Here is a 72,089-nt window from a genome sequence, read left to right as displayed (position 1 = left end):
GCCAGGCAAATAATTGTCTGATGGCCACAGAATTGGGTTGGGGTCTCCTAGAGAAAGCTGAGGTAATGTTGCCCCCAGCTTTCCAGCCCACAGTCAGGGCCAGCACCGCCACAGCAAAATTTAGCCTGGAAACCAACTGGGAGGAAATGAGTTCAGAGGAACTCTGGGAGGCAGTGGGCTAATAGTGAATATTGGTCCACAACCTATCACCAAAAAGAGAGACAGAGAAGTTGGAATGGAATCTTTCAGGTTGAATTTTTCTGGGACCTGGTCAGTCTTGGATACAGGTGGAGAAGGGTCAGGGAGCTGGCGAAATAGCAAGCAGCCATGTTGGAATGTTTTGTGATGTGTTCCCGCCACCAGAAAGTTTCCCCAAGGGCAGGCACGGACCCGAATCAGCTGCCGGCATCATGGAGGCAGATTACATAATTGAGGCCCCAATTAGAAGTGATTTTACCAGCTCACCTGCATTTTTGCTTGTGGCAGAGGAGCCCGTCTGCCATCACCAGCACATGCAGACCGATGAGATTAATGGAGGTGGCTTTCCTGCGGCTGTCTACGGGGCTTTCAGAGTCAAAGGCTCCATACCACAAAGATGGTGTCTTGGGCAGGAAAGGCCATCTCTTCAGCCCCAGTGAACAAACCGGAGGTCTTTTGCCTTCAAACCGAGGAGCCTACCAGCTTCCCCTCTCCGCTTCATATTTAATCCCTCCAAGGGCACGTCCGTGTTGTAACATCCTTAACATCCTTAGAAGGACTCAGAAGGACCCATCTCTCTCGGTGGGTATGCCAAGACATCAGTGGTCTGATTGGGCGGGCAGTATGGAGAGCCCATCCGATCGTTTTAAGAGGAAGGCACATTCCTAGAAGATCACTGAGCCAGTCTCTCTCTGTCAGCAAGTACAGGCTCAGGATTCCCATTTCGTCCCAGCATTGGGATTCTAAAAGCCTCGGGAAAATCCTGTACGAAGAATCAGAGATGGACCATGTGAAGATGAGATAAGGGTGGAACCTGGAAGCAAAGTTGATAACATTTTGAAATGAAGCAACAAATTTAAGAAAAAAATCATTAAAAGTAGGAGCAGGAGTAGGCTATTGGGCTCATTGTACCTGCTCTGGTATTCAACGGTTCACAGCTGATCTGATTGTGGCCTATCCCCCGTAAGCCTTGACTCCCCTATCAGTCAAAAACCTGCCTGACACAGCCTCCATGCTCTCTGTGGAAGAGAATTCCAAAGACTAATGACCCTTTGAGAGAAAAAATTCCTCCTCATCTCTGTTTTAAATGGGAGACTCCTTAGTTTTAAAATGTGCCCCCTAGCTCTAGATTCCCATATGAGAGGGAACATCCTCTCCACATCCCTCAGGATCTTATATGTTTCAATAAGATCACTTCTCATTCTTCTAAACAGACCCAACCTGTCCAACCTTTTCTCATAAAACAACCACATCAGCCTAGTGAACCTTCTCTGAACCATTTCCAATGCAAGCACACAAGTGCCAGGCAATGACCATCTCCAACACGAAAGAATCTAACCATCACCCCTTGACATTCAAAGGCATTACCATCACTGAAGCTCCCACTATCAACATCCTGGGGGTTACCATTGAAAGGAAGCTGAACTGGACTTGCCGTTTAAATACTGTGGCTACAAGAGCAAGTCAGAGGCTTGGAGCCCTGCGGCAAGTCACTTCCTGACTCCCCAAAGCCTGTCCACCATCTGCAAGGCACAAGTTAGGAGTGTGACTCAATCCTCTCCACTTGCCTGGATGAGAGCAACTCAAGAAGCTTGACACCATCCAGGACAAAGCAGCACACTTGATTTGCACCACATCCACAAAGATTTACTCCCTCCACCACCAATGAACAGTGGCAGCAGTGTATACCATCTACAAGGTGCATTGCAGAAACTTACCAAGGCTCCTTAGGCAGCACCTTCCAAACCCATGACCACTACCATTTAGAAAGACAAGGGCAACAAATACATGGGAACCCCACTGCCTGGGAGTTCCCCTCCAAGCCACTCAGCACCCTGACTTAGAAATATATTGCTGTTCCTTCACTGTCGCTGGGTCAAAATCCTGGAACTTCCCCCCCCCTCCCCCCAACCCCCCCAAACAGCACTGTGGGTGTACCTACACCATATGGACTGCAGCAGTTCAAGAAGGCAGCTCACCACCACCTTCTCAAGGGCACTTAGGGATGGGCAATAAATGCTTGTCTAGCCAGCGAAACCCACATCCTGTAAATGAATAAAAAAAACATATCCTTCCTTAAGTAAGGAGGTTAAAACTGTACACAGTACTCCAGGTGCAGTCTTAACCATGCCCTGCAGAGTTGTAGCAAGACTCCTTTACTTTTATACTCCACCCCCATTGCAATTAAGGCCAAATTTGAAAACATTAGAGGGACCCCTGTGGCACTTCCAACATTAACCTGATAAAATTTATGATTTTCTTAATCCAATAAAATTAACCTGTTAAAAGTTATAGTTTTCAGGAGATTATCTTCTCACAAGTGAGTAAAATTTGCGTCTGTGCAATTACCCTTAAGGTACTACCTTGACCCAAAAAAGGCACTGTTACTTACCATAATGCTGCATCATTTTATTTATTCCAGCTTGTTCTACAATCTGGAATGGCTTGACTGGCATGATTGAATTAGGTACAAGAGATTTTATATGCTAATATTTAGTAGTTGCATGATACTAACAGTGAATAATCATTACTAACAGCAAAGCAGTTGTCTTTGTTTCAGGGAGAAGAAAGATCTTCCATTTCTCCATCTATCCATCCCAGTCGGAAACAGTTTAATACATTTGCCAAACATAGAATTTTCTGGATGCCAGTTTTTTTTTAAGTAACACAGTTATCTCACTATTCCCTCTCTCCACCCTGTTTATTGAACCATACATCAAAATCTGTATCAACACAATCATGAAAAGAGGGGTGGAGACTGAAAATTTGCACAAAACATCATGATAAAGAAGATGGCATGTTTTGTACCAACTCATAAAGTTTCTTTTTGCTTCCTAACATCTCAAGTTATATTAAAATAAATGATTGTCCTCAGGTTACAAAATGAGTTCATACAAAGATAAAGTTATGTCCATGGGCACATTGTCTGTCCCTGCCTGCTCCCCATCTTTCAAATGACCCCTGACAGGATTGCCATATTTTATTTCAGATTTGCAGTACTTTGCTGTTGTTGAAATACTCAGAGATCAATATAACCCTTCATCAGCAATGTCTGTATAAAAGTAACTGTCTGGGAATGCCTAAACCAATTCAGGAAGGTATTTCACTGATGTCCATTCCCGTCTCCCCGCTGGAAAAAATCTTTAACATTTATATTGTATCCAAACTGCTATGCTTAAGGGTGTTCCCTTTAAGTTCCTTCAACAGTCTTTACCAATCTAGGTAAAGGGATAAATGTTTTTTTTTTTATATAATGGCAAGACACTCAGAATTAACCTCAAAAGGATACAACTACACAGGGAGAAAAAAACAGACTTCACCCTTACAAATAGTTTAAGTTGCTGCCTCTTCATAGAAACCCAGGCAATATTGTCACAGAACCACAGAACCTTTACAGCTCAGAAGGGGGCCATTCAGCCCATCAAGTCTGCACTGGCTCTCGGAAAGATCATTCTACCTAGTCCCACTCCCCTGACTTATCCCTGTAACCTTGCTCATTCTTTCTTTTCAGATAACAATCCAATTCCATTTGAACACCTCAATCGTAACAGCCTCCACCACCCTTTCAGGAAATATTAAGAATGAAGCCTGGAAATGCTAAGAACGAAGCCCCGATCAGAGATGAAGCTGACAAGTACCAATAAGCAACCAACAGCAAGTTATCTTCAAAACTCCTCACTATTCACATCGACAATGCTGCTGACCCTTCTTATCCTGCCAGTGGATGGGGCTTTGCACATTGTGGGCTGCCCGCCTGCCCATTTTGCCTGTGCAACAAGGGAAAAATTGCACAGCAAGATTAAATTGCCATGATTTGGGTTGTCAAGGGCCTTAACTGACCTCTTAATTAATGATGGGCACAGCTCCTACTCCACCGCGCGCCCGCCAAGCGAAATATCGCACGAGTGCGCGATGACATCGAGACACTCGCCCGACATCATCAAGGGTCATTTTACGCTCATTCGGGTTGGGCACACGCCCATCCAATGAGCAGAAACTTCTGCCCAAAGAATCAATGGTGTAGCAGGCAACAGGAAGTGACAAACGTAACAGAAAATATAAGCTGTTATTTAAATTGCTTTCAGTGCTACAGCTGAGAATATTAAAAAAAATGGACCTTTACCTTATACTGAATAGATATTGACATGCACTGTAATTGAAATTTGGTTGACTCCCCATGCACAGTTTGATTGTCCAGCAATAGTTCCATTGGGAATGCTCTGGCCAAATCAGGGATGCAGTTATAGGTGTCCACAGAGTTCTTAAAGAACTGCTGAATTCCTCCAAAGGAAGCTTTAACCTTTTTATCTGGTTGCCAGTGCCCCTCAGAGGGCTGAGTTTTTATAGGCAAAGAGAGGTGGTTTTAGGTATGGCAGGAAGTTAAATCCCCTGAAATTGGTTGAGACCTTGGCATCATTCCACTATTTGCTGGGTTTCACTGTGGTGGGATTGAGGGTGTGCAGGGACTCCTTGGTCTTGTCATGTAAGTATTTACAGTGCTTAAAAAGACAATTAATGTTGTTTTAACTGTGAATTTTGGTTTTAACAACCAGGGCATCTGTTTTCTGACCTGTAAAAAATTTGCCAGGGTGATTGAGGTGAGTGCACAGCTGTGAAAGCTTTGTTAGTGAAACTGACAGGCTGGGAAGGCTTTAAGCAGGGAAACTGAAGAGCTGCTGCCATGGCCAGGTGAGAGACTGCTGCTCAAAGCATTCCCAGAGACTGTTATCCCTGCTTGACAGATGATTGCCAACTTTTTGGAAGGTACTTTACCCTTCCAACACTCCAGGCTCCTTCAGCTACAATCCCTTCCTGCATGGGAGCAGTTAGTGCAGCTCTGATGATGACTAAGATCTGAAGTCACACCACTGCCAACAGACCCAGCAGTAACAAGAACAACACCACCAGATACACCTCTGACTGCCTTCTGCTCAGCCACATTCCCCACAGGGCAAATGGGATGAACACTGAAATCCAGCTGGAAGCAGGTGAAATCCCCAATGCATGTTCTACAGGCAGAGGATTAAATCTGTTGAAATACATAAGCACCAGTGCCTCAGGCGGCTCACACTCTCATAGCAGATCACTGTTGACATCTTTAGCCTCCTAGGACAGGATTTGCTTCCCAGTAGAGCAGGTTGTTATACCAAGCCTTAAAGGGATAGCAGCATGACATCGCAAGAAGGGAAATGTGTTGTGTAATCCAGTCTTAGTTTTACTTATGCCTGAAGCACATACTATCACAACTCTGATGTCTTCAAGCTTTCTACTTTTGTATAAATTTTCTCATGTGCCTAGTCTAAATAAATAAACACACAACATGGTTACCCAATCCCTTATGAGCGATTAGTGCCTTTATGTCATTATAACAACACAACATAGGTGGGCATGAATTCCCACTGGCCGATAAGATGCCTGTCACTGGAGGCCGCCTCCTGATTTCCCCAGTGGGTTTCTGCCTCCTGCCGAGTTGTTTGGCCTCTTTTCCTGCAAGGAGAGAAAGCAGAGAGAGGTATCAATGATCAAAAAGGCTTGTGTGGAAAGGAGGGAAAGACATTTGTGGAGGACACTCTGAGGCATGGGTGTGATAGGGCTGAGGGTGAGTGTCAGTATGGGCTGCTCAGATAAGGTTGTGAGATGCCTGCAGTGAAGAATGAGTGGAGCTGCCAGATGTGTTGTTCTAAGACATGCTGTGCAGGAAAATGGTGGGAAAGCCAGAGTGTAGGGCTAGACACCTTGAAGTGTTATGCTGCTCACCTGTCATATCCTATTGAGGTCCTGGATCCTCTTGGCGCACTGTCTCTGGGTTGGAGGGAACTCCTGCTATTGACTTCATTGGGCACTTCCATCCATGTCTGCTGAATGGTCCTTTTCCTCCCGTCATTGGGGGAGCTTACATTACTGTAACCTGTCACAACCTGCAGCAGGACCTCCAGGTAAAAGTGGGAGACCTAGGGAGCAACCTCCCCAAATCTCCTCTCTATTCCTATGGTTGCAGCAACCTCAAAAATCCAAGTGCTGGTTAGTCCTTATACCCCATACTATGGGTGCCTTTAATTAGAAATCCTCCATTTAGCAGAGTGGACATGTCAGGCCATTGGAAGGTGGAATGTTCATGCCATGGCTATGGAAAAGAGCTCTGACAAGGGCCACTACTTCAGTATCTGATTTCCTGACCTGAAAATGGTCTCTTTGTTCTGGCATGGACTAATTTGATAAAATTCTGCCCTCAGGGTCTCTGATCTGAAGTAATTGTTAAATTTAGTTGGAAAAAACCAAGATGGAAAATCAGGTGGATAGACTCAAGATGGATAACTAACCAATTCAATTGGTAAAAACCAATTCAAACAGAACAGGGTGGTAATTTTGTACACTGCTATATCTCCAAAATGACCACATCACAAATCAGAGATGAAATCTTGTAAGTATTAGGGCAGGGAGCTGCACCTGGAACATTGCTACACAATTCCAAATCAGTGGTACCCAACAAACTATTAGAAGGATCAAGACTGCTCCTTGGGAATGGCCAGTTGAGTCAAAACTGCTCGAAAATTCCTCAGTGTCGTTCCAATGATGGTGGATCCAGGCCACCACAGAGACATTATGGAGTTTTTTGGTGGCACACCCCAAAAATGATGCCAAGGCAGGAATATAAAGTGCCTAACCACCATCTAGGTGTTCCAGGATCTCTCAGGACATTGTACGAAGTGTGGTTGAGGGCGTAGCTTTGATGACATCCTCTGGATAGACACTAAACCATGTGAACATCAAAAATAACAGATGTTAAAAGTAGACATTTTGCTAGAAATGAATTAACATCACTGTTTCCTAAGCCTGCCTATTAGGTCCTTGTGGCTTTTCTGAAATTATAAGCTTCTAGGCCTCTTACTCCATGGGATATTCAGGTGCTTTGGCCTTTAGAAGAGTCTCCAACACATTCATTGTGAATTCACCTAAGGTGGAGGATTCAATCCCATAGTGGATCAAAAAAATTGCTCCAGATGGAAAACCTTTCTTCTGGATTATTAGGCAAAATTAATTACAGTTAATGTATCAGCTAGGAATTGAAATATTTTATTCATTCATTCATTCATTCATGGGATATGGGAATCATTGGCAAGGCTGGCATTTATAGCCAATCTCTCATTTTTCTTGAGAAAGTGATGGTGAGTCGCCTTCTTGCTTGCTGTAGCCTATATGGTGTAGGTACAGTGCTGTGAGGGCGAGAGTTCCAGAATTTTGACCCAGTAGCAGGAATGGTGATATATTTCCAAATAAGGATGGTGTGTGATTTGAACATGGACTTGGTGATGTGCCTGCTGCACACCTTCTAGGTGGTAGAGATTGTGGGTTTGGACAGTGCTGTTAAAAAAATTGACGAGTTGTGGCTGTGTACCTTGTAGATGGTACACACTGCAGTTACATTGTGCCAGTCATCGAGGAAATGAATGTTTTAGGTAACGGATGGGGTGCCAGTCAAGTGGATTGTTTTATCATGGATGTTGTCAAACGTCTTGAGCTGCTGGAGTTACACTCATCCAGGCAAGCAGAGAATATTCCATCACACTCTTGACTTGTATTTGAAAGAAGTTGGACAAGATTTGGGGAAACAGAAGTTGAGTCACTCGCCATAGAATACCCAGCTGCTGACCTTTTCTAGTAGCCACTGTATTTATGTGGCTTGTCCAATTATGTTTCTAGTCAATAAACCCTCAGGATGCTGATGGTGAAGAATTTGACAATGGTAATGCCATTGAGTATCAAGGGAAGGTGTTTGGTCTCTCTCAGAAATGCATGATTAATGAGGTGAGATTGGGACAATACAGTGTGAAATGCAGCCATTGCGGCCAGCTGGTTAAATGCCCTTTTTTCCACCTGCTACCACACTCAGTGCAAATCTGGGATGAATCCGCCCTTTGTCTCTAAGTGGATTGTGCAGTGGTCACTCCCACCAATTCTGATATGGACAGATGCATTTGTGACAGGCAGATTGGTGACAAGTGAGTTGTTCCCTTGTGTTGATTCTTTCACTACCTGTTGCAGGCCCAGTCTAGCAGCTATGTCCTTCGGGACTCAGCCAGACCAGTCTATGGTGGTGGTACCCAGCCACTCTTGGTGATGGACGTTGAAATACCCCACCAGAGTTTGTTCTATGCCTTTGCTACCCTCAGGGTTTCCTTCAAGTGGATTTCAACATAGGGCAGTACTGATCCATCAGTTGAGAGGGCAGTACGTGGAAATCAACAGGAGATTTCCTTGCTTATGTTTGGCCTGATGCCATGTCATTTCATGAGGGTATAGTCAATGTTGAGGACTCCCAGTGTCACTTCTCCTGCCTGTATACAAATGTACCACCATCTCTGCTGAGTCTGTTCTGCCAGTGGGACAGAACTTACCCAGGAATGGTAATCGAGAATTCTGGGACATTGTAAGGTATGAGTCTGTGTGTGACTATGTCTGGCTGTTGCTTGACTAGTCTGTGGAACAGCTCTCCCAATTTTGGCACATTCCTAGATGTCAGTGAGGAGGACTTGGCAGGGTTGACTGGACTGGGTCTGCGATATCCGGTACAACAATCAAAGCTCGTTTCATTCTTATTAGATTTTATTTTGTAGCAACTGAGTGGCTTGCAAGGCCAGCTAAGAGTTAATCATATTACTGTGGGTCTGGAGTCCCATTTAGTTCAGACCAGGTAAGTTTGGCAGATTTCTTTCCCTTAGTGAAGCAGATGGGTTTTTAAGACAATCCAGCTGTTTCATAGTCACTGTTACTGATACTAGTTTTTAATCCTTATGTATTTAGTTAACTGAATTCAAATTTCCTCAGCTGCCATAGTCAGATTTGAACTAATTTTTCCAGATCATTGTCCAACCTTCTGGATTACTGGCCCAATAATATTATCACTATGTTACCATTCAAGAAGCTGATGTTCAACATGGGAGGAGTATTGGTTGATTCATCAGCTGAAGGAAGGCAGTAGGAGGTAACCTGCCAGTTAATTAAATAAATCTGGAATAAAAAGTTTGTGACCAAGAACCAAGATTAGTCACTTTGATTGATTCTAATAGCACAGTGAGTGATATACAAGGCCATGAGGTTACAAATCATGATGAAAATACAGCTCTCCTGCTGTTAATAGACCGCATCACCTCATGACTATTAGATCTGTTCTGAACCTATCCCACTTAACATAACAAAACAACATAAAAACCCTTCTGCATGTTTGACCTGATGCCATGAGACTTCACAGTGCACTTGACAATCACAGAGGCACTCCGTCCTGACAGTATACAATTGTGCTGCTACCTCTTGTAGGTCTGTCCTGCCAGTGGAATTAGAATGGAGGCTTCTGGGATATTGGTAAATATTATGATTTAGTGAATGCTAGGTTTGACAACTTTGGTAAAATCCTAAGATGTTAGTGAGGAGGACCTTGCAGGCCAACTGAGCAGGGTGTAATCAAATCTGCTGCCTATGTCTATGCTGGGTGGTTTGTTTGATCTTATTCTTATTGTACCAATTTGTACTTGTTTCGGAACAACTTTACGGCAATTTCAGAGGATCACATTGCTGTGGGCCTGGAATGAAATATAAGCCAGACTGTGTGAGGACTGCAAGTTACTTTGCCTGTGAACAAGCTGAGATTTTAACACAGTCCAGTAGCTTCTTGGTCACCATTACTGATTTTTGATTCCAGATTTATTTAAGTAACTGAATTCTAATTCACAAACTGCCATGGTCAGACCTGAACTCATAATGGTGGATTATTAGCCCAAGACCAATAGATATGGCTACAGTGACTATTGTTTTGGTCTATGATATGGATTTGTTGCTTTTGTTGTGTCCTAGGTTGTGTATTGTCAATGATGATGTTGGCCTCTCATCGAGAAATAAATGCTGAGTTTTTATGCATTGCTTTTGCAAACTTTGCTTTGATGCTGGGTTACAGCCAACATTAGCCATATGAAATGTTTGAGTAATGTTGAACATTTGTTGCTCTTTGTGCTAATGTTTGATATGCACACTGCCTGATGTATTTTTAAATGTTATTAGATAAAAAAAGAGCTTTGTTCCATGTTTCATTTTGTTCTCTAATATTTTCAGAATATCAACACGAGATGGGGTGGGGGAAAGCATGGGGAAAGTAATCAAAATAATGCCCCTTCCAAGAGAGTTTGTTTTCTGCATTCAGTAAGGACTTGGAAAGAGGGCAAAACCCCTCAAAGTATAACATTCAGCATCTGAAGTACAGTGCATCACAGCCTGGTTAGCTGTGGTGTTGCTTGCAAATAGACACAAGGAATCTTGCTGTTGTAAAGCACAAGATAAAATGACTGCATCATTAATGAGACAGGCATTCTTTTGTTGATCTATGAAGGATTTATCTTGTCAAGTATGTAGAACAAACTACACAACACTTTCAATTACTGAGCTTAGCCCTTGTTTACTAAGGTCAAGATAATTGCCTCAACATTCAGTTAAAGTAAGTAGAGGTAAATGATAATAATAAAGTTAAGCTCAGTCTCCTCTCTTCTATTCTGTCGCTGTTGTTTACAATTAATTAGTGTAATGCTTGAAACAGAGCCAGGGTAATTCAACACATAAGGATAGAACCTTTGAAGGTAAAGCTTCTTTGCCATAAGTTATTATCGTAATCTTTCCCATCTACAACCTGATTGTACAAACAACCTATTTGCCTGCTGAAATTTATGAATCATTTATTTCTCCCAGATTGGGGTAATTAAGGGAGTCCTTCTCTTTATCTCATTTGTAGGTAATTCTACAGTTGAAAAAAAACATAAAGTAAACTGGAGCTAATAACCCTCCATTTCACTATCTATCTCCTGTGCACTTGATACAGATGCCCTGTCATTATGTTTTCCTATGGTGGTCTGATAGCCAGAGTGAATACGTTTCACAAGCACTCAGCCAGAAGACAGGCTTTACCAATCTGTCTGGCCTAATGAGTATCTTATCTAAGGGTGGCCGGGTACAGCACTTCAACTGAGCCTCTCAATAGAAGCCATAGACAAGGGGAGGGAATGGTTTCACATTTGGTTATTTTTACACTACCTCTTTACATGTTTGTTGCTGGGCACAAAGCAATGATTTTTTTAAATATAAGCATTATTATTCAGATTGTGATTTTCTCAGGTTTACTCAATCAATGGGTGGTTGTAAACTGAAAGGATACAGATGAAATTTAGCATTGCTGTTATTAAGCTATTTGGTCTCTATTGATGCAGTTGAAATCTGTATTCAGCTGTCAAAGTAATTTTCAGAAGAAAAGATGATTGACATTTGTGTCCCTAATGACAAAGCAGTGCAATACTAAAACAGATTACTGAAAATCAATCTTTTTGCCAACATCAAATAAGTTTATTGATAGTGAGAAAAAAAACTAACGTTTTGGGCATAAGATTGTCTCATTTTAAATGGTAATCCAACATTTAATTTCTCTGTTAACGGAAAGCAGGTGTTTTGAGATTCTGAATTAACAAAATTATTACCTTAGGAGGTATGGGGCTTTTGTAAACTCGGTGTTTCACAGAACAGGTTATATTTTTAACTTAAATAAATTCTCTTACATAAATGGAATCATGCTGGGTGTTTGTATTTTTCCATTCTGGAAAGAACCTTTCAGACTGGATGTCATCGTAGCCTTTTGCTAAAACACTTCATTTTCACAGCTGTCTTCTCACCTGTTACCCAGCTTGTCATCAGGCTCCAAGAAATTCTTCAATTTACTGAGCAAACTTAACTCATTATTAGAAATGACAGGAAAACCTGATGAAATTGTACTTTCAATTGGAAAACAAAATTGCAATCAGGCCAACATGATTTCCTTGTGGTCTGACCATGCTAATGCTGAGTAAAGACATGGCCAAATGTATTTAAAAGTCATAATGGAGTATTACCATGCAATCTCTTTTACTGGTCCTTATTAATATAAAACTTCAATTTGCATGTAAATGCGGTCAACTTTCATATCATCAAAATACATGAGGCCTGGGAAAATAATGAATTGAAGTTCGATGCAGCAATTACTGACGTTTATAAAGAATTTTAAAGAGGTCATTCTATCTGAGACAGAGAAAATGAGGAAATCAACAGGGAATATTATCAATATAGCAACACTGGGAGTTGAAGTTAGTCCCAGGTGTTAGGAGGCCAGATGATGATTAATAGAGAGGGAGTGATGGGCCTCTCACCCAGAAGGACTGCACTGGACCTGAGCTGCAATATCAGGGATTCATGAAAGAAACTCTCTAGGTTTCCAGTTTAACAGGCTGAAATTCTGGTCTGCAGGGAATAAATGGCAATACTTGTGAGAGAAGCACACACAAGCTTTAATTGGGCTCCCTATCCTCTGCTCCCATCATCTTCCTATCAGATTTTTTTATATTCTGATCTTCAGTTTAACCTTTTAAGCTCTAATACCCTAGGTTCCTCAAGTGTTTGAAAAAAACAAGTTGGATGATATGGAACAGAGAGGCTGATTTTCAAAATATTAACCAAAATAAATCCAGTTATACTGCATAACAATATTAATCTTAAGCAATACAACCCCTGCTTAATACTTCCATTGATGTTCTGATTAATTATTGTGACACATTATGTAAATCAATCTTATAATAGAAAAGCCTAGGTTATTAATTGAATTACATATTGTTTAAACATATATAAAGCAATACTCACTGACAAAATGTTTTCTGTGGTTGTGAAGGGAAATATACAATGCTTTTAATCCCCATTGTGAATTCAAGCCTGGTTCACTGTCCAATATTTTGAAGATCTTACAGATAGTTGTGACCACAGATAAATATCAGTTCCCAGGGAAGAGTGGGGTTATCCAGTTATCATCCTGGAAGCAACTTTTTATCTAATCAAGTTCCCAGATAAAACAATGAGAACTGACCTGTGGGAAAAAATGGTTGATAATTGTCTGCTGTATTTATAACATTTATTTTTAAAGCAGAATGTCTATCAGAAGGACGAGCTTCTTTATGTTAATTTTAGCTAAGCTTATCTTGATATCAAATACAACTGATAAGTTCATAATCTTTTCAGAGCATTCTTTTTCTTTCAATAACAAGGTGTAAAATTATTTGCTTATTCTGCATATTTTACAGTGGGTTTAACATTAGTGTCACTACATAAAAGGCAAGAGTCAAGTGATATATTGCTGCTTAAGTTAGGCTATCAAAATATTATGATAATCTGCCACACACCACTACAACCCCAAATAAAACAAAATCTGTTACTTATTCTATAATAAGAAACTGATGATGGAGTTCATGGCTACAACAGAGTGCTGAAGCTTCCTTTAACATATCCATAATTTAAATTGAGATTCAATTTTGCTTTCACACATGGCTGTCATATAGATTCCACCTATAAGTTATGTAACAGATAAGTGACTAAAATTTAAAAAAAACTGACAAACTTTTATTTACTGTACTTCCTCATGTGTCAGAAAGACTTTGGGCCAGATCTTCATGCCTCTGTCTGTGTTGGAACTGGAGGTGGACTGGCAAAAAACATGGTAAATGGGACCCAATTCTGGGATTCCTGTTCCATTCCTGTCACTGGCAATTTTTACTGGTGCAAGATAAGGGTGCAGGTAGCGAGGCTGCATACAGCAGCCCTGACCTCACTGGCTTCATTGCGGGGTGGGCATTTCAGGCCCCGCAATTATGGTGAAGTTAGGCCAGCTTCTGAAGGCAACATGGTTTACACCAACTTGAAAGTGCCATCAACCATGGATGAATAGTACTTGAGTTGGGAACCGCATAACACATAAGTTCAAAAGATGTTGTCAACTTCATATGCCATAATGAAATGCTGTATGATAAGTTATATATGTTTTTAGTGCACTGATTGATAGGGTTTTGTTTTTAAAAAGTGGTGTGATGGTGTGTTTCATTTCAGTCAGGGAGTTGCTGTGGCAATATGCACTTTTATATCCATGTTGTAGTCTGAAGCTATAGATAGTGATGGTAAAGGCTCTAACTTTCTTCCCATCACATGAGTGACCAGGAATCTCTCCTACTGTCCACCATTGGTGTGTGTTCGAAAGATTCACTGGTTGATATTCAACCTGTTTGGCCATGTGGTGAATGCAGCTTCCTTGGCCATCAAGTCGTGGGGAGCGTAAAGCGGTAAGTGGATAAAATGTTCTTCTGCATTGGACAATATCGATATTCAGATTTGACTGTGTCAGTTGTCAACTGTGACTTAATCTTTTCATCGAATGACAGTTCAGACATCTGTTTCCATGCTTCAAAGCTTGAAAAAATGGCTGAGCTCTTTCAATGAATTCAAAATAAACCTTTACTGTATTAAGTTCTGGAAATTTTGATGACAGCTTTCCAATGGAATCTTATTATGAATGCTTGACTGAGTTCCAAACCCCAAAAAGGATTCAGCTCAATAGGGTTTATTGATACAGCTGTCAATGAGTTTGTTTGTATTGAGTTCTATGACGACTCTTTGAATAATTTTTAAACTGGTTTTTGAATGGTTCTTTGTTCATCTTTGGAGTTTCATGATCACATAAAAGCATAATTTTTTGGAGTGTTTTTTTGGATGAGTATTTGTTTATCTTGACTGTTACATAAATGTCTCAAAGACTTTCCAATGCTATTATAGGGAACAAGAATTCTGTACCTGGTGGATACTAGGTGAGTGGGCATGGTGGGGTGAGTGGATATGGGGAGTATGTGAGTGGCATGGAGGTTGAGGGTGATATAGGGGCAAGGTAGGTAAGGGGGGGAGGGAAAAAAGGAGCATGGAGGTATGGAACCCGTGAAGGAGGATATGGGAAGCTTGGGTGTATGAGGGGCAGCACTGGGGGGAGGTGCAACAGAGAGGAGGTGAGGGTTAGGGGGTCTCACTTTTATCTACAGAACTGGATGATGTCGCAGCAAATGGAAGTAAACCTTTTAACTTGCCTGCCTCGACATCTAGCCACCTCCATTCCCAACTTGGATCTGCTTCCAGATGCAGTGGCCCTGACTCCAGCCCATTCCTGCCACCCCATCATCAAAATTGTGTGGGCCCAACGGGGAGGAGGTGGGATTCCGATGTTGAGAAATGGCCTGACTTGCAATTTCTACCTCAAAGATGAAAATCGGGCCTTTTTATCCTATTATCCCACGGTGTGTTGCTTATTTTTATAATTCAGGGACCAAGAGTGAATGCAAGACACCTGTTGAGGTTCCATGGTCAGCAGGATATTTTATGAAAGTGTTCCATGTGGGAGTTGGGGGGCTGTTCTGAGATTGGAAAAACTAGAGAAGGAGTTTCCCAAACATCCTATAGTTGAAACATGTAAGTAGGATGTATAGAATTTGTTTTTTCCTGTAGGTTTTCCTGCCCACAGCCAGTTTAATTGACAAGCTAGAGGTTGTCAGGCAGGAAATCCTACAGCACAAGGTCACAGCTGAACTGGCCTGAGAGCAAATGGAACCTCTAGGCTGATGAGAGAGTGTGTGCCCAGAAGGAAAAACCGGTTTGGACCAGCACTCTTATTTTCCAGTTTTTACTGGTTTTCCATTTTGGGGTATTCTAGACCAGTTTGGACCAGTATCCTTATTTCCCAGATTTTACTGTTTTTTCCTTCTGGGTGAGAATGGTGCAATTGTGATGATGGGAACGGCATTCTGAAGGGGATCTGATCAAGCATGAAGTGATTCGATTGTTGGGGGGCAGGCAGTCAGATTGAGGGGATCCAATCTACAGAGGATCCAATGGCAGAGGTTTCCAATCACGGAGGGGGTCAGATGGTGATTGGGGAGGGGCACGATGGTGGTTGGGAACGACAGATGGTCACCGGGAGAACAGATGGTTATCATGAGGGTCTAATGGTCATGGAGGCAATCCAATGATGTTGTTGGGGTGTGGTGGGTGGGTTGGCCGCGGGTAGCAGACAGGCACAGGACAGGGTGGGAAAATATACTTGGTAATTTGCTGGGCCTGGAGAAAGCACCCCTGCATCTCCTGGCCCACAAGCAGTGCTTTAAAGGTCATTACCTCATGTATTCAACCCAATTCCTTGGAAATACATCTGAAATGAATTAAAAATAGAATGACTGCTAAAATAAAGGCCTGTAGCCTAATTATAATACTTAAATTGTCAGCCTGCTTTCTGCAAGCAGATTAGTTGCCCATCCATGTCCTATCTCTGGACAATTGGGAAGTGGGCAGGTTTGAGGTAGTTAGGGTTCCTGTTTCAGTACTTTTGAATTTTAACTTCAGATACAACCTTACTGGAAGTCAGGATTCAGCCCAGAATAGCTGCTAATTTGTAGAGTATACGCTGAGATTATACAACCTGACCATTGGGTTTGCATAAATAACTCATAATTCTTCAGACACCATAGAAAGGATTTTCACCTCATTGGGCAAGCATGGCAGGTAGGCCCGGAAGTGGCCGCAAAACCAACCACTGCTCGCGATCGGGCCCCAACTGCAATTTTATGCTGTCTGGGCAATTAACAGCCAACCAGCATGAATCATGCACTGCAGAGCTTAGTGCTGCCAGGATGGGGGCAGGAGGAGGGCAAGCATGGAAGTTTGTGCATGCGGTGGGTGCACGCACTGCAACCTTCCTTAAAGATGCAGAACTGCCTCAGGGGAGCTGAAGATTTATAACATTACAAATAAAGATTTAAAAAATAAGGTAAACATGTCCCCTCTTGTGACTCTATCACATAAGCAGGGACATGTTACAAATGAGATTGAAACATTTTTATTTTATTCTTAATTCCTATTGGAAACCTCATCCTGCCCGTAGATGAGGTTTCATAAAAAATCCAAAGGCCACCTGACTGATTTGTCTGCCTGCCACCTGTCAGCAAAAAATTGCATTTAATTATTACTTCAATGGCCTTAATAGGCCTGTTAATTGTCGCCGAGCATTTTGCCGACTCCCGTGTGCACCCGCTGGCCGAAATGTTGAGCGCCATTTTATGCTCAAGTGTGTTGGGCACATGCTCGCATGCCAAATGAAAAATTCTGGCCCATGTTTTTGTCAGTAACTGAAATTTCAAAGTCCAAAAGAAAGTACAAAAACTTTAAATTACGAATTATTACACATTTCACAACAAAAGGATTGAAGTTATTAATTGAATTGAATATTGTGTCTTTTAATGCCATCATTAATGATTTTTTTCTTGAAGCTCTCAGCCTCTCAGAAATTAACATATCCTTGGTGGGAAGCCATATGATGGCACTTGTTTAGAAATAATGAACAGAAGTGAGAAGGAAATAAGACAGCAAAATGCTAAAAATGCACAAGTTAGTCAGCAATTGAAATGATAAGCATTTAATATTTTGGGTGTATACACTAACTTTTTCCTTTTTTCAGATGCTTATGGGCCTGCTGTCAATTTCCAGCATTTTCAGTTTTTATTTTCAGAATGAACAGTGTTGGAGCCTGGCTTTGAAGATATCCAAGTGATTCAACAAAGGATAAAGCTCCAGAGGTGTGTAACATTGGACATGATCACCAGTGAAATGGCCTTGCCTAAAGCCATACTGACAATTACACATTATTCAGAACGTTCAACTTGATGAATAATTTAAGAGGTAATAAGAGCTTTGATAACTTTACATACTATTAACTATTAGGAACAATAAATTAGTACCTGGGAGAAAACAAATTATATTTTTTTATTCTTTAACAAGATATGGGCATCACTTTATTATCTATCCCTAATTGCCCTTGAGAAGATGGTGGTGACCTGGGCCAGAAATTTCCCCCCAATAAGGTAGGTTGTGCAGGGGCGGGTGCGAACCCGATCGGTGCCCCTGATCAGCTCCACACCGCCATTTTACGTGGGTGGGCCAATTAAGGCCCACCCAGTGTGACGCACGCCCAGAAGCGCTGACCGCTCCCTGTACAGGCTGGGGGAGTGGGGGGGGGGGAATTCCCTGAGTGGTTTCCTATGCTCTTTCACACATGTGCATTGAAAGAACACAGAGATCTCGCTGAGGCATGGGGCTGTTTCAGTGTTAAACTTTTAAATAAAGGATTGTTAAACTTTTAAAACATGTCCCCTCATGTGACACTATCACATGAGCTGGGACATATCAAAGAATAAATGTATAAAGTTTTATTAGATTTTAAAACAGTTCATGAAACCTCATCCTGCCTATGGATGAGGTTTCATGAAAAATTTGAAGGCCGCCTGGGCTCTTCACCTGCCTGTCAAACTTAAGGTTGGACGGGCAACTCATTAAATTGAGTTAATTAGGTTTTAAATGGCCTTAATAGGCCTTTGGCTGTTCGGCGGGCATGCAGCCGAGTTGTCTGTGTGCCTGCCAAACTGAAAATCTAAATGACATGTGGTGACATCAGGACACCCGCCCGACATCACCGTACGTCATTTTACACATCAGCAAGTGGGAAAATGCTGCCCTTGGTTTCTTGTTAACTGAATGGCTTGCTGGGCCATTTCAAAGGGTAATTAAGAGTCAATCAGATTATTCTGGGTCTGGAGTCATGTATATGCCAGACCAGATAAGAACGGCAGATGTCCTTCCCTGAAGAGCACAAGCGAACCAGATGGGTTTATTTTTCAACAATCTAGAAGTTTCATGGTCACCATTACTGATACTAGCTTTTTAGTCCAGATTTATTTAATTAATTGAATTTAAATTCCTTAGCTGCCATGGCAGGATCTTATTTCGTATCTAAGTAAGAAGAATAACTGCCATTGAGGTAGAAAGAATGAAGAGATGACATAGTTCATGTAAGTTTGGAGACATATGGGTGCAGTGAATGCATACTTGTGCTATGCAGTTTTTTTTGCCAACTGCAGATATCAAGAATTTCAGCACGGAGGTAAGCAGTTTCCATCCGCTGGGGACAGTAGGATACAGGAGCAGGGCCTGTTATGCTTTGTGTCCAAATTTCGGATGTGTTTTTGGCTTGAAAAACTCTGCCACAGGAGCACAGACTGAATACATTTATCCTTTATGGGACAGTGGGAGAGATAAGATCTCTTACCTTATCAAATAGATAAGGATACAACAGACCAAGCAATGATGAAAAACAAAAACAGAATTACCTGGAAAAACTCAGCAGGTCTGGCAGCATCGGTGCAGAAGAAAAGAGTTGACGTTTCGAGTCCTCATGACCCTTCGACAGAACTTGAGTTCGAGTCCAGGAAAGAGCTGAAATATAAGTTGGTTTAAGGTGTGTGTGTGGGGGGCGGAGAGATAGAGAGACAGAGAGGTGGAGGGGGGTGTGTGGTTGTAGGGACAAACAAGCAGTGATAGAAGCAGATCATCAAAAGATGTCAACGACAATAGTACAATAGAACACATAGGTGTTAAAGTTAAAGTTGGTGATATTATCTAAACAAATGTGCTAATTAAGAATGGATGGTTGGGCACTCAAGGTATAGCTCTAGTGGGGTTTTTTTTATAATGGAAATAGGTGGGAAAAGGAAAATCTTTATAATTTATTGGAAAAAAAAAGGAAGAGGGAAACAGAAAGGGGCTGGGGATGGGCGGTCTGTCCGCAAGAATGACCCAAACTTCCCTGTCGCTTGCCATTTTAACACTCCACCCTGCTCTCTTGCCCACATGTCTGTCCTTGGCTTGCTGCATTGTTCCAGTGAAGCCCAATGCAAACTGGAGGAACAACACCTCATCTTCCGACTAGGGACTTTACAGCCTTCCGGACTGAATACTGAATTCAACAACTTTAGGTCGTGAGCTCCCTCCCCCAACCCCACCCCCCTTCTGTTTCCCCTTCCTTTTTTTTTCCAATAAATTATAAAGATTTTCCTTTTCCCACCTATTTCCATTATAAAAAAACCCCACTAGAGCTATACCTTGAGTGCCCTACCATCCATTCTTAATTGCACATTCATTTAGATAATATCACCAACTTTAACTTTAACACCTATGTGTTCTATTGTACTATTGTCGTTGACATCTTTTGATGATCTGCTTCTATCACTGCTTGTTTGTCCCTACAACCACACACCCCCCTCCACCTCTCTGTCTCTCTATCTCTCCGCCCCCCACACACACACCTTAAACCAGCTTATATTTCAACTCTTTCCTGGACTCGAACTCAAGTTCTGTCGAAGGGTGATGAGGACTCGAAACGTCAACTGTTTTCTTCTCCGCCGATGCTGCCAGATCTGCTGAGTTTTTCCAGGTAATTCTGTTTTTGTTTTGGATTTCCAGCATCCGCAGTTTTTTTGTTTTTATCAAGCAATGATGAAAGTCGATGTCACTAATTATGCTAGAATGCTAGAACAGAATAGAATAGAGCACTAGGAAGATACAATGAAACTTGGTTCAATTAAGAAAAGTGAACCAAAACATTTTTTTAAGTAGAGGCGTCAGCGAGGATAGAAGCTTCTTGGAAAGGGAAGTGTTATGAGAGATAGTTTTGACAAGGAACCACAAGGAATACCTGCCGAAGGAGCAGGAATACTTTATTTTTTCAATAAAAATTACATTTTGAAACGCCAATATTGGATAATAGAAAAATTGCACATATTACCCCCTCTGTTATTTAGAAGGATATAGAAATGCTTCCTCTGGAATAAACCATTTTGAAGTACAGCCACTGTTATGTTGGTGAATCTGGCAGCCATTTTGTGCACAGCAAAACCCCACAAATAATGATGAGATAAACAATCTGTTTATTTTTGTTTTGTGATGTTAGTTGAGGTAGCAGTATTGGCCAGGACACTGGGAGAAATAAATACTCTTTTCAAATGTTTCCATATGATCTTAAATATTCACCTCAACCACCTGGAATAGGCAAATTGGATTCCACTTCATTTCATTCAAAAAGCAGTTACAAAGAGAGATAAAGCAGTTTCAGGATGCTTCACACTAATGAAGAGGCAAGGAGAGGAGGAGACAGGCAATGCACCCGTGAGGTTTAGAGGTCAAGTAATGGTTGTAGGAGTTTGTCAGAATAATCAAGCTGATCACACATTTGGATAGCTGTTCGATTTTCTTTTTAGATTTTGTTCTCTTGTTGTGGACAATGCTGTCAAGGTCCCATTTATTGTCCATTCCTAGTTACTCTGAGAAGGTCGTGGGTCTTTTGCTCACAGTTGTTTTTGTGAAGTCAGGTTTTCACTTCAGAAAGCATTAAAAGTCAACCACAGTGTGCACTGTCTAGCCTAGCTGCTTCCCTGAGGAACATTAATGAACCAGTTGCATTTTATGGCAATTTAGGGTCTTCAAAGTCCTTCGTTATTCTGATAGCCCCACAAATGACCTGATTTATTGAATTCAATTTTACTATTTATCATGGTGAATTTCTGAACTCACAATCACCAGTTGCTAGCCCAGTACCATACCCACTACACTATCTGTAACTATTTGAGGTATTTCAGTATAGCAACAAACTTAGCATAGTATGGCCTGATCAGAATGTGAGAAGAAACAGATTATTGATACTGAACATGAAAGCTACACACTACTGGAAAGTTAAGAGCTGATAGATTCAATTTTACTTTTTTTCATTCATCCATAGGATGTGGGTGTCACTGACTAGGCCTGCATTTATTGCCCATCACTATTTGCCCTTGAGAAGGCAGTGGTGAGCTGCCTTCTTGAACCGCTGCTGTTCCTGTGGTATAGGGACACCCACAGTGCTGTTAGGGAGGGAGTTCCAGGATTTTGACCAAGTGACAGTGAAGGAATGGCGATATATTTCCAAGTCAGGATGGTGAGTAGCTTGGAGGGCAACTTCCAGGTAGTGGTTTTCCCTTGAGGAGCCTTAACAAGAAATTTAAAAGGTTAGGAGAGTGATAGGCATATTGAGTAAGAAAGGATAAAGAATAAGGAATAAATCATTTTATCATCTGGAAATAGAAGATAGGCTATTCAAAGGATCCAATACAAGTTATAGGGATTAGGTTTGCAACCTCTTGAAAGAACAAAGAAAGCAAGTCAACTGCACCTCATTAATGACATAAACACAAATCTTTACTCCAGAAGTGGACCCAGATAGCTTATCTGGGGCACACAATTCCTGTCATTAGCAAGGAGGCTGTCACATAACTATACTGTCTTCTGAAAGCTGACCAGCAGGCAACTTGTACCAGAAAGACTAGCTCTTCCTGCAAGCATGAAGGTATATACCACTGGAGCCTTCAAACTACCACCAACGACACATGCCAAATTAGTCAGTCGGCTGTGGACAGAAGCAGTAGGCAAATGACATAGATCTTTCTGGAGAGGGGAAAATTGCTTATCACTCTATCTATTGAAAGAAGGAAAAGCTGATCAGAGCATCTACTTTCCCTGAATGGCCATGCTGCCAGGGTGGGAGAGCATTTTAAATGGCACATTTGGACAGCAAAATCGAGACTGGCTGTTCGCTATTAACAAGCATTCTTGTTTGTTGGGGACACTGCCAAACAGAGGAAGATTCCCTGTAGTGGTATATCCAGTTTTCAAGTCACCAAACAGAGAGTTGGGTGCTATGTATCCACAGACTCTATTTTGTATCTTTTATATTGATTTCTACTTGCTTGATTTTTGCCTGGGGTCACTTTTCTCCTCTTACCAACATGCAACAGCTAAAAAGTTATTTTCATTACAATTTGCACCTTCATGAAGACTGAAAAACTGTTACGTAGAAAAATAGAAAACACAGAATCATGGGGCAGGATTTTTACCTTGTTGGGCGTGCGCCCGCCCACACAGCAAAAAATTTACCACATAGCAGGAGGCCTTTCGGCCCATCATGTGTGCACCAGACTAAAAAGAGTTATCCAGTCTAATCCCACTTTCCAGTTCTTGGTCCTGATCATGTGGGTTATGGCACTGCAAATATTTGTTTTAAATGCAATGTGGTTTTCTGCCATTATCACCCTCCCAAGCAGAATATTCCAGACCCACCACCATCCTCTGGGTGAAAAGTTGCTCTTCAACTTTCCTCTAATCTTTTCACCAATTACATTAAATCTGACCTCTGTACTAAGGGGAATAGCTCCATCCTCTCTACTCTACCTAGGCTATTCATAATTTTATACACCTCAATTAAGTCTCCCCTCAAACTCCTTAGTTCAAAAGAAAACAATCCCAGCCTATTCAATCTTTCCTCGTAGCTAAAATATTCCATTTCTGGCAACATCCTCATAAATCTCCCCTGTAGCCTCTTGAGTAGGCAGTACTCTAACTGTGGTCTTACTACTTTTTATACAGTTCTAGGATAACATTCCTGCTCTCATATATTTAATCACCTTATCTACTTGTCCTGTTAACTTCAGGCATCTATGGTCATGTACTCCAAGCTCCTCTGTTCCCCTAAACCTCTCATTATCCTACCACTTATTGTGTACTCTCTTGCCTTCCAACGTTCATTCTAATTTCACACTTTTTATACCACTCCAGGCTTTCTGTAATGTTGAGGTCTCAATATCAGACATAAGCTTTCCATTTTTGCCTTATCCTACTCTGTATGCTTTTTGGCACCCAGTGCAGTCCAGATTTGACAGTCACACCCTTTATGGGAACATATTTGTTCTGAACCTTCTCTATTTTCTCCTTAAATGCTTCCCACTGCTCTGACACTGATTTACGTTCAAAGGTTTACTCCAGAAACAGGCACTTACCTTTAAGTGAGCAAATCCTTCTAAAATTGTGCTGTTAGCTAGACTTTATACAAGCCTGTTAGACTAGCTGTTGATGCAAATCCAAAGCTGAGCTCATTATGCTAAATATTCAAATAACCTGACCCTACAGTGCAGTTAGCTCAGTGTGCTGTGAGCTAGCTTTGAGCTGGCATCCATCCATTTCTGGCACGGATTTGCCGGGAGTGCATTATGAGACCAGAAAAGCATTAATACTTCGAATAAGTAATGTGAGCTGCTTCTCATACTTTCCAGAAATGCCTAGTTGCAATCTTGAAAATCTTAGTGAAGCTAATGTCAAAAAGGACCATTGGAGCTCCAAATTTTGCATGTCATAAATCTCTGCATTACTCACATTTCCGCATAGCATAAATTTCACATATGGCTGGTTAAAACTAGTAGACTTGGGGGTGTTTTTAAAGTTTGATTTGAGTTAATGTGAGTGTTTCTTATTAGTGTTACTAGCTGCTTTGCTCTAAATATTATCAAAAATACCTTCTGCTTTCTCATGTGCCATGTACATAAGTTCCATCTACTTTCATATTTCCTTGAGTAAGGCTTTATTTCTGTTACAAAATTGTTTATGTGGTGAAGATATCTAGGAAGAAACCTGCTTGTTACTTTACTGAAATGCCAAGACTCAGTTCATTAACTCTGATAAGTAAAATAACCTATTAACTAAATTGTATTAATTGAACAGAGGTTAAGTGCCTTGAGAGGACATAAGTGTCTCTGTGTTTTCTAGGCATATTCAAGATCAATAAAATTGTAGCATCAGTTGGAGTAATGAAGATTTATTTAGATCCCCAGCAATCAGCAGACAGCCCAAGAGCTTCATGGGCAGATGATACTACTAGCAAAACCAGTCTCTGGGATGATTGGTACAAGAAAGGATTCTTTGCATTCCACTTTCAGCTCCCTAAGGTAAGATTATAACAATCTGCTTAGCTGTGATGGTCTTCAGATATGGAATTAACTTTTTAAAATGACTGGTCTAACTCTAGCTATTACTATAATCGACTGCAGGCATTGTTAACTCTGCCAGTCTCTTTCTGTAGCTTAGGTTAGGATGATTTTGTAAACCCAATCATAAGGGTGCTGAAATAGGGAATCCTGTTATTCTTATCTTATAAATGCATCCAAAGGATACTGGATGTATGGATATGGATGTATGGATACAAAAGCATCCCTTTAAAGTCCCAAAGGCAGCATCATGTAGAATAGAAGTATTGAAGTACAACTAAAACAATATAATGGATTCCCATGCTCTCTAATATAGCATTACTTTGAATGGAAAAACACATACATGTTTAGTAGGGCTTTCTAACTTATATAGAACTATATAAATTACACCATTTATATTGATCACCTCCCAAAGTAATGCAACTTATGTGGAGGTCCCAAAAAGAATTATATATCGATAAAACTTTGAAGTATTGGATGGAATAGCCTAATACTAAGGAGAAAATGTTCCAATAGATTGGAACTTTGGCCATTTTTGTTTCCAAAAGGAACGTGGTACATATCTTAAATTGATATATCTTAAATTAAATTGCCAAACCTTTAGATGGAGGAAGCATCAAAGCTGGCCATCTAGAACATCTTGTTTGAGTGGCTTTAGTGGACTGGCTGGCTCTTGACTTCAAAAAGTAGTTATCATTAGTGTTGTAATCAGTGCCATGGATGAATATGGTCCAAAACTGCTCAATTCTTAGAAAGACCTTATTCTAACTGGATGCTGCACTTCATATTAGCTTATTAGCTATATAATGTTGGGTGCTAATTTCTGATTGTATTAAAAACTATAATTTTGTAAATATGCAAATAAGTGATTGCAGACATCATCTTTGATATTCTTTCCAGCTGTGGAGCTGTAAAATAGTTCTGCTCATTTGACAGTGACAGAAATAGCTCCATCTTTACCATCTAATCATATGATATTAACAGTGTTAGTTCCAGATGATCGGCAAATTTGTTTATGAGATCATTTGGAAGGCAGGATCAGGTGCAAAAATAAGTTGGGTATACAGCTATTCAATATTTGTGTTGAAACAAATAATATGAGTGATCGGTACAAAAACATTTTTTTATGAATCAGATATTTGTATAATGGAAATCTGAAAGAAATATCTTTTTGGACAATGTTTAATTCCACAGTATCGGCAATGCATATGCACCACAAAGGAATATGGTTGATAGTCGACTGTTTTTGAAAGATCAGGAATGGTTAGCTGAAAATTTGGTTTTGGACTCCCAGAACCACTGTATTAGTTTGATGGATTCTTCAGTGAAAATGAAAACCTGGAAGACAAGAACAAAGGGAGCATTGAAAGATGAAGAGAAAAGTAGTTAGAGATTACTTCTAATCTTTCCACACCTTTTGTAAACTCATCTTGCTGAAAGCAGTGAGAAATAAAAAGACAACCCCTTCCAATTATAGCTGGTAAATTCATTGTTGATGGGATTTCATTTTTAGCTATTAAACATAGAAAGAGACTTTTGATCTTCCTAGAGGGTATTATAATGCTGCAATACAGGCTGTGGATAGTTATGAATAGATCAGTACTAAATGCAATGGTAGTGACAAAAGTAGGGTATTCGTCAATACTTGCACTTGGTATATCATGAGGAAAGTGTTTCAGATATTGCAATGTACTTTGTACTCTCGTATATCTATCTGTTTCTTGCTGTGGGAATAGAATACTTTGTATTTCTCTTCTAATCTTTAGAAAATTTATTGGAGACATTTTTGGCTTCTCAATCCTGTTAAATGAATACTTATTGCAGCGGAGCAATTGAAAATATTGTATTTAGAGCTTTAATGGATGGATGTTTTGATGAGAGTAGCGATGAAACAATACTAAAAGAGCCCTGAAGTGAAAGCTGCAGCCAAAGTGGCTGAAGGAGATACGACAGGTGCAGCAATCAGGCCAAGGGAATATATAACTATTGAATTGAAGTTTCACTTCTGCTCCTCACTGATACTTTGGATGAGGATCATATAAACACTGCAGATCACTTTTTAAAGATGCCAACATGTCCTTTAATATTTAATTCAGTGAACATAATATTATTTATTGTATTTTCTACAGAAGAAGAGCGAAAGTACAATGGAAGCTGAAACAAAAACAGAAAATGCTGGAAAAACTCAGCTGATCTGGCAGCATCTGTGGAGAGAGAGAGACAGAGTTAATGTTTCGAGTCCATATGACCCTTCTTCAGAGCTCTGAAGAAGGGTCATACAGATTCAAAACGTTAACTCTGTTTCTCTCTCCACAGATACTGCTAGTCCGGCTCGGCTTTTCCAGCATTTTCTGTTTTTGTTTCAGATTTTCAGCATCTGCAGTATTTTGCTTTTATATTACAATGGAAAGTGTTTCAGCTTTAGATGTGTTGCATCACCTACTTAGTAACAGATAATGGCTATAATGCCAATAATGCACTATCCTCAATGCTACCAGGAATGCAGTACCATTTCCTGTTTTTATCCCACTGCCATTTCTTTTAGAAGAAGTTAGCATTTGCATGTGTTCCCTGTTTGTGCCAGGAGGCTTTGATTTGGCGTTATCCTGATTTCACACAGCCTTAATGAGCTGACCTGACTCTAGGGTTCCAAATTTGGGAAAAATTAGTCCTGGCATCTAATTCCCAAATCACTCTGGGAAAACAAGTGCAGTGAAGCATGATGTGCCCTGGAATGGGGTTATTTAAAGAGCCAGTAAACAAGTTGCAGTTGAGCTGTTTTGATTTAATTTTTCACAGAGTTGATGGAAGCACTGTGGTGAGTACCTGGAGCTGTTTGTGAAAGTTTCTGGAAATAATCAGGGAGGAGAGAGAAGTACTGGAACCAGTTATGGCGCTAATTGTTACAGTACCTCTTGGTCATATTTTCTTTTATAATGTGGCTGTGAAGCACCTTGGGATGCTTTATTACATTAAATGTACTATATGGAATGAAGGAGGCAGGGAAGGGAAGCTTTTTGAGGAGGAAGGAGAAGGAGGGATTTCCATTGAAGACCCCACCTATGAGGGCTATTCTAACGACAATGCTTCTATATTTGAATGAGCCAGGAGCAATGACTGAGGTGGATCAGATTTACTATGAAGGTGGTCATGAAGCTGTGCCACGTGACCTGGAGCCTCACAGCAGGACAAGCACAGTCCTCCTTCTGGCTCTGAAAGTCACCCTCACTTTTATGCCTTTGGATCCTTCCAAGCGACAGAGGGAGACAGCATGAATATATCAAGGTGTAGAGTTCATCAAAACACCTGGGAGTGGTGGAGGCCTTATATGCCAATGAGGGGGATTTACTTTTTTCTCCCTCTAGAGGAAAGAGCAGGATGAAAGGGAACATGGCTTTGCCAGGAGAGTGGGATTCCTGATGATGCAGGGTGTCACTGAATGCAACCACGTGACTTTGCAGGTCCCTCAAGGGGAGAGGTACAGAAACTGTGAGTGATGCCACTCCTTAAATGCGCAGTTGGCAACCAAACCAAGAAATTCATCATGGTGACTAAGCACTATCCTGGCAACAGCCAAGATTCCTTCATTCTGCATCATTCTGCCCTTCCTATCCTGTTCAGGCCTGCTAGAAGAACCAGAGGCTCACTGCTGCATGACAAATGCTACACCCTCTACATGTGGCTCATGACCCCCATCTGCCATCCTACCATGCAAGCAGAGTGGGCCTTTAATGAAACTCAGGGATCCACAGGTCACAATATGGAATAGAAATCAGCCTTCTGAAGCAACACTTCTGCTGCCTAGACTGCTCAGGAGACCTTCACAATATACTCTCTTGCTACATCTTCGCAGTATACTCCAGAAAGAAAACGAATCATTCTGAGAGCACAGGGATTACCTCAGGGATCAGGAGGCCACCTCAGGATGATGAGGAGGAGAAATAACAGAAGAAGGGGGTAGAGGCAGCGGCAGGGAGAATGGGAACATGAACCCCGTGCAACTGGATGTAGCGAGAGAGAGCAGATTGTGAGGCTCCACTTGAATTGAAATAAAATTCTCCATCCAAAATGGACGTCCCATTCCTCATGTCATTTCCATTTCCAACTCGTCACCACAAAGCCCCTTTGGCGAACGCTAATTAATAAAAATCAACAGCATAATTCTACACAAAACAATTTATCCAATGACATTTCCAATTAAACAAATGACAAACCATTCAAGAGCAAAGTACTATCAATCCTGGATCTGAAAATCAGAAGATGCTGGACATACTCAGCAAGTCTGGATGGATCTATGGAGAGAGAAATAGCGTGAATGGCTGGTGGCCATGGAGGTCGGCCACAAGAAATTTTGAAAGGTGCACATCAGGTTGTCTCGCTGACACATTCCTGCTTCCATGGTCATTTCGCAGAGGCAGGCTAGAGAGTTTGACAACAACCCAGCCGCTAGTGGTGGGAAGCAAGTTAAGGCTGGTAATGAGCTACTTCTCTGGAATTTCCGTTGCTGCAAGATATTTTCAATGGGACACACGAGTCCCCCACTTTGCCTATAGCTTGGCAATGGGTCGCAGTCAATCTCACAGTGGAAAGTCTGAGCTGCAACTCAATTGAGGGTTTATATTCATTTGCCAGCAATAATTTGCAATTTGGGTCTAGCCCCAGATAACCTGCATGGCCTTGTAGCCACTTCATGGAGACTGATGTCTCCACTAATACTTGCCTTGCTTCAGTGGTGCTACCCTCCAATTGAAGGTACCACCATGTCTGCTCCTGCTGGTATCCAGGCAACGCCCACACTGTGAGGGAGGAATTTGGCCATCTCCACGGGCCATGCTGAATGGCCCCTTCCAATGCTGGGACCTGGTTGCATTTCTGAATTGCACAGGGCTTCTGGTGGCAGCCTCGAAATTGCCTGCATCTAGCAAGATCACATCTGACAGCCTGGCATCATGCTCCAGGGTTCCTGATCCAGAACTCAAACCAACACTGGGATCGGCACTCTAGTGGTAGAATTGGGCTCCATGTTTCTGACCCGCTGTCAGAACTCTTCACCCTTGTGAAAGCCCGTGGTGCTTATCTTGCCTGTCTTAAGGCTCCTAACCAACGTCTGCTGGATAGCTATTGAATGTCACAGGGGTAGGGGGGAGACAGCAGATTGCAGAGCATCCTCAATCAGCTCTAGGCCTTGAGAACCTGGATTCGGACTGCACCTCCTTGGCATGAGCAACAGCAGGCAGGCCATGCTGGCTAAGTGCCAACAGCAATGCCATGACAGAGTGATAATGGTGGGAGCACAAATGCTGTCAACCTAAGAGAGAACAGCAGGTTCATGCTCCTCAATATAACTCCCATGGGATAGCAGCTCAGCAATCCTAGTAATCTGGAGGAGCACAGATTGCAAGACTGCTGTGAGAGTCTGAATGCCTTTGATCACTGAATTCTGCACCCACAATGGCAGCAGTCTGAGCCTGCATAGCACAGCTATAGATCACATGAACCTGCCTGAGTTTCCACTGAGGAAATGAGATCCTGGGCGGATTTCACCAGTGATGCAATGGAAGTTAAAACAGCAGCCAACAGAGGCTCTATCATGTGTTGGCCCACCAGTGCTGTCATAGGGTTGGCCACCACTTCCCTGGTGGAAAGGTGGGCTTCAAGATCCACATGATGACTATAGAGTAAAGGGTTACCTCTAATGAGTTACTGTGCGTAAGGAGCTATGTCACAGTGATGTCACTCATTGAGAGGAGATGGGTGTGAACCATCTCAGAGAATAGCTCCAGTTATGTCTTGGTCTTATTTAACCTTTGTAAATAGTTAGCATGATCTCTTCGAGATTGAGAAGCCGATGAATCCTGAGACAAACCCACAATAGCAGGTGGTGGCAGCAGTGACTACAACCAGAAAGGAACAGTAGAAAACAGCAGGAAAAGCCTCAAGTGAAACCCAGCAACAGTGCAGAGCAGCGAGTGAAGAACTTTGGGCCAAACTAGCAAGCACACAGCAGATGACAAAATAACAGTGACTGGCAAGACAAGCAGGAAAAGACAAACTTGAACCAGGGTGAGAAATGATCATTATTTTTCCCCTACCAGAATTGTTTCAAAATACAGAGCCCCAGACACACTAAGCAATGACAAAATTGGCAAAGGCCTTTTACCCGGTACCATAACACCTCAGGTCTTGCGAGTAAAGAGAACAAGGATCAAGTTAGCACTTTGTTATATGCTGTTAGGAGTGTAGCAGATGCCATGCTGGCTAGACAGGGGGTAAAGAGACAACCTCCTATGAGGATATCATTAAAGCCTTTGACTGATACTTCTGTCTTCATAAAACTATTGTCATAAAGAGGGTGAAATTTAATCAGCGTGGTCAAAAACAAGGTGAAGGGATTGACTCATTCACCAATGAATTGGACCACCTAACTGAAAATTGTGAGTATAGAACACTGGTCACGGATAGAATAGCTGTTGGTGTTTTAGATGAGAATCTCTCTGACTTCGTATGATCTCAGGGAGATTTAAATTTAAGCAAAGCTATACAACTGGCCAGACAGGCCAAAGACCGGAGACAGAATAAGGCTTTTGTCAGAGATGTGAGGGTAATTTCCCAAGAACAGCCTGATGAAGTTATTCAATTTGTGAATTGTAAAACTGAAAGTATAGCAAGGCAGCAACCAGGGAAACACCCTGAAAAGGCACCAACCATCATTTTCCAATGTCCCCACTGTGGCAGGAAGAGGGTCCAAATGTGGGAAGAATGCCCTGCCTGAATTACGCAGTGCCATGAGTGTGCCAAGTTAGGCCATTTTGAAGTGGTCAGTCATTCCAGGAAATCTGTACTGAGAGCCAGAATGAGAAATGTGTTAAAGGAACGTCCTTCAAGAAATTCAAGACATGGACAATCAGGAAAGCACCTTCCTAGAGAAATACGGAAAAATAAAAAAACAGAGCTGACATTGATGCAAATGGGCACATGACAGAAGTCAAGCTAGACACAGGAGATGATGTCTCAGTGTCACCTGTCAGAGTTTCATGACTGAATCAAGAGACAATACAAACATCCTCCATTCAACTCCAAAGTCCAGGAGGAATCAAGTTAAATGTTCAAGGCCACCTAGACACTAATGTTCAGAGATCGAGAAATTTCTGAAACATTGTAGGTTATCAAGTATCAAGAATGCTCTTTGTTGAGCAGAGAAGTTTGAACGTGCTTATAAAAGTTGGTGAAGTCAATGCGAAAACACAAGATAATGAATTTAGGAGGGAGTTCCCCACACTTTTTAAAGGCTTAGGTAAGCTGAAGACCGTGTATCACATTGCAGTCAGGACAGACGCTAAACCCATTAACCTATTCATGCCAAGGGAGGTCCCACACCTACTTCTGAAAAGAGTCAGGTATGAAACAGGCAATGCTGCAACAAGGGGTCATGTCACCAGTCACTAAATCAATCAGGTGGTGCTCTGGTATGGTACCAGTCTCAAAACCTAATGGCTCCATTCGAATCTACATTGATCTAAGACACCTCAAAAAGGCGGTGGAAAGAGAAATACAGCCAATGGCATTGGCCAAGCTTGCAAAAAGCACAATTTTCACTAAATTTGATGCCAACAGTAGATTCTGGCAGATACGATTGGATCAGGAGTCAAAACTCCAAACTAGTTTCATTATGCCCTTTGGATGGTACTGTTTTAACTGTCTACCCTTTGGCATCACTTCAGTCCCTGAAATATTCCAAAGGACAGTGTCCAATATACTGCAAGGCATTGACAGCATCATACGCCACGTGGATGAAATCTTGATCCATAGGTTTATGAAACAGGAACACGATAAGTGGGTCAGGGAAGTCTTCCTAATGCTGCAAAAAGCTGGCTTGACAAATATAAGTTTTTCTAGGCTCACGATTAAGTTTCTAGGGCACATTATACATGCAACTGGGATTACCACACACCCACAGCAAATGAAAGGCAATAAAGGAATTCCCACCACCTAGAAATATAACAGAGCCAAGAAGGTTTCTGGGCACGGTTAACCAACTAGGTAAATTCCTGCCTCACTTAGCCCAGATAAATGAACCCCTCAGGCATCTTTTAGGACAGGACCAGGTGTGATGCTGAACCTTCACCTTGGGGAAGACCAGTCTGAGGTGGACCTGTGGGAGATACATGGATCGGGGAGAAAATAAATACAGCCCGAGGAGCACAGCCTATATCACTCACCTTTGGGAAGAGCAGTCAGAGAGGTGGACCTGTGGGAGATATAAGGGCAGTGCAAGAATAAATACAGCTCAGGGAGTGCGGCCTACATCACTCACCTTGGGGAAGAGCAGTCAGAGAGGTGGACTAGGCGGCTGCTCGGAACCAGCCCATGCTGAGTTCAAAGGGAGGTGATAAAAACAAATTGCGACATCACAGGAAAGAAACAATTTGATTGGTTGGAGAAGAAGCTAGCTGTTTGGTGAGTATCTGGTAGGTATCTAGTAAGTGTTTAAGGTTTATTCTATTTCTAAGGTTTATTAATTAGGGCCAAGTAATATAAAGTTAATAGAAGTAAACAAAAGTAAAATAAAGTAAACGTGAAAGAAGTAAATTGAAGCCATGGCAAGACAGCTTGGTCTTGTCGAATGCATGTCCTGTAATATGTGGGAAGCCGTGGATGCTCCCGATGTCCTGGATGACCACATGTGTGGGAAGTATCATCAGCTGCAGAACGATGAGCTCTGGGTTTCAGAGTTAAAGCGGAATCTGGAGTTACGGTGGTGCATCCGCGAGGCTGAGACCTATGTGGATAGCATGTTCAGAGAGTGGTCACACTGCAGCTTAGGAGCTGGAAGTAGAAAGGGAATGGGTGACTGACAGACAGTCCAAGGAAACTAGACAGGTAGTGCAGGAGTCCCCTGAGGTCAAGCTCACAAATTGGTTTTCCATTTTGGAAGCTGGTGAGGGCACTGGTTCCTCAGAGGAACGTAGTCAGAGCCATGTTTTTGGCACCATGAGTGGCTCAGCTGTACTGGAGGGGAAGAAGAAGAAAGGAAAAGCTATAGTGGTAGCGGATTTGTTAGTTAGAGGAACAGGCAGGCATTTCTGTGACCATAGACTTGGCTCCAGGATGGTATGTTGCCTCCCTGGTGCCAGGGTCAAGGATGTCACAGAGCAACTGCAGGACATTCTTCTTGGGGAGAGTGATCATCCAGAGGTCATGGTCCATGTTGGTACCAATGACTTAGATAGGAAAGGGGATAAGGTCATGAAGCAGGCTTTATGGAGCTAGGAAGGAGATTGAAAAGCAGGACCTCTAAAGCAGTAATCTCAGGATTATCCCCAGTCCCACATGCAAGCGAGTATAGAAATAGAAGAATTGAGAAATTAAACACATGGCTGGAAAGCTGGTGTAGGAGGGGGGGCATCAGATTTCCGGGGCATTGGAAGCAGTTCTGGGGAAGGTGGGACCTGTACAAGCCAGACGGTCCACACCTGAACAAGACTAGAATGAATATCCTTGCAGGGATATTTGCTAGTGCTGTTGGGGAACTAGATTGGCAGGGGGATGGGAAATTGAGGGCAAAGTCAGAGCAAGGAACGGAAAATGGAAAATTAGCAAGTGACTCTGAAAGACAGAAGAATCACAGGTTAATAAGTGTACAGCACAGGAATTTGGCAGTGTTAAAAGGTATATATGTAAATGCAAGGAGCATAGTAAATAAAGCGGATGAGCTGAGGGCACATAACAGATAGATACATGACAGCATGATATCATTGCTATAATGGAAACTGGGCTTAAGGAGGGGCAAAAATGCAAGCTCAACATCCCTGGATATAGAGTTTTCAAACGGGGGGTGGGGGGGGAGATATAAAAGGTGGGGGTGTAGAATTATTGGTTAAAGAATCAATTACAGCTATGAGGAGGGATGCCAGATTAAATGAAGCATCAAATGAGGCCATAAGGGTTGAGCTCAGAAATAAAAAAGGGGCAGCCACACTCCTAGGAGTGTACTACAGACCCCCAAATAGTGGAAGAGAGTTAGAAGAGCAAATATATAGGCAGATTTCTGAGTGCAAAAACAATAGGGCAGTAATCATTGGGAATTCAACTACCCTAATATCAGTTGGGACATGAACAGTGTGAAGGGCACAGTGGGTGCAAAATTCTTGAACTGCATTTAAGAGAACTTTTTTAGCCAGCACATAATGAAAGGGAGCGTAATTCTAGGTTTAGTCTTAGGAAATGAAGTTGGGCAAATGGATGAAGTAGCAGTAGGGGACCATTTTGGAGATAGTGACCATAATATAGTTAGATTTAGCATCATTATGGAAAAATGGAAAAGGACAAACATAAAACAGGAGTAAAAGTTCTGAATTGGGGGGAAGACAAATTTTACAAAGCTGAGAGGTGAGCTGGCGAAAGTGGACTGGTTACAGCTTTTAGAAGGACAGTGTCAAATCAGTGGGAGGCATTCAAAAGCAAGATTCTACATGCACAGTGTAGACATGTCCCAACAAAGAAAAAGGGTGATACTCTAAAATCTAGAGCCCCCTGGTAAGATAAAGCAGAAAAAGAAAGTTTATGACAGTCACAAAAGACTTAATACTCAAAGCCTAGAGGAGTATAGAAAGTACAGGGGTGAAGTAAAAATGTAAATTGAGAAAGCAAAGAGAGGATATGAAAAAATATTGGAAGGTAAAATCAAAGGAAACCCAAAGTTATTTTACCAATACATAAATAGCAAGAGAATAACTAAGAAAAGGGTAAGGCCTATCAGAGATATACATGGTAACTTGTGCGTTGATGCTGAAGATGTGGGCAGGGTTCTTGATGAGTGCTTTGTCTCCATCTTCACTAAGAAGAGGGATGATGCAGACATTCTAGTTAATAAGGAGGAATGTGGAACATTAGATACAATAAACATAGTAAGAGAGGAAGCACTGGAGCGACTGAAATCCTTGAAGGTGGATAGGTTACCAGGGCTGGATGGATTGTATCCCTGGCTGTTAAAGAAAGCAAGGAGGAAATAGCAGATGCTCTGACGATCATTTTGCAGTCCTCATTAGATGCAGGCAAGGTACCAGAGGGCTCGAGGTCTGCAAAAGTTGTCGCATTATTTTAAAAGGGTGCAAGGGATAGGCCAGAACATTATAGACCAGTCAGTCTGACTTCAGTGGTGGGCAAATTATTGGAATCAGTCCTGAGAGACAGGATAAACTGTCACTTAGAAAGGCATGGGTTGATCAGGGACAGTCAGCATGGTTTTGTTAGGGGAAGATCATGTCTTACTAACTTAATAGAATTTTTTGAAGAAGTAACAAGGAAGATTGATAAGGGTAGTGTAGTGGATGTTGTCTACATGGATTTTAGTAAGACATTAGACAAGGTCCCGCATCGCAAGCTGGTCAGAAAAGTGAGATCCCACGGGATACAGGAGAAGGTGCTGAGTTGGATCCAAAATTGGCTCAGTGACAGGAAATAAAGTGTAATGGCCAATGGAATTTTTGCGAATAGAAAATGGTTTCCAGTGGTGTTCCACAGGGCTCAGTGTTGGGGCCCTTGCTGTTAGTTGTATGCACTAATGATTTTGACATAAATGTGGGAGGTATGATTGGGAAATTTGCAGATGACACAAAAGTTGGCCATGTAGTTGATAGTGAAGAGGATAGTTGTTGTCTCCAGAACCATATCAATGGTTTGGTTGAATGGGCAGAAAAGTGGCAAATGTAATTCAATCTGGAAAAGTGTGAGGTAATGCATTTGTGGAGGGCATAAAAAGCAAGGGGATATTCAATGAATTGGAAATTATTGAGAGGGGTTGAGGAAATGAGAGACCTTGGGGTGCATGTCCACTGGTCCCTGAAGGTGGCCAGACAGGTGGACAGGGTGGTAAAGAACATATATGGAATGCTTTCCTTTATTGGTTAAGGTATTGAATACAAAAGCAGGGATATAATAATGGAACTGTATAAAATGCTGGTTAGGTCACAGCTGGAATTTTGTGACAGCTCCAGTCACCACATTACAGGAAAGACATAATTGCTCTGGAGCGAGTACAGAGAAGATTTACAAGAAAGCTGCCAGGGCTTGAAAATTGCAGCCATGAGGAGAGATTGCATAGTTGTTTTCCTTAGAGCAGAGGAGGCTGAGACGTGACATAATTAAGGTGTACAAAATTATGAAGGGCGTAGATAGGGTAGATGGTGAAGACTTGTTTCCCCTTTAAGGTGACTAGTAGAAGGATTAGAGAGGACATGAGGAAAAGCTTTTTCACGTATTGGGTGATGAGCAATTGGAATTCACTGCCTAAATCAATGGTTGAGATGAAGCTGAACCGCTCAACTCATTTAGAAGGTGCTTGGATCTGCATCTGAAGCATTGTAACCTGCAAAACTACGGACCAGGTGCTGGAAAGTGGGACTAAAATGAGCGGCTAGCTTTTTTTTCATCTTTTTCTGGCTAGCACAGACATGATGGGCTGAATGGCCTCTTTCTTTGTTGTAACATTTCTATGGTTTTCTATAGTTTTATGAGCATCAGCAGCAGTCATTTGAACAAATGAAAATGATGCTAACATCCTTCGAGGTTCTCATCCACTATGACCCTGAATTTCCCACGATAGTGACAGCTGATGCATCTGCCAATGTAATGGCAAAAGAAGACTGTTTACTATCTGTCCAGGAGACTCAACCACACTCTGCTGTAATTGAAAAGGAAGTCTGTGCAACGACTTGGGGATGTGAGGAATTCTCTAATTATGTACTGGGCCTGCAGTTACTGATTGAGACCTATCATAAGCCATTAGTAAACTTGCTGAATACAAAGGAAGTCACAAAGATGCCACACAGGATTAAGAATTCCAACTTGGACTCATGCGATATGATGTTACTATGGAGTACGTATAGGGTAAATATCAGACTACGACCAATACACTGTCCAGGATACCCACCACTTACCCAGTACAGGAAAATAAAACCTTAATAGCAGAATTTGAATCTTTCGTAGTCCTTACTACCAAATACTTGTCGGCAATAGCCCAGACGTTGTGCAAATGTTGTGCAGCCCAAAGGCAAGATGAAGAGTGCATTCAGATTCACACACAATGCCTGGATGGAGGGCCACATTACATTCCAAGCAACTCCATCTTGAAGAAATATTTCCAACACCGTCACCACTTCAGCATCATAGACTTTTGATACGATCCATGAGCTCTCCAGTAGGAGGTCCTCCAGAAGATCTACCAAGGACATCCTGGTATAACCATGTGTTGAGCCAGGGTGCAGCAGTCAGTATGGTGGTCAAGGATTTCACACTCTATTGATCTGCAACTGTGTCACCTGAGCCATTCACAGAGAGGAGCAGAAAGAGTCACTTCTGCCCTCCTCCTTCCCATCAAGACCTTGGGAATGCTTTGGCATGGATTCATTTGAATATAAAGGGAAAATATTTCTTATAGCAGGATCCTTAGACAGCATCTTCCAAACCCGAGCACTACCACCTAGAAGGACAAGGGCAGAGGATAGATGGAACACCACCACCTGGAAGTTCCCCTCCAAGTAACTCACTGTCCCGATTTGGAAATATATCACCATTCCTTCACTGGTCAAAATCCTGGAACTCCCTTCCTAACAGCATTGTAGGTGTACTGACACCACATGGACTGCAGTGGTTCAAGAAGACAGCTTACCACCACCTTCTCAAGGGCGAATAAGGATGGGCAATAAATGCTGACCCAGCCAGCAAAGCCCACATCCTGTGAATTAAAGTAGACTATTCTTTCCACTGGATAGAAGTGCACAAGCCTCATCTCTGAAGCAGTTATTACCTCTTTGAAGAAAATGTTCTCTACGCATAGCATTCCTGACATTGTCACCTCTGATCATAAACCACAATTCTCCAGCAAGTGTTTTCAATCTTTCACAGTGTGGTCTAGATTTGTGCATGCCATATGCTCCCCAAAATATCCTCAGCCTAACAGAGAACCTGAGTGAAAAGTACACACTATGAAAGCCCTACTGAAGAGGAATGGCAACTTTGAGCTCACTCTGCTTAGTTATCGCTCCACACGATTACATAATGGGTTTGCCCCATGCGAGCTCCTGTTGGACCACAGGTTAAAGACCCAACTTCCTTTCCTGCCTCCCATCTTACTACCAAATGTCAGGGTGGAAGACCGTGATCGAGCTTGAACAAGGAAAAAGCCTACAAAATGAGTCAAGCTCATACGTTTAACCAGAGGCATGGATCTCAAGACCTTCTGAATTTGGGAAGGAGAGATGAGAGCTGTGCTGGTATGGTAATTGAGAAGCTACAGCAACCCAAGATTTTACCTGGTCAAGACACAGTCAGGCATCATTCGAAGGAACAGATCCACCCTAATTTCAGTGGACAGAAAACCATTAATAACATGGGTAGTAGTATCCTGAAACTCAAGGAAATGTCACACCTACAGAACCACAAATTACCTCAGAGCAATAGGATTCCCATATACCTCAGAAGGAGCTCCACACTCATTCAGGAAGACTGGTGAAACCTCCAAAGAGACTTTCCCTTTAAGAGAAGAGACCTTGGAGAGAGGAGCAGGAGAATATGCGCATAATAACATAGGAATAAAGACTTAGCAAATGTGGGGGGGTGGGGGCGTGAGGTGGGGGGGTGGGGGTTGGGGGGGGCGGGGGTGTAGAGTAAAGGGTTAACTCTAATGATAGCTACTGAGATGTACCCAAGGAGCTATGTCACAGTGATATCGCTCACCGAGAGATGAAAGTGCAGCATCTTAGAGAGTAGCTCTAGCTAAGTCTTTGTCTTACTTAACCTCAAAAATATTTAGCATGTAAATAAATGTTTTTGAACAAAAGACCGTTGCCTTCAGCAAGGTCACTTTCTGGCTCTGCGGCCATGTACTTGGGTCCAGACTCTGGGCATGGACCTCCCACTTCCTTCTGAGGCTGACGTAGGAGGTTTTTTCTGCTCCACATCCCCCGGAAAATGTAACCTCCCTTCTGGAATCCACCTGGGTTACCAGTACTGTTAATGTGGTATCACTAAATTGGGGAGCTCTCTCCCTTCTCTGCTGTTTCTTTATCCTTCAACTCAATCTTTCCAAATGATCTTCCAGCAGCTTTCAGTCTGGGATTGAAACCTCCCTTTAATAGGGACTGAACCTGTAAGAAGAGCAGTCTGGCTGCACCATATGATTTCTGAACATTGTTGCTCGGCTCCCCTGCTGAACACAGAGGAAGCTGGTAGTGCTGAAAGGAAGGAAGCAGTGTGGGACTTACTCGACCAAATGCTACAATCATTAAGATGAGGTGGGTACACCAAGTTTGTGTGTCGCCTGCCTTAATCTGAACAGGTACAGGCAGCTCATGATATGAGATCACCTGCAACCAGGACGTGGAAAAACTAATTTTTAGCCCCTTTTGTTTACTGAAACATAAATTAAACAATTGGCAGTCTTATACATTGTGCACTGAAGCATGGATTTTTAAAATTTATTCATTCATGGAATGTAGGCATCCCTGACAAGACCAGTGTTAATTGCCCATCTCTAATTGCCTCTGACTGGTAAAGCATAGGTTTAATCCTTGTTCCCTTTACGCTGAGTTCTCAATCTTGGGCATTCTGCCAAGGAAAAGCACAATGCATTGATGAAGAAAGGAAGAAAAAAATGTAAAGAGTTATACAGGGCTTTCCCCATGAGGTTTCCAGCGGCCTCACTTTAGTGACACTAGAACAAACTGGGACTGAATCATCTCCATGTCACTGCGACTAATGAATGTGACAAAAGGACAAGATATATTAAAAATAGGAAGCATATTAAACAGGTAATTTATGAAGAAAGAGATTGTCAATTAATCTCATAGTGTGTGCAGTGTTGATGACAAATATACCCATTAAACTTTGTGATTGATCAACAGACTAACTTCAACCATATCAAAGAAGAGATAGCCACCAGATTGATTCAACAGATTAATAAAACAAAATATTAATTGGGATCTCATCACTGTAGGTGAGAGGTTTAAAGAAAATAGAAAGAGATTGGTTAGTATGAATGATGAGCCATTCCTTTCTTGACCTACTTGGCTTCTTCTCTGTACTCACTTCTGGTTGCTACTTAAGAGGAAGCTACTATCATTTTACTTTTACTGAACATGACTGAGGCAGTACTGCTGGTGGGTGTCATGCTTCTGGTTATCAACAATGAAAACAACATATTGGGGCTGACACTTCTGGTTTGAGAGAAAAAGCAACATCTATGGAGCAGGAACCTGGGCTGCATCCAAATGGTATGCTTCAGTTCAGATCGTGATGTGTCTTACAACTATCATCCCTGTGTCAGCTGCCAGTTTTGAAGGTGTGCCTGGGAGCATTCCAGGAATTCCAACTATTACACCCTCCTTAGGCCCAATGGAGGCTGCACCAGCAAGAACAGGGATGTCTTATTGAACCTTAAGAAGGCTCCAAATGCCTGAAGAAGGAAAGGGTAATTGATCCCAGAGGGGATCAATAACCATACAATGAAGACCAAGCTTTCACTCCAGGGAGACAATTAAAGATTTTAACATTGCTGCTTTGGATTTTTAAGGCTCTCTGGCCTTAGTAACTTGTTCAATACATTTGTTGGCTTTCCTGTAAGAAAATTTGCATTTGACTTTGCTTCTTACTCTTAACTTCTTCACTTTGAACCTGTGTCCTCCGATATTCAAGTCCTTTGCCATAGTGACAAAAAAAGGTTTGAATTCCCTTTTGGGCTCCAAATTAAATGAAGAACAGTGTGATCACTTTAATGGTTCTATTTGGTTTTGATGGGGAAAAAAATCAAACTACTAATGGCAAAAAAAAACAGCCAATAGCAAACTCAAACAATTAAAATACCAAAAGCTATGAAAATCTAATCAAATCAAAATCTTGCTGTATTATTTACTGGCATCAATTTCCTTGATAGTTGTGAAATGATTATCTACATTTATTGCTTTGTCTTTTTCTTAACTGCTTCCCTGCAATGATGCTTCTATCAGTGAGAAAATTAGTATGCACTGAGCCATAGACTTCTGTATAGCTTCTGTCAATTTAGTTCCATGATGTGTGTATTTACTGGCAACAGATTCTTCCCACTAAAATGATGCTTTATTCAAGGATGTGAAGGCATTAGAGAGAATGCAAAAATGATTCATGAGAATGGTTCCAGGGATGAGGAACTTCAGCTACATCAATAGATTGGAGAAACTGGCTGTTCTCATTAGAGAATAAATGATTAAAAGAAGATGTTGTAGATGTTTTCATAACTTTGAGGGGCCTGGACAGAATAGATAGGGAGAAACTGTTCCTATTGGCAGAAGGGCTAAGAGCCAAAGCACACTGATTTAAAAATGATTGATAAAAGAAGCAAATCGGAAGAGGAGGAACAATCTTTTTATTCAGTGAATGGTTAGGATCTGGAATGCACTGCCTAAGAGTCTTCTGGAGGAAGATTCAATCAAGGCCTTCAAAAGAGAATTGGACAATTATCTGGAGTGAGTGGTAATGGGACAAGTAAAGAAACAAAATATGTGCCCAGAGGAAGTGTGAATTGCAGAATAATGAACAGCTGCTGGCCATAAGCAAAAACAAGAGAAAAAACAAGATTAAGATTGAAACATGCAATGAAAAATAAACAAAATAAGGTGTGGGGAGAGGAGGAGAGATTACGGTCTGAAATTCTCAAACTCATCAGGCAGAATTTTCTGCCTGTTGGGCGGGCAGGCCTGACCCAATCTCTGGTGGGCAGGGAGCCAATCCCCGCCAGAGAAGTGGGCCCTGCCACCATTTTACATAGGCGGGCCAATTAAGGCCCGCCCAGCGTGACATCCGGTGGGAAGCTCTATGCGCTTCCTGTGTGGGCGGGGGGGGGAGGTTGGGGGGGGGGGCGGGTGCGGATTCCCCAAAAGTGAGAGTGCAGCTAAGTGCTGCTTCAGGGAGATCGCTGACACTTTTAAAAAGATTAAAAATAGATTTTTTTAAAACTCCTTAACATGTCCCCCTCATGTGATAATGTCACATGAGATGGGACATGTTCATAAATTACAGCAAAACTTTATTAACTGTTTAAAACCCTGCATGAAACCTCATCCCACCGCTGGATGAGGTTTCATGTTTTTTCTATTTGCCGCCAGGACTCCTGGCCTGCCCGCCAGCCTTAAGGTTGGACAGGCAGGTCCTTTAATTGTTTAAATGATCGTGTCAATGACCTCAATTGGCCTTCCTGAAAATTTAAATGGGGTGGGATGACGTCAGGGGTTCCCCCCGACGTCATCCCATGTCATTTTACATGCCAGCAAGCAGGCCCCACCCCCTGCTTGCCGACAGCAAAATTCTGCCCATTGTTAAGTCACCGCTTATGTCTATGACTCTTTGGATGCCCTCCGTCACAGTAACAGTTTCCAATTTCCCAGCCCTAAACGTCTCGTCTTCACCATGGATGTCCAATCTCACTATATCTCCACCCTCCACCAGGAAATGATTCGGGATCTCTGCTTCTTCCGTGAATGGAGACTCAACCGGTGTCCATCCAGCACCACCATCCTCCACCTGACTGGACTGGTTCTCACGGAACAACTTCTCCTTTACTCGACTCACTTCCTCCAAATAAATCACAGATTCTTTACAATGCAGAAGAGGGCCATTTGGCCCATTGAGTCTGCACTGGCTTCCTGAAAAAGCATACCAACTAGTACCTCTCCACTGCCTTATCCCCATAATGTTGCACATTCTTTCTTTTCATAGCAATTCAATTCCTTTTTGAATACCTCAATCAAACCTGCCTCCAACACCCTGTCAGGAAGTTTGTTCCAGGCTCCAACTACCCTCTGGGTGAAAAAACTTTTCCTCACATCACTTTTGCTCCCTTTGCCAATGATTTTGAATCTATGCCCTTTAGTTCCTGAAGGTCCCTTTAGTGGAAACATTTTCCCATTATTTACCTTGTCTATACCTCTCAGGATCTTGAATACCTCCATCAAGCCTCCTCTCAGCCTTCTTTTCTCCCAGGGTAACAGTCCTAAGCTCTAAAATCTATTCTCACAGTACAGTTCTTTATCCCTCGAATCATTCTTGTGAACATTCTCTGTACTCTCTCCAATGCCTTCATATCCTTCCTCAAGTATGGCGCCCAGCACTGAACACAGTACTCTAGATGAGATCTAACTAGTGTCTTATACAAGTACAACATGACCTCCTTACTCTTGTACTCAATGCCTCTATTAATAAAGCCTAAGATGCTATTTGCTTTATTAACTGCTCTCTCAACATGCCCTACTACCTTCAATAACTCAAATACATGTGCACCAAGGTCACTCTGTTCCTGCACCTCCTTTAGAGTTTCTCCCTTTATTTTATACTGTCTCTCCATACTCTTCCCGACAAAATGAATCATCTCACACTTCTCTGCATTGAACTTCATCTGTCACTTGTCTGCCCAATCCACCAAGATGTTTATGTCTTTTTGAAGTTGAAGACTATCTCCACCACAGTTGACATTATTTCCAATCATCGTATCATCTGCAGATTTTGAAATCATGCCCTTCAAACCACAGTCTAGATCATTAATATATATCAGGGATAGCAAGGGTCCCAACACTGATCCCTGGGGAACTCCAGTACAAACCTTCCTCCAATCTGAAAAACATCCATTAACCATTACTCTTTGTTTCCTGTCACTCAGCCAGTTTCTTATCCAAGTGCCTACTCTCCCTTTTATTCCATGAACTAGAATTTTGCTCACAAGTCTGTTGTGTGGCACTGTATCAAATACCTTTTGAAAATCTATATGCACCACATCCCCACGCTGCCCTTATCAACCTTCCCTGTTCCCTCCTCAAAAATCTCCAGCAAGTTAGTTAGACATGATTTTCTCTTAATGAATCCATGCTGGCTTTCTTAATTGTCATCTAAGTAATTATTAATTTTGTCCTGAATAATAGTTTCCAGAAGTTTCCCTACCACTGAAGTCAAACTGACTGGTCTGTAGTTGCTGGCTTTATCTTTGCACCTCTTTTTGAACAAAGGTGTAGTATTCACAATTCTCCAGACCTCTGGAATCACCCCTGTGTCTAAGGAAAACTGGAAGATTATCACTAGTGCCTCTGCAATTTCCACTCTCACTTCCCTCAGTACCCTCGGATGCATCTCATCCAATCCTGGTACCTTATCAACTTTAAGTAAAGATAGCCTTTCTAAAAACTCCTTTTCAATTGTAAATTCTTCTAGTGTACCAGTTACCTCCTCTCTCACCTCAACCTGGGTAACATCTTCTTTCTTTGTAAAGATAGATGCAAAGTATTCTTTTAATACCTCCACTATTTCTCCTGCCTCCACGTGCAAGTCCCCTTTTTCATCCCTAATTGGCCCTACTCTTTTTTTTAGCACCCTTTTATTATTTATATGCTTATAGAAGACCTTGGGAATTCCTTTTACATTAGCTGCCAGTTTCTTTTCATGCTCTCTCCTTCCTTATTAGTTTTGTCACTTCCCCTCTGGTTTTTTTTTATATTCAGCCTGATTCTCCATTGTATTTTCTACCTAAGATCCGTTACACACCTCTATTACTCTCATCATCCAGGGCGCTCTGGATTTATTTGTACCACCTCATCCCTATAGGGAGTATACCTTGACATTGCCTGCAATATATTTTCTCTGAAGGTGACCCATTGTTCAGCCACTGTCTTTTCTGCCAACATTTGATTCCAACTCACATGACTCAGATGCATTCTCATCCCATCAAAGTTGGCTTTCCCCCAGTTAATTATTCTTGCTCTGGATTGTGTCTTGACCTTTTCCATAGCCAACCTAAACCTTATGATACAATGGTCACTGTCCCCTAAATGCGCTTCCACTGACATTTGATCCAATTTGGCCAATCATTCCCCAGAACCAGGTCCAACAGTGCCTTCCCTCTCATTGAACCAGACACATGCTGCTGCAGAAAATTATCTTGAACACTTTCTAGGAACTCTTGCCCCTCTTGTCCCTTTGTACTATTCCTATCCTAGTCTTTATTTGGATAATTACTCTATGGGCAGGATTTAGTCCTTGGCGGGAGTGGTCAGCGGGGGTGGGTGGGTGTGGTTGACTTCCCAACTGCCACCTGCAATCAGCTCCGCACCACGATTTCAAGCTGGTGGGCCAATTAAGGCCTGCCCTGCGTGGATCGCAAGCGGCAACAGTGAGCACTGCCTATGCGGATAGGAGGAGGAGGGAGAGCTGTGCCTGACACGCAGTTTGTGCATGCATGAGAAAGAATGCTTCAATCTTCCTGAGACATGGAAGTGCTTCAGGGAGATTGAAGTGATTTTTTAAAAAAATTAATGAAGGCAGTAAAAATTTAATAAAACGTCCCCTCATGTGACTCTGTCACATGAACTGAGACATGTTTTTAATTCAAAAATAAAGTTTCCATTCAACGTTTATTTGGAAACCTCATCCCGCTTGTGAATGAGGTTTCCTAAAAAATGTAAAGGCTGCTTGGCATTTTTGCCTGCCCGCCAACCGTTAGGCTGGATGGGCAGCATAAACTTGGATTTTATTAGATTGTTAATGGCCTTAATAGGCCATTTCATTATCAGCGGGTGAATAGCCAACTCTGGCGCATGCCCGTCAAATGAAATACTGTGAGACTGCGCAATGATGTCAGGACGCACGCCCGACATCATCACGCATCATGTTACACTCGGGCCTGTTTGGCATGCACCTGCGCACCGAGCTTAATATTTTGCCTTATAATTCTTGCACCCCTCTGTAATTTCTTTGCAGATTTGATTCTCTACATCCCTTCCAGTGGTTGGCAGCCTATATACGACACCGATCAATGTTATTGCACATTTTTCATTCCTTACCTCCAGCCAGAAAGAGATTCCATCCCCTGGAACGTTCTCTCTCTCCAGGATTATAATGTCATCTTTAATCGTACTGCCGCTACACCAACCCCCCACCCCACGCACCCCCGCTTTTCTTACTTTCTTGTCTCTCCTAAACACCTTGCACCCAGGAATACCTTATGCCCATTCCTTCCCTTCTTTGAGCTAGATCTCTGTTACAGCAATAACATCATAATTCCATTTGTCAACCTGTGCCTGCAGTTCACCAATCTTATTAACCACACGTTGCATTCACATACGTGCACATTAGCCCTGATTTAAGCTTTTTTGCTTTCCCCTTTACTCTGACCCCAGCTAATGACATATATTTTTGTCTAATCTAGTTGTTGCCATGGGTAGACCTGCATGGATCCGAGCTATGCCTTTCTTTTTGTGGGAGATGTGAAACATTCAATGCTCCAATCCCACTCAAGCCCCCTCATTCAACTGTTTTTCCTGTACATTGATGACTGTATTGATGCTGTCTCCTGCTCTTACCGCGAACCGGCAAACTTTGCTTCCAATTTCCATCCTTCTCTCACCCTCACATGGTCCATCTCTGCTTCTTCCCTTCCCTTTCCCTACTTCTCTGTCTCAATTTCTGGGGGGATAGGCTGCGAATAAATATTCATTATAAGTCTATGGACTGCCACAGCTACTTTGACTACACTTCCTCATACCCTGCTTCCTGGAAGGAGTCCATCCCATTCTCCCAGTTTCTCCTTCTCTAACACATCTGTTCTGATGATCAAATCTGCCATGCTATCACTTCCTTTTATGTCTTCCTTTTTCCTCAACCAAGGATTCTCCCCCACCGTGGTTGACAGGGGTGTCGACTGTGTCCAGACATATTTGCCACATTTCTACTCTCACCCCTTCCTTCCCTCACAGGATGATGATAGGGTTTCCCTTGTCAACATCTTCCACTCCACTTGCCTACATATTCAAAGGATCACCATCTGCCATTTCCACTACTTCCAGCGTCATGCCAATACCAAACATATCCCCGCAGGGGCTGTTCCCTTTGTGACACCCTGGTTGGTCCACTCCTCAATCGTCCCTCCCTGCCCCCGCAACACCTCATGCTCTTCCCATGGCACCTTTCCATGAAACTGCAGGAGATATGATACCTGCCCTTTTACCTCCTCTCTCCTCCCTGCCCAAGGCCCCAAACACTCCTTCCAGTTGAAACAAAAATTCACATGTATTTGTTTCCATTTAGTATTCTGTATTCACAGCTCACAATGTGATCTGTTCTACATTAGGGAGAATAAATGCAGATTGGCTGACTGCTTTGTGGAACCTCTCCACCATGTCGGCAAGCATGGCCCCCTGCATCCAGTGGCCTGCCATTTTAATTTTCCACCATGCTCTCATGCTGATCTTTCTGCCATTCACAAGCCACTCCCATCCCTGGGCTCGTCCCACTGGTCTAAAAGTTGCAGCTAGCTGAAAGTGGGCCTCAAGTGCAAGATTATTAATTGGGTCGGGTCGGGGTAGTTGTTGGGCAGGGGCGGGTTTGTTGGGGGGCCTTCTGCCCTAGGCCTCATCCACACCCGGTAACATTGTTGCCAGGGCAGTGGAGTGGTGGCAGAAAGAACACCGGCAGAATTTTGCGGGCCCTCCTGCCTTCGAACCCACCAATGGAGGGCTGTAAAATTCTGCCCTTTGTTTCTCTCTCCACAAATGCTGCCTGACTTGTTGAGTATTTCCAGCATGTTTTGTTTTTATTTCAGAGTTCCAGCATCCTCTGTGTTTTGCTTTTGTAAAGGAGAAGCCACATTTGTTCTGACTTGAATTTTTTTTATTTTGAAAGACTTCCTCAGGACAAGAAAGACAAATTTATATTTGTAGTGTCTTATTAACTCTTTTGGAAATATATAATGAATTCTATATTATTGGGGGAGATGGTGATATAGTGGTAATGTAATCCAGAGGCTCAGGCTAATGTTCTGTGGACATGGGCTCATGTCCCACCACAGCAGCTGGTGGAGCTTAAATTCAGCTAATAAAAAAAAATGTCTGGAATTGAAAGCTTATCTCAGCAATGGTGACCATGAAACTATCATTGATTGTTGTAAAAAACCATCTTGTTAACTAATGCCCTTTAGGGAAGGAAAGCTGCCATATTTACCTGGTCTGGCCTACATGTGACTCCTGACCCACAGCAATGTGACTGACTCTTAAACACCCTCTGAAATGCCTTAGCAAGCTACTCAATTCAAGTGCAATAAGGAATGGGCAATAAATTCTGGCCTTACCAGTGACACCTGCATTCCTGAACAAATAAATTTTAAAAATTACTTTACAGTGCAGTAACTGTTAAATAGTTTACAGTGCAGTAACTGTTAAATACAGTAATAAGGCAGCCATTTTATGCATAGAAGGATCCCGCAAAGAGCAATGAGTGACCAGTTAATTATTATTTTATAGCATTCAGTGAGGTAAAAATATTAGCAAGGAAACAAGGAGAACGTATCTTGGAGGAATGCACAGGATCTTTACAACCACCAGAACAGACTTTGGGTTCAAAACATTTACACCATTTCTTTAAAGTCTTATCCAAAAGATTGCACTACTGACAATGAAACACTTCTTTACTGCAGCTTTTCTTCTGCAATGTCCTCCGAGATGTTAAACCCATACTTCTGGGGTCAACAACATGGTTCCTCATTGTCAGCCTATAATCTCAGACTCACATTCCATGCACAATGCACTGAGGTTTTCTTGGTTACGTTTTATCGTGATAAAAACAGAAAGTGCTGGAAACACCCAGCAGGTCTGGCAGCATCTGTGGAGAGAGAAACAGAGTTAACGTTTCAAATCCACTATGTCTCTTCTTCGGAATTGGTTCAGTTCAGAACCTAGGATGGGTTCTGATGAAGGGTCATATTGAACTCGAAACCTTAGCTCTGTTTCTCACTCTCCACGGTGTTTCCAGGCCTGCTGAGTTTTTCCAGCACTTTCTGTTTAGATTTCAGATCTCCAGCATCCTCAGTATTTTGCTTTTATTTTATGTTTTATTGACTCTCTCTCGGCATCATCATCCAGTTGTCAGGGAATAGCCTGCATAACATTTGTCAGCCATTTAAAGCTATTTTGAATATATTAATCTACCATTTTTGCCTGCTCTTCCCTGAGAGTTGACTGCAGTCCTTGCCAGAACTTAGCTGGCACTGATCATAGGACTGGTTAGAGAGTTAAGAGTCTGAGGGATGTCTAATATCAGCAGAGACAAACAAGAGATATATCCCAATGTGACTATATCTATATGTTATTGAAGATTGTAGCCAGACACCATATTGGGTGATATATTTGCTACAGCAAATTATATCACAGTCATCTGCTGCTCAATGGCTATCTGCTACATCAGATGGATGACTATGGTTATAGCAGACCCACATGATAAAAACTGTTTCTGGTGGCCTTCTAAGCTCATCCATGCTGATGATCATCTTGATTCAGTGCCTGTATTTTTTTTCAATCCCAATCTACTCCAGGTGAGCCATCACCCACTTTTTATGTAGTCAGGGCATTCTGATGGTTTCTCTTGACTTCAAGTTATAATTTATAGTCAGTGGATATATTAATCAGACACTGATATTTTTAATATTCTACTGCAACGAAATATAGAAAGTATTATATTCTGAAATGTGAACAATAATTCCCTTCATGTTTTTCATACAACAGGTGGAATTTTCTGTGCCTGCTGGCATCGGGCATGTTCGGTGGCATAACATTGTGAAATTAGTTTGTGATCGTCCATTCAGCCCATTGATGGTGGGCCGCTTCTTCCGCCATCGGACTTCATTGTGATACATCTGTATATCATTATAAGGCCAGCCTGCAGGAATCAACCCCACCCCCCACCCCCCACCATCCAACTGGATCGTTCACCCACATCGGCGGGAAAACATGTCAGTACAGAACACGGCTTGACAAGTGTGATGTGCAGAAGTCAGGACTTATCACCAGGGCCTTGCTCACATCATGGACATCCAAGGAGCAAAAGATGCTGGAGCCCGACAACTACGGGACCCTGAATGAACATCCATGGCATGCTGGGTGGATTCTCATGGGGCAGAATTTTCACCTCAGCAGGCGGGCGTGCACCCGAGTGTGAAATGACATGCGTTGACATCAGGCGAGTGTCCTGACGTCAACGCGCACTCGCGTGATATTTCAGTTGACGGGCGCAGCAGGGGACAGAGCCACACCTGCCATTAAACGGTAGTTAAGGCCCTTGACATTCCAATTGTTGGCGATTTAACATTGCCCAGACAAGGCCAGCCAGGTTGAGGGAGCCAGAGGCTTTACAGTGATTGCAGGGTTTCCCCACATCCAGGATGCCATCAACTGCACACATGTGGCCATCAAGGTGCCAGCGGGTGAGTCCGGTGCCTTTGTCAACAGGAAGGGATTCCAATCCTTGAACATGCAGATACTGTACGATCACAAGGTGTAGATTCTGCAAGTCTGTGCAAGGTACCCTGGCAGCTCCCATGACACTTACATCCTGAGACACTCCCTGATGCTGAGGCTCTTCAGTGCTCCAGCCCGACTAGATGGATGGATGGCTGCTGGGTGACAAGGGTCATCTCTTGAAAAGGTCATGATGCCTCTCTGGCATCCAAGAACAGAGCTGGAGCAGCGTTACAACAGGAGCCATGTCTCTATAAGCGAAGTGGTAGAGAGGACTATCAGTCTTCTCAAGATGTGCTTCCGGTGCCAGGACCATTCAGGGGCCACACTGCCATACCCCCTCAGAGCAGGTGTCACTAATCGTGGTTGCATGCTGCGCTCTCCACAATCTGGCACTGTCAAGGGGGTGCCCAGTGGAGGAAGAGGATCTTGGTGCAGCTCCACAGGTAACAGAGGATGAGTCCAGTAGTGAATCCGAGGATGAGCATGGTGAGGAGAACACTGAGGGTGAGGAGGCAGAACTAGGTAACCTCTAGGGAGGCAGGGATGCATTGAACCAATGCTCCTTTAGCTAGGTTATCAAATAAGAACAACCACCTCATGCCAGGGCTGCTGCCTCCATCCTAGATCCTAGAGAGGAGCATTTCCTTGGCCACAAAATACACTCAATGCCTGTGTAATAAAGTTTCAAGAGACCCATGTCTGGCAATAAAAACTGACCTACACTGCATCTATAGAACAAATGAAGCATACTCAGGCCAATAACACAAAATCAAATGCCATTTAATAGCGGAACTCACAGATTCTTGAACTGAACAATATCTGGCGTTGGTAGTCACACCTTTAAAAAGCGAAAAACAAAATGGGGTAACAAAAGATCACCCGTGACCAACCCCTCTTGTTCTTAAAGTGCTCTAAGCTTACGTTTACGAGCGCTACATCTTGAGGCTCCCCACTTGCAGGAACCAACATTGGAGGCAGCCTGCTGCATCTGTTCTCTTGTTGGCCTTGTTGGCCTTGGCTTTCGTTCTCTGGCCAGTGGAGCCCGTGTTGGCCCCGCCTGGGAGGGAGCAGCCAATGCCACGGCTGGCATCTCCCCAGTCACCGCAGCCTCATCAGATGCCACAGCCACTGGTAGACAGGTGGAGGACCTGCAGAGACGACAGACAACTCGTGCGCCAACATGAGGTCGCTCTGGACATCCCTGCTCACCATTGATGGACAGGCACCTAGCTGGGATACTGGGTGCCTCATCCATCTCACACACGGGCACTGACCACCTGAGATCATTGCCTGTGTGAGGGCTTGCAGGTCTGAGCGCAACCCCAGGGACCTCTGCTTCTGTCCCTGGAGCAGCCTTTCCATTAGAGTTGCCACTCTCTCCATGGAGGAGGCAGTGCGCTCGGCAATGAGGGTCAACGAAGTGGTCACGCTCCACAGGGACTCCTCTAAAACAGAGACCATGGTACACATGCCCTTATGTACCTCCACCAGATCCTCCCGCACACCCTGCTGGACTTCCAGCATCTGTTGCCTTATGTTCCAGGGAGCAGAGTTAGAGAGTGGAGTTCCAGAGCGGTGAGTTAAAAACCTTACCTCAGGGATTCGCAGCCTAGTTCCAGGGAGCAGAGTCAGAGGGCGGACCTCAGGTCTTTAAAAAAATTAAAAGTGGTGTCACGGTAAATCTGTGACCTGATTGGCTGGTAGGGAATCTACACTGAATTTGAAATTAAAACATTGTTAAACTAATTAAACCAAATAAATTAATCACTTAATTAATAAGTATAGGGTATCTAGACCAGAAGCAGGGGATTACTGTTCTTAGAATTTAGCATTTATAGTAGAAATCTAGCCCTAGGGAACATATAGTTAATAAGGAGTCTATGAGCAGTTATTAGATTTAAATTAATTTATTAAATAGTTCTAGAAATGGCAGTTGCTGGGGCGAAGTGCTTCACCTGTGGAATGTGGGAAATCTGTGACACTTCAAGTATCCCGGACAACTACATCTGCAGGAAGTGTACCCAATTGCAGCTTCTCACAGACTGCATGGATCGATTGGAGCAGCAGTTGGATGCACTTAGGAGCATTCAGGTGGTGGAAAGCATCATAGACAGGAGTTTTGCAGACGTGGTCACACCCAAGGTACAGACAGATAGATGGGTGACCACTAGAAGGGGCAGGCAGTCAGTACAGAAATCCCTTGTGGCTGTCCCCCTCTCTAACAGGTATACCGTTTTGGATACTGTTGCGGGGGGGGATGGCCTATCAGGGGAAAACAACAGCAGTAGCCAGAGCAGTGGCACCATGGCTGTCTCTGTTTTTCAGCAGGGGGTGCTTAAAGCACAGAAGAGCAATTGTCATAGGGAACTCTATAGTCAGGGGCTCAGATAGGAGCATCTGTGGTCATGAAAGAGACACTAGGATGATATGTTGCCTCCCTGGTACCAGGGTCCAGGATGTCTCTGATCGGGTACAGGACATTCTGAAGGGGGAGAGAGAACAGCCAGAGGTCGTGGTACACATTGGTATTAACGACTTAGGCTGGAAGAGTGATGAGGTCCTGCAGCAGGAGGTCAGGGAGTTAGGCAGAAAGTTAAAAAACAGGACCTCTAGGGTTGTAATTTCAGAATTACTCCCTGTACCACATGCCAGTGAGGCTCGAAAGAGAAAGATAGTGCAGCTAAACACGTGGCTGAACAGATGGTGTAGGAGGGAGGGTTTCCGATATCTGGATCATTGGGATCTCTTTCGGGGCAGGTGGTACCCGTACAAGAAGGACGGGTTGCATCTAAACTGGAGGGGCACCAATATCCTGGCTGCGAGGTTTGCTAGTGTCACTCGGGAGGGTTTAAACTAGTATGGCTGGGGGTGGGAACCAGAGCAATAGGTCAGCAGGTGAAAACCTGCGGTCTGTCCGCAAGAATGACCCAAACCTCCCTGTCGCTTGCCATTTTAACACTCCACCCTGCTCTCTTGCCCACATGTCTGTCCTTGGCTTGCTGCATTGTTCCAGTGAAGCCCAACGCAAACTGGAGGAACAACACCTCATCTTCCGACTAGGGACTTTACAGCCTTCCGGACTGAATATTGAATTCAACAACTTTAGGTCGTGAGCTCCCTCCCCCATCCCCACCCCTTTTCTGTTTCCCCCTTCTTTTTTTTTTCCAATAAATTATAAAGATTTTCCTTTTCCCACCTATTTCCATTATATAAAAAAAAACCCACTAGAGCTATACCTTGAGTGCCCTACCATCCATTCTTAATTAGCACATTCGTTTAGATAATATCACCAACTTTAACTTTAACATCTAGGTGTTCTATTGTACTATTGTCGTTGACATCTTTTGATGATCTGCTTCTATCACTGCTTGTTTGTCCCTACAACCACACCAACCCCCTCCACCTCTCTGTCTCTCTATCTCTCCGCCCCCCACACACACACCTTAAACCAGCTTATATTTCAGCTCTTTCCTGGACTCGAACTCAAGTTCTGTCGAAGGGTCATGAGGACTCGAAACGTCAACTCTTTTCTTCTCCGCCGATGCTGCCAGACCTGCTGAGTTTTTCCAGGTAATTCTGTTTTTGTTGAGGTGAAATAAATGACTGGGAACTAGTGAATATGGCCAATAGGACTAAGAGGAAGAGCAGGCAGGGAGAAATTACTGAACACAGTGGGACTGGGCGTTTGAAATGCACTTGTTTCAACGTGAGAAGTATAACAGGCAAGGCAGATGAGCTTAGAGCAAGGATTACAACTTGGGACTATGATGTTATTGCTTTTACAGAGACTTTGTTGAAGGATGAACAGGATTGGCAGATAAATGTTCCGGAATTTAGATGTTTCAGGCAGGATAGAGAGGGATGTGGAAGAGGTGGGGGGGGGGGGGGGGGGGGGGGGGGGGTTGCACAGCTGGTTAAGGAGAATATCACAGCTGTACGACAGGAGGACACCTCGGAGGGCTCATGCAGCGAGGCAATATCGGTAGAGCTCCGGAGTAGGAAGGGTGCAGTCACAAAGTTGGAGGTTTACTATAGGCCTCCCAATTGTCAGCAGGAGATTGAGGAACAGTTATGTAGGCAGATTTTGGAAAGATGTAAAAGCAATAGGGTTGTTGTGGTGGGTGATTTTAACTTTCTCCATATTGACTGGGAATCACTTAGTGCTAGGGGTTTGGATGTTGCAGAATTTGTAAGGTGCATCCAGAAGGGCTTCCTGAGACAATATGTAGTTAGTCCAACTAGGGAAGGGGCAATACTGGACCTGGTGTTAGGGAATAAACCCGGCCAGATGGTCGAAGTTTCAGTAGGGGAGCATTTTGGGAAAAGTGACCATAATTCAGTAAGTTTCAAGGTACTGGTGGATAAGGATTACAGGAGTCCTTGGGTTAAAGAGCTTAATTGGGGGAAGGCTAATTAGGCAGGAACTGAGGAATCTAGACTGGAGGTGGATGTTTGAGGGCAAATCGACAACTGACATGTGGGGGGCTTTCAAACGTCAGTTGATAAGAATTCAGACCGGCATGTTCCTGCTAGGATGAAGGATAAATATGGCAAGTTTCAGGAACCTTGGATAATAAAGGATAATGTGAGATTAGTCAAAAAGAAAAGGGAAGCATTCGTAAGGGCTAGAAGGCTGGGAACAGATGAAGCCCATGGAGAATATAAAGAAAGTAGGAAGAAACTTAAGCAAGGAGTCAGGAGGGCTAAAAGGGGTCATGAAAAGTCATTGGCAACCAGGATTAAGGAAAATCACAAGGCCTTTTATATATATGGAAAAAGCAAGAGGGTAGCCAGGGAAAGGGTAGGCCCACTCAGGGACAGAGGTGGGAATCTGTGTGTGGAGCCAGAAGAGATGGGAGAGATACTAAATGAGTACTTCTCATCAGTATTCACCAAAGAAAAGGACTTAGCGGTCAAGTTGTTTAGGGAAGAGTGTGTAGATAGCCTGGATCATGTTGAGATCAAAAAAGAGGAGGTGTTAGGTGTCTTGAAGAATATTAAGGTGGATAAGTCCCCAGGGCCAGATGGGATCTACCCCAGAGGACTGAAGGAGGCAAGGGAGGAGATTGCTGGGGCCTTGACAGAAATCTTTGTATCTTCACTGGCTATGGGTGAGGTCCCATAGGACTGGAGAATGGCCAATGTTGTTCCATTGTTTAAGAAGGGTAGCAGGGATAATCCAGGAAATTACAGGCCGGCGAGCCTTACGTCAGTGGTAGGGAAATTATTGGAGAAGATTCTTTGTGACAGGATTTACTACCGTTTAGAAGCAAATGGGCGTATTAGTAAGGGGCAGCATGGTTTTGTGAAGGGGAGGTCATGTCTCACTAACTTGATCGAGTTTTTCGAGGAAGTGACAAAGATGATCGATGATGGAAGGGCAGTGGATGTTATCTACATGGATTTCAGGAAGGCCTTTGACAAGGTTCCTCATGGCAGATTGATACAGAAGGTAAAGTCGCATGGGATCAGAGATGAGTGGCAAGATGGATACAGATAAAAGCAAAAAACTGCGGATGCTGGAAATGCAAAACAAAAATATAAATACCTGGAAAAACTCAGCAGGTCTGGCAGCATCTGCGGCGAGGAACACAGTTAACGTTTCGAGTCTGTATGACTCTTCAACAGAACAGAATGTTCCACAGGGATCGGTGCTGGGACTTTTGCTGTTTGTAGTATACGTAAATGATTTGGAGGAAAATGTAACTGTGCTAATTAGTAAGTTTGCAGATGACACTAAGGTTGGAGGAGTTGCAGATAGTGAAGAGGATTGTCAAAGGATAGAATTGGATATAGATCGGTTGGAGACTTGGGCAGAGAAATGGCAGACGGAGTTTAATCTGGACAAATGCAAGGTAATGAATTTTGGAAGGTCTAATGCAGGTAGAAATTATACAGTAAATGGTACAACCCTTAAGTGCATCAACAGGCAGGTCCACAGGTCACTGAAAATGGCAACGCAGGTGGATAAGGTAGTCAGGAAGACATACGGCATGCTTGCCTTCATCGGCAGGAGTATTGAGTATAAGAGCTGGGAAGTCATGGCAGCTGTATAGAACCTTGGTTAGGCCATACTTGGAATATTGCATGCATTTCTGTTTGCCACATTACCAGAAGGATGTGGAGGCTTTGGAGAGAGTGCAGAAGAGGTTTACCAGGATGCTGCCTGGTCTGGAGGTTATTAGCTATGAGGAGAGGTTGGAGAAACTCGGATTGTTCTCACTAGAGCGGCGGAGATTGAGGGGCGACTTGATAGAAGTTTACAAAATTTTGAGTGGCATGGACAGAGTAGATAGTCAGAATTTTTTTCCCAGGGTGGAAGAGTCAATTACTAGGGCACATAGATTTAAGTTGAGAGGAGAAAATTTTAGAGGAGATGTGCGGGGCAAGTTTTTTACGCAGAGGGTAGTGAGTGTCTGGAATTCACTGCCAAAGGAGGTGGTGGAAGCAGGTACGATAGTGGTGTTTAAGAGGCAGCTTGACAAATACATGAATAGGATGGGGATAGAGGGATACGGACCCCGGAAGTGCAAAATGTTTTAGTTTGACAGGCAATATGATCGGCGTAGATTTGGAGCGCCGAAGGGCCTGTTTCTGTGCTGCATTTTTCTTTGTTCTTGTTCTTTGAATGACTCCAGGGGCCCATCATCTGCATTCAACTGAGCATTGTCCTGGTCTCCAGCAGTCCTTCGACTGCTGGCGCCCTAGGAATCCTCTGCCCCCACCTGCTCCTTACCAATGTGCACTGAGATACTAGATGGCAATTTAATGCCCTCCGAGGTGCTGGTAATGTGCAGGTGCTTGGGGAGCATGGTGGTCCTCCAGGGTCAGGGGTGGCCCTTCAGGGTCCAGAGTGCGAATGCCTGTTGACGAACCTAAAAGAGAAAACAAGGACATGTCATTAGTTAAAGTCATCACACGGTCACTGTGCATGTCAGGCACCCTGGAGAGACAACAGAGATCTGCATCATGGTTCCCTCGTCTTCCAATGATCAACAGAACTGCAGGTTCGAGGCTCACATCAATGAAGAGACTACACTGGAATGGTTGCACGCGCCCAAATTCTCACCTCAGTGCACTTTGTCTGGCACCCCAACCTCACTGTGGCTGGTTAATCGAGGTGCATGCCGCCTCTCAAACTCCAAGGCCTCCTGCTCATAGTGGGAGAGGATGAGGAGGTGTGGGGGTCCCACACCAGTCCGTGACCTTTCAATACTGTTATGGCTTGCCTTCTCCAGAAAGAACAGGGGAGCAGTGATCAGTCCACTCTCTACCTGCAGCACCATTGCAGCCTGGACACCCCCAGCTGAGGAGCACCTCGCAAGGCACATCCGAGTCATGGCCCTCAAGCCGCAAGGCACTCAACCCAAACAGCCAGCGTTCACGTCCTTGGCCAGCTCCAGTGTAATTGGCAGTTGGCACTCAGACTCTAGCACCCATGAGCTCCACAGGAGGACGGACAGACCTCAACACTTCTACACACAGACCCATGCCAATAGGGTACTCACCCTTTCTGAGCACAGCAGATCATTGAAGCGCTTCTGGCACTGCACCCAGATGTGCCGCACCACGTCATGGCTGCTCAGCCGGACTGCCATCTCCTCCTGTGCGCTCTTGGTGAGGTTCAGTAGCCACCTCCTCCCACCTCTGGGTTAAGGGTGTCCTTTCTGGCTGCCACTTCCTCCAGGAGAGCAGCAAGGCACTCGTCGGAGAAATGCAGGGCCAACTGCCCTGCTGACCTCCCCTCCCGCATGGGTTTGCCTTCCTGGGTCACAGCCATGTTGCTGTTGCAACTCCTGTGTGGGCAGCCTCCCTGGGGCTGCTTGTGCCACTTTTGAATCGACTGCCAGGTCGCCAGTGGACAACAGGCCCCTGCCCCCGCCTGCTCCTTCTCAGAGGTTCTTCAGCCGGCTTAGGCCTGCCAGCTTGAAATTGCCTTCTGGCATCAATCGCTGGTGGCAGTCGACTTCCTGACCACCACCGCCCACCCCCACCAAGCCCACCCAACAAGGGCAAAATTCTGCCTATGGACATGGCTCTGCTACAAAGCAGCCAACGTTGGAAAGTCACCATTGAGGGTCTGCTCACAACGGATGATGTGCTGGAGAGGAAGGTGCAGTTTGGGAAAGGAAGATGTACCTGGGGGTAGGAGACGAAGGTCCAAGATCGACTGGGAGAGGAAGAGGTTTTGAGGGTGATGTTGGGATGGGGGTATCAAAGGTGTCGGGGAGATGCTGTGGGAAGGAATACAGGGTGAGGAGGGGGTAACGTGGGAGAAGACGGCAAGTGGAGAGGTATGTGTAATGGAGGAGGAAGGTGTTAGTGAAGGAGTCTGGAGGAGGGAAGATGTGCAGAGAGGAAGGGAGTCTAGGGGGAGGAAGAAGTGTGGAGAAGGGAGGGAGTGTGCGTGAAGAAAGGAGGAAGGAGTAAGGGTGGAGGAAGGAGTCGGGAAGGAGGAAGGAGTAAGGCTGGAGGAAGAAGTAAGACTGGAGGAAAGAGTTGGGAGGGGGGAAGCACTAAGGGTGGCAGAAGAAGTAAGTGTATCTGAAGGAGACAGAAAAGGGAAAGACTAAGTTTGGGGTAAGGGTAAGGGGGGTCTGGTATAGGGGGGAGGACTAAGAGGATGGGATGTCTGTGGATGGGGAAGTGGTTTCAAGGAGGGAAGGGGTCCGGAGGGGTGAAGGGGTTCCAAGGGGGACAGAGGTTCCAAGGGGGAAGGTGTTCCAAGGGGGGAAGGTGGCTGGAGGTGGGGAGAGGCCTGGAGGGGGGGATGTCCAGGTGAATGTGCAGGGAGGGTTCTGATGAGTGCATGACTGCATCCTGGGGAATGAACTGAGGGTGGGCATGGTACGAGGGGATGGTGAGAATGACCGAGGGCAGAGTGAGGCGGTAGGGTGGGGGTTCGACGGTAGCGGTAGAAGGGACAGCAAGGGGACCTGAAGACAGACACAGACGCTAAGGTTGGGAAGTAGGAGGTTGGGGAAGTTAATGTGGATGGGGGTGGGATTTTCGGGGAGGACGGGAATGTGCACATTCACCTGGACATCCTCAAAGAAAAAGGATTGTGACTGGTAGGTCACAGAGGGGAGGTGGAAGGTGATGCCGGGGGTGTCAACAGTGATGGGGAAAAAGGAAATGGCTGACTGGGGAAGGAGAAAGAATGGGGGAAATGAAAACTAAATTACCACCATGCTATCTAAATCAAAAGTGAAACAACAGTTGTGGTGGGTGAGATCATGGAAGTGTGATCCATGAGTGGGTGGAGGTGTAGGTCAGTTCAGATGGACAACTGAAGCGAACCGCAATAGGCAGCATTGAAAATGCTCAGGACATTAAGGTGAGTGTGATAAAGAAAGGATTTGATATGCGGGAGAGTGCTTGCACAAGGCTCCGAAAGGCTCTGCCATACACACACTTCTCCATGCAAAATCACTTGTGGGCCAGCTGCTCCATCTGCGATGACAGAGGTCGAGGTTGAGGGACTCACAGGTAAAGGGGACTCGGAGGGAGAGGGCAGCCTCTGAGATTTCTGAGTGGATGACCCAGGGGTGTCCAGCTGGTGCTCCTTTTCCCTTCAGGTGCCCAGGGGCTCCGACCTGATTCCTTGGGCAGAAGGAGCAGCTGGAGGGACGTCAAGGTGCCCCATTCCCCTCCCATGTTGCCACTGCAGGAACTCATCCATGGCTTCTGCTATGGAGTGCAGGCCTGCACACATCTCTGCATTCTGCTGGACCAGGGTCTCCATGGCGTCCACCATCCTCCACACGGAGACTTCCATGCACATACATGTGGGCACCATTTCATTAAAGAGCAGGTGGATGCACTCCTCCGACTTGCATGCCACTCTGTTGGGGGCTTCTGTGTGATACTCTCACGCTTTCTGCTGACTCTCCAGGATGAGTTGGAAGGCCAAATCCAGAGGCTCATCACCTGACTCAGACCTCACATATGCCTCTTCTCCAGCAGTCCTCCGAGTGCCGGGGAGCTGGCAAGAACCTGCCTCCTCCTGCTGCAGACACATGCCCGTGCGGTGGCCACCAGATTGTGAACCCGAGCCTGCTTTAGATCTAGGTCCCACCAAGTTGTGTCTCCCTACACTGATGCAGGATGTGGGTAAGCACTGTGATGGGTCTTCCAAGCTGTTCATTTCCAGCTCTTCAATGGAGGAGGAGTCCCCTTGGAGATGAGGGTGTGGGTGGAGCTGAGAGACTGACTATCGGTTGCTTGGCAGAGCTCCCTGTGAACCAAAGTAGAGATAATTAGTGCATGGCAGCAGAGTCAAAAATAGGAGTGAGAGCACTCACATTTGCATTGAGGGAGGGATGACGTGGTGTATGATCCTCACGAGGGTTTTCGCTGTTGACCTCACCGTCACCACAGGCACCATCCATGCCCTCACCAGTCAGCATGATTTCACACTCCTCAAAGTGAGTGAGAGGCCTAATGTGGGCCACTCCACCCCCCGGTCTGGGACTTCTCCCAGCTGATATAAGCCAGCTTCTCCTGCATGAAAACAAATAGAGAGAGTGTGAGCAGGACACATGGCACTGCATGGAATGTTTGTTTGGTGAGCAGAGCCATGAACAGGATGAGGATGCGGGCTCAAGACGATATGAGCCTGATGGAGATGTGAGGGTGTGTGTGAGAGTTAGTGGTTGTTTCTTAAAGCGTGACATTCCTGTGGATGTGTGATGGGTTTGTGAGTGTCTGAGTTGAAAGTAATGAGAGGAGTGACTTACCCTGGCAGAACAGATGAGACCATTCATCCTGTAGTGGCACTGGGTGATTGTCCTCTTTTGCAGGGTGTTGGAGCTGACACACACTGCCACCACCTCCCATGCTGGATTGGTGATGCCGGTGCCCCTCCTGCAGCCAGAGCTGGGGTAGAGGACATCACGGCGGGCCTCCACGGTGTTCAAACACACTCAAGGGACGCGTCACTAAATCTGGGGGGTCTACAGTCTTCTTGCCTTTTGAGGCCATCCTGCCTTCTGCGCAGCAGTCCTGGGTTGGAAGCACTGAGAGGTGTGCACTTTAAATGTGACACCCAGCGTGATGAAGCGTCAACGTGATGGTGTGATGGGCAAATGAGAGCCCACCCACCATGGAAACGGCATGTTTCCTGGGAATGCATAATCAATGCAGTGGGTTTGGGATGATAAGGTGTGAGAAGTCGCCTTTGCGGCCAACGGGTAAATCATTATTTTCCCCCGCCTGCTACTGCACTTAATGCAAATCTGGGATGATTCCGCTCAACAATCCTGTACTGCTATTTTATGACTACCTTTCCCTTCATGTTTTTGTTCAACATTTCTATACTATTAGTTTATAACAACTATTTGCATTTGTCTTATGGGAAGTGATCAGGCCAAATAGATTTTCATCCATTATTGAACCTGCCTGATATTCATTCCAGTGATTTCTTGTCTTTGAGTAAAAAGATTGTGGGTTTTAGTTCCTTATTAGAATTATGAGTGATCTATCTTTTTGAATTGCTATGGTCCATAGGGTATAGGCTCACCCATAGTGTTGTTAGGGCGTGGGCTCTTGGATTTAGACCTAGAAACAATAAATGATTGATGATATATTCAAAATCAGCAAGGTGTGTGGAGAGAAATTTGCAGGTGGTAGTGTTCCCATGCCCCTGCTGCCCTTTCCCTTCCAGGTGATAGAGGTCATGGGCGCTATCAAGTTGTTGAAGTGCATCTTGTAGATGGCATGCTCTGCTGCCACTGTGTGCCAGTGGAGGAGAGAGTGAGTGCTTAATGCCGGGATTTTCCAGCCCCACATGCCACTGGGATCTTCCAGTCCCATGAAAAGCCAATGGACTTCTGGCTGGCCCGTCACATTCCCAATGGTGGGTCCCACCATGGCGGGGCCGGAAAATCCTGGCCTAAGTTTTTTAAAATTATTTCATGGGATGCCTGTGTCACTGGCAAGATCTGCATTTGTTGTCCATTTCTAACTGCCCTTGAACTGAGTGGCTTGCTAGGCCAATTTAGAGGGCAGTTAAGAGTCAACCACATTGATGTGAGTCTGGAGTCACATGTAGGCCAGACCAGGTAAGGACAGCAAATTTCCTTCCCTAAAAAATAGTAGTGAATCAGATAGTGATTTATCACAAGTGATGATAGTTTCATGGCACCATTACTGAGACTAGTTTTCAATTCCAGATTTTTAATTAATTAACTGAATTTATTAATTAATTGTATTTAAGTTCCAGCTCCCATGGTGGGATTTGATTTGCATGTCCCCAGGGAATTCAGCTGGGCCTCTGGATTACTAGTCTAGTGTCATTATCACTACAAAACCACCTTCCCTAAGGTTGTGGATGATCAAGCAGGTTGGTTTGTCCTCCAGCTTCTTGAACATTATTGGAGTTGCACTCATCCATATGAAAATTCCATCACACTCCTTACCTCTGCCTTGTAGATGTTGGAAAGGCTTTGGGAATTGAGGAGCTGAGTTACTCACTGCAGAATTCCCAGCCTCTGACCTGCTCTTGTAATCACAGTATTTATGTGGCTGATCCAGTTCGGTTTCTGGTCATGGTTACCTGCAGGATGTTGAAGGTGGAGAATTCATTGATGCTAATTGCATGGAGTGTTAAGGGGAGGTGATTAGGTCCTCTTTTGTTGGCGATGGTCATTACCTGGCACTTGTGCGGTTTGAACATCACTTGTCGCTTATCTGCCCAAACTTGAATATTGCTCAGGTCTTGCTGCATCTTGTATTGCTTCATTATCTGAAGAGTCATGAATAGAACTAGATATGGTACAATCATCATCAGACATCCCTGCTTTTGACTATATGATGAAAGAGTGTCGTAGATGGCTAGACCTAGAACACCGTTTTGAGGAACTCCTGCAGTGATGTCCTGGAGCTGAGATGACTGACCTCCAACAACCACGACCATCTTCCTTTGTGCTAAGCATGACTCCAACCAACAGAGAGTTTTCCTTCTGATTCCCATTGGCTTCAGTTTACTAGGGCTTCTTGATGCCACACTCAGTCAAATGTTGCCTTGATGTCAAAGGCATTCACTCTCACCTCATCTCTGATATTCAGCTCTTTTATCAATGTTTAGAATAAGACTGTAATGAGCTCTAGAGCTGTGGAACCCTGGTAGTTCCTAAACTGAGCACTGGTGAGCAGGGCATTGGTGGGAAAGTGTAATTTGAAAGCACTGTTGAAGACACCTTCCATGATTGGTTAGTAATGATGTTACCAAGTCATTCTTGGTGATTGACATTGAAGACCCCCACTCAGGTTACAATTTGTGTCCTGGCTACCCTTAGTGCCTTTTCCAAGTGATGTTTAACATGGAGGAGTAATGATTCATCAATTGAGGGGCAGTGTGGTAATCTAGAGGAGGTTTCCTTGCCCACATTTGACCTGATGCCATGAGACTGCATGCGATCTGGAGTCGATGTTGAGTGCTCCTTTCTGACTGTATACCACTGTGCCGCCACCTCTACTGGGTCAGTACTGAAGCTGGACAGGATATACTCAGAAATGATGAAGGAGAAGTCTGGGATAATGGCTGTAAGGTATGATACTGTTTGAATGACTATGTCTGGCTGTTCCTTGACCGTGGGACAGCTCTCCCAATTTTGGCACAATTCCCCAGATGTCATGGGGGTTAACTGGACAGGTTGTGCCTTTGACATATCTGATGCGTAATTTGATGCCGGGTGATCCATGTGGTTCTATGCTTAGTCAACTTTTCTGTAGTGGTTTCACACACTGAGTGGCATGCCAGACCATTTTCAAAGGGCAGTTAAAAGTCAATCACATTGACAGCTTACCATCTCCTGTGGTTAATGTATGGCATTGAGCTTATTGATAGCAACATGTGCATGCTGTGGAGTAAATTAATATCTCAGTCTCCAAGAACATTGCATCTGTCTCCATTTTGATACAGGAGGAGGTTAACCTGTCAGGTGCCCCAAACCCCCACCATCCACACAACCCCGCCCTCCCACCCACACCAAACAATGCTTGATAGGAACTGGCATGAAAATCTTGATGGTAACTGTAACTTTCTTAGTCACTAGCAGAGCAGGTGGAGTGAGATAATGTGCCTAAAAACATCTGAGATGATTTGGCATATCTCAGTGAAAGATGTTTGGTAGTAAAATAACCCTGTGATAGCCATTCACACTTCCAGAGAAAGGCAAAAATGCTGCACATAAGGCAGAGTATTACGGTGCCTCCTGTTCTACTAACAGAATGCACAATGGGTAGCAGTGTAACAATAAGTTTGCTTAATGAGAAAGGAAGAGTAAAAGTGACAAATGAGTTATTAAGTACTATGCCAGTAAAAAGAATACTTCCAAATTCCTTACATAGACATAGACAGTTTAACCAAGCTCCTTTTCAATTTTAAATGTTTATGCATGTCTGTTTTGATTCTAATCTGAAAATTACCTTAAATCTAAAATTATTTATATATTTTATTGAACATATTTATACATACATTTCAATGTCCCATTCGCTTCCTCCTTGAGGAAAATTATTGTATTCCTTCAAATTAGGTACATTTAACTTTCAAGTCACATCTGAGCTCCTTGGACAGAAAAATCTTTTGCATTTATCAAAACTGTGATAGACTAAGTAATTGATCAGCAACCATCTACTTAAAAGATAAATGTGGCAAAATATAAACAAAAACCTTGAATAAAATACTGGAGATTCACCTTGTCACTTTTTTCCACAGACATAGCTATTAAGGTGTGCAAAGGACATTGCTATTATACAGGGAACAGATGATAATTAACTGCTCAGTGTCAAGTCCCTGGTGCCAGACTTTGCATAAATATGGAAAGGAGTTCAGTTTCTGTCAAAACTAGCTTTGCCAAATGCTAACATTCTGATTTTCTTGAAAGACAAGTGGCTGGGCCTAGGGGTATACACAGCTCTGTGCGCTGGTGCTAGTGATACAAGTGTAATTCTAAACAATTGAAATGACTTGTAAGATCATCCCTTTCCTAAACTAGTGACAGCTGAGGGAATATTGCAAGCCGAAAACCCAGAGGATTTAAAAGAACTGCAGCAGACTTTACACTCCAAAAACCAACGTGCTAAATTTTTGTCGTAAAACATAAAATTAAGTTAAATTTTTATCTCTATTTAGTGGAACTTTGCTTAGTACTTGCTATAAGAATTGTTATTGCATACTAGTAGGTCAAACATTATAATTAGCTTTACAACTACAATAGCGGTAGGTGACGAGTTAACATTGACATGAAACAGAAAAAAGAACCCTAACCACACCATGCATATTTCTAGCAAGTGAATCCCACAACTTGGGGCCACCTATTTCATGGTTAACATGGGGCTGGATTCTAAGGTCAAGTAATGGCTTTTGCTGACCTAATGATGCCTGTAGTGTGGATTCCCACTTTCCTAATATCAGTTTGTTGCTGGTACAAAGTCAAAGGTGTTGTACGATGTTGTATGTGCCTGCATGCCATTGTAATGTAAAAATGCTCAGCAGAGCAGGGGTTAATGTGGAATTGAAGAATAGGACTGTCCATGGTATGTTGTATAGAGTCACATGGTAATAGACATACAGAAAATTCTAGAAGGAGCCTGCATGGAGACAGCAGCGCCATGTATTGCAGTAACTAGGGTCTGTACATAGCTAAGGATTAACAATAAATGGTTCATGTTTGAACATACAAGTCTCAAGATCTCATGATTAAGACACCAAACAAACCCATAACACAACTGGTCATCAGCAGTGGTATGAAGGGCAGCATTTAAACAATGAACCCAGAACAGAATCCCAAGATATGAAAAACTAAAAGCAGTTGAAGCCTTGCTTATGAGACCTGCACCTAAGAAGAAAAAAACAGTTGAAGAATCCACCAGAATGAGTAGAGGTCCATTGCAAGAAGACCCTGAGTGATACAGAGTTAAGGAGCCTGGTCAGATCACAAGATGGGTGTGGAAAACTACAAAAAATAAGCTGTTCTTACATTGTAGAAAAGGCAACAGCCTCAGGGTTCAGCATCCAGAGGGCAGCTTAAAGAGAGCTTCAGAAGGAGTCTACAAACGGCAAGATAACACGTGGTAGCTGTACTGCACTGAAGTGAATTTTTAAAAAGTTAAAAAGAACAATGGCTGAAAGGAGAATAATTTACTGAGCATAAAAAAATGTTTTTTTAATCCCCTTCACTACAGACAGAGCAAACAGAAAATGCTGTAGCTTTAATTTTGAGAAAAAAAGGCCCACGATCTTGGGCATCCTGTAAAACCTGAAAAAGCCAAGGAAAATCAGAGAGAGAGAACCAACAAGCTGCAGACAGCCACAATGGAAAAAATGGTTACTGCACAGATAGCTTTAAAGGGGCAACAATATTTAAAGCTACAACTACCATAAAAAACAGTCATGAACAGAAAATTTAAAAAGGCAGATTTATTTTGGCCAAGGAAAGGGCTAAACCAGACCCAAGAGCCTTGGAGAAGAGAATTTTTAGTTTACAGAAGAATTACGGGATTAAATAAGGAATCGGAAGAAGCACACGTTGATCAGTATTTGTTCGTGTTTCATTCATTTGCAGGTGAAGTACTCCACAGCCAATGTATAGATCAATACTCTACAACATTTGATGAGATATTAAAAGGCTTTGACAGATACTTTAAAATCCCAAGTTGTGGAGAGTGCGGGCCCCAGAAGAAGATCTAGCACGTCCCTAATACAATGCTATGGGCAACAAGAGACCCCAGAGAGAGGGCAACAGAAAGCCCCAGAGAAAGAGAGCCAAAAGACCCCAGAACGATGAAGACAGATGGCACTGTGGAGTGAGCAGATGGCTGTAAATGAGGGAAAGCTATCTGAGGTAACTCAAAAGAAGCAAAATGTGCAAAAAATAAATGAAGCTGTTTTACAGGTCATTGTTTGCATCAGAGCTGAACTGGAAGGTTTGGAGTGCAAGATTCAAGCTGAGTATATACATTTGAAAATCCCCACAAATTGAAGTCTTCAATAAACCAAGCTGTTCAAGATCTGAATGAACAAATTTCAGAGGTGTCGCAAAGAGGCATGCAAGATCACACTAAAAATCCTCCAAATTCATCCAAAATTATAAAAAGGAAAAACAAGGACATCCTGCAAAATACCTACAGTTTTTCTATATTTTTATTTCTATGATATTTAGGAAATTGCAAGAATGTAAAGTGCAAATTGCAGGTTTATCTTAAGTTTGTGTAGAGTAACCTTCAGTTCTAAGAGATGCCCCTCCAGTTGTTTCCTCCAATGGAGTTTACCTTCTCCTCAGACACTGAAAAGGTCTTTCGCTAAGGGTGGATATGGCATTGATTGTGCTTGTCATACTGCACATTCCTCCTAGGTCTGATACCATATCAGCTCGAGTGGCTGTACCTGAAATCTTTGATGACCCAGGCTGATCATTAAAGACAGAAAGTGAAGTCACTGAGAATTATGCTGCTAACTTATCCATTAATATATAGAATACTGGTCACAGATGTAACTTTAGTTATTGGTAATTACACATCACTATAAACTGCAAACGATATGCAAGGTTGCGATACTTGTTGTCTGTGTTCAATAATTGTTCACATATTTATAAATATTTTTCATTACCATTGTGATCACCAAGAGTTTTGTAGTCACCTAGCCCCAACACATGACAAAGCAAACAGCTTTCCTACTGTTTTTGTCTATGGAAATGAGGAGTCATGTACAATATTACTGTACCACTTTGACTTGCTGCCAGGCTTGTTTATTGTCAGAGATCATGTTCAATTGCTCAGCCATCTCTTTCCATCTGCCCTGGGGTCTTTCAGTTTGGTGAGGTAATGGTGGTCTCCAAGAGATAATCCTGGTTCTCAGTAACCTTTTCATGAAACAAATATGTTTTAACCTGAAATTACACTTGGTGCAAGAGTACCAAAAGAAGAGGTAATGAGAAATACACACCAAAAGTAATCATTTGTTTTGATGATTTTAGTACCTCCTCAGAATGTTCTGACAATAATTTAATCTGTTATACAGACTACATTTATCAGACTAATACAACTAACTTGACACATGTGCTCATGGACCCTACATATTATTCCAAGGCAGTAGGTCACAAAGAACACTTTGTACCTGTGTTAACATAGCAACACACCTCTATAAACAGAAAGTGTTGTTTTCAACAACACAAAACTACCAAAGCATTAAAATGTAACCTCCACCTTAAAAAGTTTTGAAAGCATTATTTCTTCAGAGTGTAATGCACCGTGTTATATATACCAAACACATATTAGGATACTATTGTATATAATATCTACCCAAAGAGCTTAAATTTGTGTCCTGGAATTATAAATCACTTGTTGATCATTTGTGATGTTAGTCATGAATCTATATGAATTGAGCTATAACATCTCTCTGTTCCTACTGTTCAGCTGGGCTCCCTGTGGCATGACCATGAGTTCTTCTCCTCTTCCAGGATTTTCCCTCTACCTTGAAGCCTTTATTTGTTCCCTGTATGCTCAATGTTTACTCCTTTTTCTCAAAATTCCTCCTTTCAACTCTACAACTATGTTATGAATTGACATTGTTTCTGTCATTCTATTTCCACTTTTGTTTTGAAGCATGTGGTTGAGAAAATCAAATATGAGAATTCAGCTGGACATGCAACTAGCTTTCTTCCATAAAAATTTGAATTAGGCACAAAATCCAACAATGCCGTTTATTCCTGTTTTTGTGGAAATCTGATCGATTATTGGACTAGTCAGCAACATTACAGACTCAAAACAGTATTCCAACATTACACATAGGCATAATGGTTAATAGTAGTGATTTCCATAATGTAATAGAGATAAATCTTGCCACATGAAGAATTTAAGCATCAACCTAAACATTACAATTTGCCCATTAAATTAATATGCTGAAAGAGGTATATTAAAATAGAAGTAATAAAATTATATTTTAATACATAACAATAAATTCATTCATTATTAACTCTTGCAGCAATAAAACTATTTCCTAAAATCAAACTGAAATAATTCAGGTAACATAGGAAAAGAAGACAAATTCATTATTAATAGAATTATAGAATGATACAGACCAGAAGGAGGCCATTCAGCCCCATTGTGCATGTGAAAGAGCTATATTTGAATACTTTGAAATAACTATCCAATTAGTTCCATTCCCCTGACCTTTCCCAAAAGCCTTGCTGATATTCATATTCCCCTAATTTAAAAAAGAAGAAATGATCTTTGTCACAATCACTGGTAGTGTTATAATGGTGTCTCATGGGAGGTCATGCAGAAGTGGGAAAAACCCATGGCTCACAAGCACCACAGGAGTAGGTTTGATCTGACAGTCTTTTGGGCAAATGGAAGGTTGCTAAGAATTTACCTTCAAAAGTACGATATTTACTTTATTCCACAGGAATTTTGTGATAGGATCTTACATACTAATGTCCCCTGAAGCGATATTTGCTGCGTTTGATAACATAATATGTGAGCATTATCAATGTTGTTGTTTCTGTTTTAACTATAGACTTTATGAACAGTGATTAAAGTTCATAGAACTACATGTTATATACATTCTTTTGTATGTTATATAAATGAATTAGGGCACACAGCCCACACATCACATGTGATGTCCCAATGCACTACCATGCCTAGAGTGATAAGGCAGAGGTTTAGTGCCTATAATTCCCCTCACAGTAATTTACTGATCTCAACTGACCAAAAGAAGGATTCATCCTAGCAGAAGCCAACTATTTCCCCACAGGAGGAGGAAAAAAATTGGAGGCCATCATTATATGGTCATACTTGTGGACTGACCAGCAGAAAGCCAAAAGGTGTCATTGGTAGAGGTCCAAGAGTATATGGTCAGATTGCCCCTCAGTCAGGCAATGAGGCTTTGTACAGATGACCTAAAAGAGAGGAGAAAATAATTTGAAAGTGTGAGGAATTTTAAAACAAATATTACGAATGGAAGAAACTAAGAAAAAATGTATGAAATGAGGTCTTCAAGTAAAATGTAAAATGATAAACAGCCAATAAAACTTTTCTAATACTAGTATAGAAGAAGTTTTTTTTTAAATTGCTGCAATTGTAATCAGAGAAGACAGGGTTTGTCCACAAAGTCACAGAGGATCAAACATGATATTCTTTTTAAAATCTCTAATCGTCTGAATGCAGTGTCCAGAGTGTGAGACAGACTGGAGACCGGCCCATGGGGGCAGTTGCAGAACAATGGCAGGTCTTCTGCTAATTGACTGCAGAATGAGCCAGATCCCCCAGTGGGAAGTGCACAAGACAGCAGCAGATGGAGACGGAGTGGACACCCTGGCAGAAAGCATCACTAAACCTGCTGCAAATCTGGCCCCAATTATGGGTCATAACACCTCTTGTTTAACAGAACACAGCAAGACAAGGAAAGGAAGGGCTGGCTAAAGGTTTTAAATACAGTAAGTCTTTATTTCTCTACATAACACACTACATAGACATCTTAAGACATCTGGATTTGTTTGAGCTAAATTGGCTTGATTTTAAATTCATTTCAATGATTCATACACAAAGCTTTTGAATCAAACTTGTGACCTGAAAAAATGTAAGCCAATTCAGCTGTATTCTCTACGCACAAAAAAGACTCATAGTTACATTGATTTGTGCATACTTTGTGTTTAATAAAACATATTTGTAACTGCCTGTCAAGTCGAGTTATATATAGTATTGATTCTTGTGTAGCATGATGGATAAATAGGTACAAAATGTTTCTTTTTAATATGTTTGTATTGGGCTTTGATAATTATAATCAGAAGTTGCAATCTAATGAAAAAGGTAGTTATGAACCTGAGTTGTTTTGGGGGCTGATTCATGTATGAGTTGCTTCCATGCCAGAACCAATGGGATATTATTGTAATTTAGTTAAGTAACCCTAACTGTCTGTTGTTTATGTTATGAATGTACAGCATGAATACTTAGATTAATTTTGATTGTTCTACTGATATATATAACGTTCTGATTTTCC

The sequence above is a fragment of the Carcharodon carcharias genome, chromosome 3 (assembly GCF_017639515.1).
Source record: "Carcharodon carcharias isolate sCarCar2 chromosome 3, sCarCar2.pri, whole genome shotgun sequence".
Classification (NCBI taxonomy): Eukaryota; Metazoa; Chordata; class Chondrichthyes; order Lamniformes; family Lamnidae; genus Carcharodon; species Carcharodon carcharias.
Note: the sequence above shows the minus strand (reverse complement) of the source record.